This window comes from Rhinopithecus roxellana, chromosome 17 (assembly GCF_007565055.1).
Source record: "Rhinopithecus roxellana isolate Shanxi Qingling chromosome 17, ASM756505v1, whole genome shotgun sequence".
Classification (NCBI taxonomy): Eukaryota; Metazoa; Chordata; class Mammalia; order Primates; family Cercopithecidae; genus Rhinopithecus; species Rhinopithecus roxellana.
Genome location: NC_044565.1, coordinates 83,393,775 through 83,465,863, shown reverse-complemented (window position 1 = coordinate 83,465,863; position 72,089 = coordinate 83,393,775). Strand labels below are relative to the sequence as shown.

The window sequence follows — 72,089 nt, the reverse complement described above, 5'->3', positions numbered from 1 at the left end:
TTAATAATTCTCACAAAGATAAGCTGATCAAAATTTTTAGAATAGTCAAGAAAACAACTTCTTATATGAGGCTTTACTTTCCCTAAGATCATCAGAAATCTGAATTTTTAGTCCCAAATGCTACAAGATAAACCTCAGGCTTGCACATCCTATGATCCTGTTAGTGGCATAAAACATATGAGAAAAAAGCAGGGGCAGTTTTCTACTTGGCATAGAAATGTACTTGTTACCATTCCGTCACTAAATACAGTTCTAATATGCACTGGTGTGGCACCTAGTGAGGTTCCTGTTTTAGATGTTTATTCAGGCTCTTGCTATTTTCTGCAAGGAAACTCACATCATTAATTATGTTCTTTTGGTAGCTTGCAGAGCTATATTTTCTTTCATTTAAATACAAAATTTGTTTCTATTAGAAAATCATTCCTTTTAAAGCCGTTATTAACATAAAGTAAATTTGAAATCTAGGTATATCTAGCTACAAATGCTGGGTCTCTTTACATATCTCTAGGCTATTGACTTTTACTTGACACTGGAAAAAATGGATGCTTTTTGTTGTTTCTCTGTGGGGTTTTCCTGCATGTAAAATAAAGAGAACAGCTGCCATGGGCTCATTCCAAATTGGAGTGATTCATAAGAATCACACGTGTGAAGACCTTGTACAGTGCAGAAAAGTGCTAGCTCAGCCAAAGCTATTATAGGAATGAAGGTCAATGTTCATGTCTATTTCCTTTATAGCCACCTGCTCTGTTTGCATATGTATTTAATTTTCTATGACTTTATATCACCTCCTACCCTTGTTAGAGAAACTACATTTGTTTCCTGAAGATCTTAAAAAGAATATTTTGTAAGATTATTTTACAATGAAAACTAGATAGGACTATTAAACCAGATCTTTAAATAAAGGAAGACTATTCAGAGAAAAATGTTATTCATAGACTTTTTTAGACTAACAACTATGATATCATTAAAGAGTGAGTCTTCTAAATTTCCCAAGAATGAGGTTTTTCCAAGAGACACTATTGGCATGTCTGTTTTTTAGAGCATACTTTGATTTTATTTTCAATAGAAGCAATTTTGAGTCAGAAAGAAATAACTATGTTTTGGGAAATGGTTTGGAAATCTATCATTTCCAATGGTCTTTCCTGATGTAAAAACACAGAACATTGCCTTGGCCAGTGGACATATTTTGCTTACTGGCTTAAAATCTTTGACAAGTCTAGTGAAACCTGAGGAGCTAGAGACCAAAGAAGAGGCCTACGTGTAATGTTTTCCAGCTAAACGATAAACAAAAGGGGGATACACTTTCCTTGTTCTAGGAGTTTTCCAAAGGGTAAGGGTCCCGGTTTGAAGATGCAATCAAAGATGAGGTGAAGCAAGGAATTGCATTGGCATATATGGTAATAATGAGACTTGCTTAATTTTTGCCTCATGATGCCACTCATTTTTATTTTATAAAGGTCATTTGTATAAACAAATATTTTTCAATATGGAAAAATTGGAAAATACACACAAAAAGGGAAAAAGGATTTCTCATAATCCTACTCAGAGATGATCACTGTTAACATTTTGGTGATTACATTTGTAGTCTTTGATATATTTGTCTGTATTATAGGCATTCACAGATATGAATTAATATAGTGTGTTGGGCTGTATTTTCTATTTTTTAAAAACTTGCCTTTCTATGAGCTATCTCGCTATTTTAGTATTTGGGTAAAACTCCTTTTGAATGTATGCATCATACTTCATTTTATGGCTCTATAATTCTGAAAAATACTTGTTATTTCAACTCCTTAAATGTTCACTTGCAAGCTGACCAGATAAGGTTGCAACCTTGGGGTGCTAAGAAATTCCCTCATCCTGGGTCATAATTAATATAGTATCGTACTGACACTATATTGCATATTTTTGGAAACGGTATTAGAAAACTCTGGTTCAGTTATCTCACTCGTAAAATGAGGAACACATTTCCCATTTGGCCTCAAAGAAACATTTTGCGGGTAAAATGAAATGTAAAATATTTTATAAAAAACCTATAAAGGTCCACACAAATGCAAAATGGTTTTGTTTTTGATACTGAGCTCTTTTGGATTTCGATTACACGCATCTGCATTCCTGAGATCATCTCTAAGATGCAGTATACCAACTGAGTGGGTGCACTGTCACGTTGTAACTGCTTCATCCAACCAGCACCATGGATAGGTCCTTCAGTAGTCTGGTATTAAATCTTAAGACAATAGGAGTTAAATCTAGAGTGGTTGTAAATTAGATTTCTGTTTAACTTTATGTTAAATCCACTTAGATAAAATATCCAAACATAAACACAAAAATTGCAGATACATAAATATGAAAGTTTACAGACTAGGAACTGCATAATACTAGTTTGCACAGACATCAGCTCTGAAAAAAGAAAAAGAGTTATGCCTTTGTTGACACTATTAAGCCTACATGTGGGCTTCTTGTTGTAATAATTAAATGTCATTATTACTAAATTTCTGTTCATCCATTATTTAGCTTCTTGTTGTTGAAGGGATTCTTAAGTTATGTATAATATAAATATAAATGGAGTAATCCTTAATGGGACCTGCATGCTCTTTGTTTATAATTCCCATCACCCAAAATAATGCTTTCCATCTGGCAAGTGCATATACACACACACACACATACACATGCACACACACATATGTGTATGTATTATATATATTATAATATTATAGTTGCATATATTTAGGTGAATAAAATAGATACAAAATACACAAAAAGGCATATATTTTTATGTATTCAGGACATTGCAACATGTGGAGAAATTTGCTTGAACTAGATGATAAACAACGTGAAAGCAGAGGTTCTCTTTATTTTATTTATCAATCTTCTCTGAGCTCCTAGCAAAGTATTTGTCTATGGCAGACTCTCATGAAGTATATTTTAATTAACAAATTAAGTAGCAAAGTAAAACAATGAATGTGATTACCACAATAACTCTACAAAGCATATATCATGAATATTAGTATTCATTATTTACAGGTGAGAAAACTGATGGTCAAAATGACTAAATTATTCACTCAAGGTCATATTACTGGTAAATAGAACTCAGATCTCTTCATCCCCATGGCTAACACTATGCACATTGCCTTAGGAGCATCTTGTTTATTTAAAGGGATGATTGAACATATCATAATTGGTTTGTAGCCTAGCAGTTTTTAGCCCAAAGTGTTTCTATATAAGAGGTATGATATGGTTTGGATCTGTGTCCTCACCCAAATCTCACATCGAATTGTAATCCCCAGTGTTGAAGGTGGGTCCTGGTAGGAGGTGACTGGATCATGGGGACAGAGTTTTCATGAATAGTTTAGCAACACCCCCCTTGATACTGTATAGTAATAGAGTTCTCATGACATCTGGTTCCTTAAAATTGCATAGCACCTCCTCTCACTTTCTTGCTCCTGCTCCCACCATGTAAGGCACCTGCTCCCGCTTTGTTTTCTGCCGTAAGTAAAACCTCCCTGAGGCCTTCTCAGAAGCAGATGCCACCAGGCTTCCTCTACAGCCTGAACAACCATGAGCCAATTAAGTCTCTTTTCTTTATAAATGAACCAGTTTTGGTATTTATTTATAGCAGTGGGAGAATGGACAAATACAAAGTGTATCAATCAGAATGTTTTGACTTGAGCGGTTTCAGGTAGCACTTTTAGGCTTCACAACTACCAGAGAAAGAAATAGAATATCTTTTCGTTTTATTTTTTGGAGTGAGGAGAACCTACCTGGAATTCCCTAGTAGGCTCCCGGTTGAGTCTCAATGGGCAGGTTACCATCACATTCCTGTTTCTAATTTCTGACCATCTTTACCTTTTTTTATCTCTTCTGCTCCTGCCCCTCCTCTCACCCTCCCCACTCAAGTAGAACCCTGTGTCTGTTGTTTCCTTCTTTGAGTTCATAAGTTCCTACCATTTAGTTCCCACCTATAAGTGAGAACATGCAGTGTTTTGCTTTTCTGTTCCTGCATTAGTTTGCTAAGAATGATCGCCTCCAGCTCCATCCATGTTCCTGAAAAAGACATGGTCTCGTTCTTTTATTATGGCTGCAAAATAGTCCATGGTGCATATGAACCACATTTTCTTTATCCAATCTGTCATTGATGGGCATGTAGGTTGATTTCATGTCTTTGCTATTGTAAATAGCGCTGCAGTAAACATTCACAACAGTCCACAATATTTTAATCTTACTGTCATTACTGAAATTGTTTCAGTTCTAATGCTTTTGCAAATAACCCCAGGAGGGTCTATGTTTTAGTACCCTAGTACCTTTTTCTAAGGAGTTTTTCAAATGTTTGCACTTGATTTAACAGGCCTATGCAATATATAATGCTTTGTTTGGTAGAAAATGGGGTAAGAAACTCAGAAAGACAAAGAAACAAAAGGAAAAAAAAAGTAAATGAGAGAGCAACTATGCTTTAATATGAGAAACCTAGGTACTTTATGACACTTCGAATGAGCAAGTGCCGGAAATGACCCTTTACTACATATAAGATTTGGGATTGCTGGTGATATAAAATACTAACTCTCTAGGCAGAGTCTGTCCTCAATGAACTTATATTTTAATGGAGGAAAAATCAAGTAAACCTATAGTTATTGTATAATAAAAGTCTTGATTTCTTGAATCACAAAGTGCTCAGGACTCCATTGGAAGGGCACTTCATCAAGTCCTTAAATTCTCCAGCCATCTCTCTTCTTTTCAGTCTCTTAACATTACTTCACAGTTTTTTTCTACTTCACAGTTTAGCACTTAAGCATATTCTCGTGGTTTTCAATGTTGTTTCATAAAAAGAAGGTGAAGAAATTTTATTTACTAGATTTCTCCTGGGAAGAAAACTGTAGTTTTTTTCGAAAAAAATATTTTTATAAGTAACTTAGAGAAGAGGTTGAAAATTTGATAGAACCCATGTCTAACTAAATGGCTTTGATCAGGAAATGAACTTATATTGTTCCTGAAAAATAAAGAGGGAGAGGGAGAGAAAGAGAGGACAGAGACAATAAGGGGACAATTTGAGAAAGTGGGAATTTGTTCAATCTGTGATGTGATCCCTCAATATCACTCTATGAATCATCAGGATTGTAGCCGAATTACTGTAATTTATGATGCAATTACAAGTAGTTTGTGTGTGTGTGTGTGTGTGTGTGTGTGTGTGTGTGTGTGAGGTAGAATGAGAGAAAGAGAGATTCTGGTGAAGGAGAGATGCTTTGTCTCTGACATTGGGAAAAAAGAGATAATATTGGTAAATAAAGAAGCCAGTGGCATCTGGAGGCTACAGTCATCATCTATATGAAGTAAATTAGTGTTGATACTCCAAGTAAGACTGTAAGACTATAAGCTTCTTAAGTTAGGGACTGTGACTCACTTTTATATATTTAGTGTAGACCAGAGAAGGCATTTTTTTTAAAATGAGTTGTTTTTTTTTTTTTTTTTAAATGAGCCGCTTAGTTTTTGACAAATTAAAAATTAATATTTGAGTTGGAGTTGGCTGTGGTGGAAGGTGACAGAGACAGAAAGGGATGACATTTCTATAAGTGATTTTAGATACATTAAATAACCAGACAGCTATGAACGTTGCTTCTTGCTGGCAATTTCCATTGAATCAGCAACATAGCATTTCTGCCTTTCTGATATTCTGAACGATGTTCAACTCCAGACTTGCTGAATGTGATTAAACAACATGAGTAACAGCATGCCTCAGGAGAACAGTGTGCGGTCGTCTGTGCTGTGTGGTTGGAGGGATTGGCTCTGTGCCGCCTGTCAAAATGCATAACCTTATGGGCCAGAAAGGTCACAGCCATTTCCTGTGTGGATATAGCAAAGCTACTGCATGAATTCTTGACCAGAAAATGTCCTTGGCTGATATATACCAGGGGGAAAACAAACCCTGTGTTATAATGGGATTTACTTCCAATGACTTTGGGCTTCGAGGAGAAATCATCTACTCTGACAAAAATGTATTGCAAAGGAAGCTGCCATGCCACTCATCATATTAACACTCATTGATAACAGCTTTGTAACTATATTCCGAAAGCAATTTTTTTTTGCTATTTTTTCACAATATGCCACACTGAAATCCCATAAGCAGCCAACTGCCTTATGTTGCCCACTTTTTTTGTTTACCAAATGAGTTTAATTCAAGCTTCCACTATGGTGGTATTTCACTAGTCTGGTTTCAGACTCTTTCCAAACTATAGATTTCCTGGTCTTTCTACAAACTTAAGAATCTGAGTGTCTGGAGCTACGGCCTGTTATCTGCATTTTAAAATGCATTACAGGTGATTTTTATGATCAAGTAGTTTTTGGATCTTTGTTCCAAGCAGCTGGCACGACCTTCACCACCCTAAGCTATTCGGTTTAAAAGTCCAGGTCAGGACCATAACAGGACTTCCTGGATTCTACAGACCATCCTTAAAATTAACCAGTGAAAGCTGTCAAATATACTAAATTATTCCTTCCTGGTTTACACTATAATAACTAAATAGCTTAACATTTACACTGACATTATTTGTTTTGACACAGTTGTGCAAATTCTGAGTCTTACTATCACATATTTAGACACAGTGAAAGCCAAATAGATAATAGAGGAGAAGTTAAAATTATTGTAAAACTTGTTGTTTTATAAGTTCATCAGGGGTACTAGTTGAATATTTGCAAACAATAGGAAGAATAAGCTGAAAGGAATTAGGAAACTAATCAGGATGTATTTGCCATACATCAATACGAACAAAAAATAATGAAACATATTGCCCTAAATAAAATTGTTATTAAGGGCCTTCTCTCTTTTTTGTAGGTGATAACTGATTCTTCTCAGGAGACAGATTCTTCTAGCTCTCACCTTACTAAAGATTTGAGGAATAGCTTAGAAAGCATCTCTGAAGCTTTGAAATGTACCAACACCCTCTATAGGATCTCATGTTTTGGGAGATGACTATCGAAAAGCTCTGACTCTAAAGAAGGCTTAGGAATGCCACTGATAGAACAGAAAATTCTGTCAAATAGTATTAGAAATCACGAGGACTATAAATTCCTAATTTAAGAGAGATTAAAAAATTAAAACAAAATTCTTTATAGAACTTGAAATTTTACAACAGGAAAAAACTCAATGGTTTCTGTGAAGGGTGTATACTGTGAAAACGTGTGTGTGTGTGTGTGTGTGTGTGTGTGTATATATATATATATATTCATTTATTTAAATCAACTTCCTGATAGCTAGACCTGAGAATGAGTTTGAGGGACAGCTGATTTTCATGTCTATGATAGTGGTTTTATGGTAACCAAACATCTCGGTTTGCCTGAGACTGAGGAGTTTCCCTAGACGAGGGGTTTCCTGGGACATAGAACTATCAGTGCTAAAGCTGTTTAAGCTGCAGGAAAACTGGGAAGAGTTGCTCACCCTAATTAGTTACCTCCACACATGTACCCCATGGTGTGGACTTCCTGGGTGGACAACAAATTGCCTAGTTCCAACTCCCTCGCCATAGGGATTGATTCCGGCAGGGTATATAATCTAAATACTTTTGATGAGTGTGAAGCCAAGGACTTTTGCTTGATACTCTGAAGTAGAGAGGCCCTCCATTTCAGGGTGGCCTTGTGTTTATTAAATATAAAATAGACCGGGTGCAATGACTCAAGCCTGTAATCCTAGTACTTTGGGAGGCCGAGGTGGGTGGATCACAAGGTCAGGAGATCGAGACCATCCTGGCTAACATGGTGAAACCCCATCTTTACTAAAAATACAAAAAATTAGCTGGGTGTGGTGGTGGGCGCTTGTAGTCCCAGCTACTCGGGAGGCTGAGGCAGGAGAATGGCATGAACCCAGGAGGCCAAGCTTGCAGTGAGCCAAGATAGCGCCACTACACTCCAGCTTGGGTGACACAGTGAGACTCCATCTCAAAAATAAATAAATAAATAAAAATAAAAATAAATATAAAATAAAACTGTTACAGCTCATTTTTGCTACAATAGAGAAACCAAATCCCAGGATGAAATTGACACATGGAGGAGGGTACAGTCTATGAACAGTGGGGAGGAACTGGAATCTTAATGACAATGAAGCCCTCCCTATCAAACATTATCTGAAACCTACCTTCACCCCGGACCTATTTAATCATTATCTGGGTAAAAGCCATGCCTCATGGAAAGTTAGATAATCAGAAGGGTTGACTTTATGATATTGGGTAATCTGTTTAACCTTGCTTTGTCTCTGAAACCTTATCTGTAAAATGGACATGATAATTCCTTTTCTGTTTGCCATATGAGCTGCCAATCAATCTATTAATTTTTTATTCACTAAACAACTATTTAATGGAGTATTCACTGTCCTTCAGGCTCTAGGAACACAGCAATAATGAAGCCACATAGTGCTTAAAAAGTAGCTTTGGGACATAGCAAAATTATAGAGGGAACCCCTTGAGGGAGATCAACCATATTTTGGGACATTGGGTATCTGGGAGGTGAGATGGCATATGAAGTTGCTGGAAAATAACCTTAAAGTCTAGGATTATAGGCAAGCATATGTTGCGTGGTGCTCATAAAAGATGAGTGACTGGAGGATCTCTGAACATACACTTGCCTGTTCTATATTTGTAGTCCATGGCTGATCTTGACCTTCTCCTCTAAATCAGTGACCTGGTAAAACACAGCAATTGCAATTCAACTTTGTATTATTTGTTACTAGCAAGACTTGTAAAACTACTGATGTGTGTGCAATTGCTGTACCTTCAAGAACTTTAAGGGGTCACAGCTATCATCAAATAGAATATTTCCCGGGAGAGTGGTTATGCATCCATTGGAATAGCCTGCCTCTAGCTCTTTGCTTCTGTTGGTCTCTGATTCTGTCTTCCTCTCTCCATCTGTCAAGTCTTTGATGAAGCCTTTTATTATTCCTTGTAAACAAAAGTGGTCTCTTGTTGAGGCTCTTAGAGAATTACATCTGTGCTTTACTTTGACTCTTATCACAAATATTCTTGTATTATTATTTGTGTAACATTTAGGTCATTGATGGGGACTCTGTGTGTGTGTGTACTGTAAATATTTAGCAATCCATAAGCATATGCTGAGTAGATAATTAAATTTTTATAAGGGTCGCATAATATGTTTTTGGCCTGTTTTGTAAATAGAGCCTCTAAATTTGATATATAAATTCTGCAAGTTCCTGTTTTAAAATGACTACATGTTAAAAATAAAACTGCTTTTGTCTGAAGAAAATGGGAAACAATAGTAGGTAAATAAAAAGAAGATGGACATGTTTCTTTTTCTAAGAAAACGATTATTTTATATCAAGCTTTTGGAAGCTCAGATACCTCTGACACTGAGTATTCTTTTCGGCCTATTGCTGAGCTCCCAAATTATAGATGACCTGAACTGGCATCTCTTCTATGAAAATGAATTCTTCCTAGAGAACAATGGGAGTAAAAGTCCTGAGCTGGATGAATGAAAGGAAAAGACCAATTTTTCCTTTTGCTGTGAGCTGGGAAAGAACCCTTGGAGATAACCATGGAGGAATTTTCAAAATCATAGAAATTACGTTGCAGGGAGGGTTTGCTGAAGAAGAGATGTTATCAAAGAAGTTGTCTTTGGCAAGTGATTCTCTTCAAACTGAGCTCGTTTTACGTTGCATGTGTTTCTGACAATTATTCAAGTGACTCTATTTTTGTACAGTAAGTACTGGCTTCTAATGTTTCTTTATTTATCCCTTGCCTCTCCTAGCACCTTTTAACCTAGAAGTGCCAATATTGTGAAGTAAACAGGAAACACATCATTACATCCAGAAACACTAAATACGGTCCACTGAATACTCATAATCTCACATATGTGCAAACCAAGCAAGTGATTTGGACTCATCACTATGTCTCAAATAGGAACAGCAACAACAAGCTGAAAAGGAGCAGAAGACTTGTAAAAAAAAAGAGAAATATTTCACAAATGAAATTACAGTCACAAAGGAGAAATAAAGGTGAGAACAGAGCTGCAAAGCTAAGAGGGATGCTGGACATTCTTTGGTAAAAGTTGTTATAAGGTCCCTTGTCTCCGAATCTCAGGAATGAAATAAAACATGCACTCAGGTAGAAGAGAAAATCACATATGAGGAAAAATCAGTCTTCTTCACAATAATCCACAATTCTAGAGGCATATAAAATAGACTTCTGGAATAACGTCTTCAAGGATGGCCCAAGAAGATCATGCTCTCCCAGCTGCCCTTCATCTGAAAAGGAAGCAAAATATATTCTTAAATGCATTATAGAAAAAAATACAGTCATTTTTAAAACTAATAAAACTACTGGATGATAAAATGCAACATAAAAGCAAATCTGAATCTCTGAAAAATATTCAGGACGAGAGGAACTTTGAGGAAAAGAGTGGGGGCTAAGTATTTAACCCATTGAAGTGGAGAATCAGTTTTTTAATGATTCCAATATTTTCATGTTATTAATAAAGTTTTATGACTCTGGACCGATATTTCAGAAAATAGTATGTATAGTAAAGAAATATTATCTAGGATTTACCCCAAATGTTAGTTTCATTTCTTTTTTTATTTGTTTTCAGCAGCTTTGTTTATTTGTTTATTTTTTAATTTAACTTTTATTTTAAGTTCAGGAGTAAAAGTGCAGGTTTGTTACATAAGTAAGCTTTTGTCATGGGGGTAGTTTATTTTCTTCACCTAAACATGAGAGAAATAAGTTAATATCTCATAAAAATAATGTCATGGTCTGAATCTGTTTTTCTACCCTTTTTCTGTCTTCTTTCCCTTATTTTTGGCTTTGTCTCTAGGCATATGGGCATGTCTGAGACCATCTACAATGAATGCTAACAGCACTACTTCCAGGGTGATTTGATCAATCTTTCAGCAAATAATACATCTATGGTAAAGAAATATTATCTAAAATTTACCCCAAATTCTAGTTTCTTTTTTGTTTGTTTGTTTATAGCAGCTTTGTTTTTTTATCATTTTATTTTTTAACTCTTTAAGTTCAAGGGTACAAGTGCAGGCTTGTTACATACATGAACTTGTGTCATGGGGGTAGTTTAATTTCTTCATCTAAACATGAGATAAATAAGTTAATATATGTTATAAAAATGATTTCATAGTCTGTTTTTCTACCCTTTTTCTTTCTTTCTCATATTTTTGGCTTTGTCTCTAGGCATATGGGCATGTCTGAGACCATGGACAACAAACGCTAACAGCACTTCCTTCAGGGTGATTTGATTTTGGCTTATTTAAGCTTTCTTCTCTTGACTGTCCTGTCATGCATGATTTCATTTTTTAGTATTAAGCACATATCATTTTTATAACAGAAGTCTTTCTTTTTTAAAAAAGAAGCTATTCATATGTTATTTTCATGTCGAAAGGCTGTAAATGAAGTCTAAAGAAAGAAACTCTTTTTTTACAAAAGATATTCAGTAAAACTTTGTCAATCAGGTAGTTTTGAAAAAGAAGCTTGCAAATTCCTTTGGAATTAAAAAAAAAATAGATCTCTAGGTAAATCATCCGCCCCGTTGGCATCACATATCTATGTAGTAAATGGCTGTCTTGCAAAACCCGCTAAGTGCCTGCTTGGGCTCCATCTTGCTAGGAAACAGCCTAAACGAAAAGGAAGGTGTTGTTCCAAATAGAGCCACAGAAAAGCTCTGCTCCTGCCACATTACTGTTTTTAAAAATATCAACTTGACTTTCATATGTAAAAATAGTTAAGCCCTATAATAGGTAAGCCCTATATTTCTATGTTTTTTTTTTCCATATAGAAAAATGATTTACTATCTTTCAGGTTTTAGAAATGACCATTGTAAAACTTTTGCTGTATCATAAACTCTAACTTTTAACTTTTACAAATTAATATTAAAAATAAATTAGGTTCCTTCCTGGCCTTTGCTGATTCATTTAGCATTTCTAGTTCCCCAGGGCTAGAATAAGGACAAAGGAAGGTGGAGTTTCCTAAGGCTTGGAGAGAAGAAGAACTAGAGGAGCACTACATGTCACCATTGCCGTATTCCTAGGACGCTGGATCAGTCAAGGTCTAGTATTGAAAATAGCATCAGAACTGTTGTCAAGATCTTTACAGATAACAACATATCTAATCAGCAAAACCATTTCTATAAATTAGTCTATGAAGTTGAAGATATCCAGAGGTTCAGTAACCTACCTAACTGTCATTAAGACTAATAAGTTTCAGCATCATGCCCTGAACCCAGAGAGTTTGGCTCCAGACTTTATTTATATGCCTCATCTGATATTTCAGAAGATAAATTGCTTAGGTGTTAATAGACGTGTTCCTAGTTTCATAATGGGTGAAATGGTTCTATAAATAGCATTACCATAAATAATATACTCACTAAGGCTAATCTTTGAAAACATCTTTGAAAACTGAGATGGTTCTTAAATGGGAAAGTTCTTACTCATCAATGGCACGTGTACATACTTAGTGTGTTTACTGTTTGGGAGATACTCTTTAAAGATGTATGTGTGTTGGGGGAGATTTGCAATTAAATAAGTATGAGAATAGACAGAGAAGCAGACGTTGCAGCTGGATGCTCCTTTGGGGTCATACTGACAACGTTATTAATGCTCTGATGGTCATGAGGATAGATGTTCTTATGTGCTTGCAAGAGGCAAGAAAATAGGCAGACAAGCGGAGGAACATAAATCTAACCAATAAAAATATTAGCCTATGCCAGTTTGAGTAAAGAAATAATAGTCTCTGTAAAGAACAGGGCATGGGTGTTTGTTTTTATTGTGTTGCATTTATGAGGCAGTGCAACTTATGTTTCTGTTGCCAACAACATTTATAAAATTGGCACTTTTACCGGGAAGATTGTGAGCAGCTATAAAAATATTATTTCCCTATAGATAAAAGTTAATTTCTATTTCTATCATGCCATGAAGCCTGGTCTAGGGATCGATCAAAAGAGTCAGGAGCAGCGGAATCTGGAATCTCATCTCAACTGTTGAGTCCTTAAGGATATGCAAGTCTCAGGCTGTGTTTTCTTTGATTCCAAGTCTCTCTTGGCAATAAGCTAAGAACCTAGAGATAACTTATTCTTTCAGTTCTTTATAGGACCATTTTTTTTTAGTACTGTAGCCATGAAGTCTTAAATACTAAAATCCTACCAGTTCTAGTGAATAGAACAAAAAACAATATTTTGCAATGGGCATTTTGGAGGTGATTGGAAACACAGAGCACTACAGTTCAGTTTCTGGCAAAACAAGCAAACAAACAAACAAAAAACACAACAACAACAAAAACTATCCTAAAGGTCAGCATAACATGTATGCTATGTATCTGTCTCATTGATATGATCATCAATAAGTTCTTTACATGCAGGTTCACCTTTCTAGATGGAAAAGTTTTCTGAAAATGTTTGAGGTATGCTGCTATCTGGATACTCTAGCTTATTTGAGAGGATGACAGAAAATAATCCATAAGGTAGCCATAAATAGGAGAATAAAAAGTTTGGGGAGTGTTAAAACTTACGTGTGTGTTAGATAAGCATACATTAGTGTTTTCGTCTAGAAAATGGGGACATGAAAAATGCAAAAGGCAAACTCAGGACTAGAGTTTGTCAAATAGGAGAAGATAATATACAGGAGAAAGAGAAAAGGAAAGGAAACTATGTGTACCACCGCATTATTTTATTTATTTGTTCATTAATTCATTTCAAAAATGTGTATTAAGCCCCTACCATGTCCTAGATGTATCTTAGATGCTTGAAATAAATATATCAATGAGATAAAACACATAAAAGTTACAGTTTTTGTGGACTTTGAATTTTAGCAAGAGGATACAGAAAATAATAATAATAATGTATTAATAATATAGAACATTAGGAGATGATAACTGGCATGGAAAAATAGATCAAGGCAAGAAGTTATGGAAAAGTTATGAAATTACATTCCTGGGTGCTGATTCCAAGTTATATGAAGGTACACAATTTAATATTTTTTAACAGAATGGTGAGGATGGTTTACTGGCAAAAGAGTTCAATGAAAATTGTTGGTATCTTAAGGAGGAAGAGGGATGCATTAATGGAGGCTCTCTACAAGGAATGGACTGCATAAACATTGCTTATTATTTAATAAACATTGCTTATTGTTTAATAAACATTATGTTTACTAAAATGGTATGCTGTTTTCCTGGATGGACATGTAATAGAGGGTCCATTAAAACTCACCAATCCTCTATAACAGTACCTGCTTTCCCTCCGTTTCATAGTAGTAAATCACAACATAAAAATACCTCATTTATGATTGTGAAGTCCAGGGAAAAAACTAAAGGAGCAGAAGAGTTCCTCTATTTTGTTTTTCAGTTTAAGTTCATGATTTAAGAAGAGAAAGAAATATGAAAAGCCAATAGTTGAAGCAGCATTTCATTATTTGAGGTCTTGGTTTATAGTTTTAAGACTCATGAGCAAAGAGTATATCACAACTTGCAAAATCAAGGAAAAATCTTTCAGGCAGGTCACTGGCAGTGTTTACCTAAAATTTGAGGAGTAAAGAGAGGGAAATAACTAATGTGAAGAACGCTAGGTAGGACATAAGAAAATATGTTGTTAAAGGGTTTCATGTCACTTTTGGAGAAATTAACAAGGAAACAGACAGGAAATAGTGACGTAGGCATGTCTATATATACTTTCTAAAATATATTAAAATGCATTTTAACAATATCACAAGTATGAAAAACTGGTAAATAGGATGTTTGGAATATCAAAATAAAAGCAATCAAATAAAAACAATGACATACAGCAGAAAAATACCTGCATATAAGAAGAAACCAACCTATAGTGCAAACACAGTAGAGAGATTTAGCTGAAATTCAAAGGAGAAAGGAGTTCCAATGCCTATAGGAAAGAACTATGTATTTGCAGATATTCTGTAGTATTGTATATGTAGAGATAAAAAGGCCGTTTAATAAGGTTTCATAAGGTTGTGCTATAAAGAAGCCATTCTTTGTCAACTATAAATTAGCTTGCACTATTAGCCAATAAGACAGATTGAAGGGTAGATTTTCTAATATCGACCTTGCTGCATGTTCTAGTCAATGTTCTTTGGGAATCAAGAATAAGAGACCCACTCAAACCAGTGCAATAAAAGTGGGGTTTTATTTTAAGGATGCAAAGACTCATAGGGCAGGAATTTCAAACCAATTAGGTATCACAAGAACTAGAAAAGTGGGATAGCTCACTCAGTCACCAATCCCTGTGTGTATCTTCCTTCGCCTTCTCTTTGCAAATTTACTGTATTCTGTTTCCAAATAGTAACATCCAATCATCAAACCAGTCTGACCTTTCAGTGTGCTTCAAATAACTCCTCTATTTCCTTGTCTCTCTGTCTCTGTGTGTATACATATGTATATATACTTCACTGCCTTCGTATGCTGTGTTTAGATTAAATTCCTCAATACTGTGTTCATGAATTATCTCTGTGGCTATACTTAGCATAGAGTTTATCTTACCTTTTGAATTTTTTATATTTTATATTTTTATATTTTTATTTCTCTGTTTGCTAAGTGGTTAATTTAAATTTGTGTGGTGTTTCATTTATCCCTACTTTTGTCCCAGAAGTTTTCTCATTTATGAATATTTTTGCTGTGTCTCTCTTTGAGTATTCTAAATTATCTATTTTAAGCAAATAACATCTGACTAAAATTATTCTATAATATTAATTTATCTACAATAAGTTCCTATTCTAATGGCTGTTGTTGAATTCCTTATTAGCTTTTTTTCAGGTATTTTTTAATATTGGTTTGTCTGCCCAATTTGAGTGAGAAATTTTGGGTTTGATTTATCTTTTCTCTCTCTCTCACCCCCTCTCTCCCTCTCCCTCTCCCTCTCTCTCTCCTTTGCCCTCTCCTCTCCCTCTCCCTCTCTCTGTGTATGTGTGTGTGTGTGTGTGTGTGTATGTGTTTTCTTCCACATCCTTAGCAGTTACTGAAAATGAGGCTGTGTGTTTAGCTGTTGTAGTATTAGCTGTATAGTTGTTAAACTAAAAATTCAATGCTGTTACAATCAGATACAAAGAATATCCACCAGTCTTTGACCATTCCATAGTAATTTTCTGTTTGTTGGAGAACAAGGAATAGACTTCCTAGTGCCTGATCAGTCTGTAGAATGTTGTAACTTATTGTCAAGGTCATACTTCTCTACACATTATGATGCAAACCATAACAATTGCATACATGAGCACAGTGGTTATAATTGCCTAGATGCAATGAGATTACATATGCTTTCCAAGTTATAGCCTGGGGACAACAGAGTAAGTTAGCATTGCTAGACTCATACATGAATGTTAGATTCAGCTGATATTGTATGTGAAAGGCAGATCTTGAAACCATATGAGGTAATTATGCTAGTTTTGTGATGACATTGTCAAGCATATAGGAGTCTGATAAGCTCTTAATTAGCGCTCTCCTCATAGCAGGTCCTTGCCCGAACAATTTTACCTCCACAAACCCAAGAGTAAACACCCAAAAGAACAGTGTGATTTTTATCGGGATGGCCTCTATGGGAACAAGCTTTGGCTAACATAATGGGTACAATTTTGACAAATTGAGGTTGAATTTGTTTGTTTGCATTGAGTGACATTTACATAAACCTAGCTGATAAGTAAATAAATGTATATCTACAGCTCTGAGAAGCCATCTGTACAGTCTCTACTAATTTGGGAATCATGACCAGAACAATTGAAGTCATGGGCATGTGTAAGCAGGAAGTATAGTATTTCAGGGAAAGGGGACCCGGAGAAAAACCTTGAATTACCTAATAATTAAAGGATCTCAAAAAAGAATAGAGTCTTGAGAAACAAACTGAAGGAGAAACCAGGGACACAGGAAGTCTGCAAGAAGGATTGTGAGTCAAGTATAGAAACAATTTTAAGAAGATGTTATTTTTCAGTGGTGATGTGTACTGTCAAATATCTATTAGATTTAATAAGGTAATGGTTAATGACCATGAAGTATTATGGCTACAAAAGTTTAAATGTAGTTGGTTAAGGTGGAAGAGATAAATAGGTGAGGAGGACTTTACCAGATAGAATAACAGCAATAATTCTAGGTAGAGGATGCATTGTGGGGGACTTTATTTAAATAATATAGGAATGACATGAAGCTTTCTGTAATATTTTTCTCTGGGAGACTATGTCTTATAAAACTATGTTGTATAAAACTTGTACTGACTTCACTTCGTAGACACTTAATAAAAATTGTAGAATGGTTGAAAAACACATTTCGAAAGAGCTTCATGAAGTGGAGGGAGAAGTGTGGGAAGAAACTCACTTGCATTTTGAGCACTTATAAGTGTAGCAAATGCCATAATTGGCGCATTCATATCTTCTAAGCACTCATGATTATAAGCAAAAGGCGGCTTATGTTGACACCTGTAACTCTCTGCCTGAGGGCTCTTTTCTGTCTATGGAAGATTGCTCAGCCTATACATAGGGCAAGCTAGAAGCGCTGCACAGTTAATGCTCCCAGAAGCAGCTCTCAACTAACAGGCAAAGATAAACACTTCAGCTTTGTAAATATCAGAGGGATGTATTCTACACTGTCTCTTAGGGTTTACCAGAAGGGTTAAACTCTAGTTTCCCACAGTGGTAACTTGCCTTATGATGCACCGTAATTGGCTTTCTTCCTTTGCCTCTCTCATTTCTTCTACTAGTGCTTCCTGAAATAATCTCCCAAATATATTATTGCCCTAAAATCCTTGTATCTGACCCACTCTGGGAGCACCCCAAATAAGACACTGAACTAGTCTCTGTATGCTTTCACATTTTATATCACTTAATCCTCATGGTTTATTTAACCCTGTGACTTTAGAACTAGATAGAGTATCCTATTTTATAAGTGATGGGTTGTAGGCTTGGAGAGATTGAGAGTATTGGCCAGGTTTGTACAGCTAGCAACTTCTGGAACAAACCAAATTCTTTTAGTCTAAATCTTAGGCTTTTTGTTTTAAAACAAATTGTTGCATCTCTGGTTTCTTGTTAGGTGAAGTCTTTATTCCTCTTCATCAGGACATTTTTTATAACTCTGTGTATACATGGAGAGTAAAATAAATGTGAATAAAGTGAAAAAAGAATTCTGTAATAGAAATGTTATTTGGTTATTACCAAAAAGTCAAAAAACAACAGATGCTAGCAAGGCTGTGGTGAAAAAGGAATGCTTACACATTGTTGGTGGAAATGTAAATTAGTTCAGTCACTGTGGAAAGTAGTTTGGAGATTTCTCATAGAATTTAAAACAGAACTACAACTCAACCCAGCAATCCCATTATGGGGTATATACCCACAAGAAAATAAATCATTCCACCAAAAAGACACGCGTAGTCATATGTTCATCACAGCACTATTCACAATAGCAAAGACGTGAAGTCAACCTTCATGCTCATCAACACGTGTACACGATGGAAATGCAGGCAAAAAAAGAATAATTTTTTTTTTTTTTTTTTTTTGCAGTAACGTGGATGCAGTTGGAGACCATTATCCTAGGTGAAGTATCACAAAACAGAAAACTAAAAACCACATGTTCTCACTTATAAGTGAGAGCTAAACATTGGGTACTCACGGACATAAAGATGGCAACAATAGACACTGGGGACTACTAAGGAAGGGAAGAAGAGAGTAGGGCAGGGAATGAAAAATTAGCATTTGGTACTATGCTCAGTGCCTGGGTGATAGGAACAATTGTATCCCAAACCTCGGCATCACACAACATGTGTAGCTAGGCAACAAACCTGCACATGTACCACTTGAATCAAAAATAAAAGTTGAAATTATTTGAAAAATGAAAAGAATATATTTGGAAGAAATTATTTGACTTTCCTCACTATCAGAGGTACCAATGATAGAAATCTTTCTCATTTCATATAACTTGTTATACTCTAAAGCTGTATTACATTTACTTGCGTATGATTAACCATAGTGCCAATGCTTTAAACGATTTCAAATTATCATAATGGTGGAATTTGGATTTTAAAAATCTTATTCCCAATGTAACACCATTTAAGATTTTTAAAACTCTTAATATTTCATAATTGAAGATTTTAGGTAATTACTTCTATAAAATTTTATTTTTTAGTTATTTCCCTCCAGTTGTGGAGAATTTCTGCTAATATTATATTCCTACTTACTTTAATCAGACATTTTCACCTATGTAAACTAAATAGATATTATTTATATTTGCAAGAAATAGAACCAAAATTTGGTTTAATTAAAAGGAGGTTAATATGTATGCAGCACACAAATTGAACAGCATCCATAGCTGTCATATGACACTAGTTACCCCTCTATAGAGGTTCAGTGGTCCCAAGCATCAACTATACGTAAGATATTGTGTGTGAACATATATAATGTAATTTCTTCCTTTCCAATATTAAGCCTTTTATTTCTTTTGCTGGCCTTCTTGCTCTGTCTAGGACTTCCATTACTATGATGACTATATGTGACAAAAGCAAGCATCCTGGCCTTGTTCCCAGTTTTTCAGTCTTTCATCATTTTTCTGTGGGGTTTTTTATATTTGACTTTTATTACATTGTGGTAGTTTCATTCTAGTGCTAGTATGTTGAGTAAACACTCATGAAAAGTTTTTTTGTTTGCTTTTTTTTTTTTTTTTTTTTTTTTTTTTTTTTTTTTTACCATGGAAGGGCATTGAATGTTGTTAAATACTTTTTCTGCACCAATGGAGATGACTGTTTTTTTCTTCCCATTATTCTGTTAATGTGATGTATTACACTGATTGCTTTTTGTATGTTGAGCCATCTTTGCATACTAAGAATAGATCCCACTTGGTCATGGTGTATAATTCTTTTAATATGCTGTTGAATTTGTTTTGCTAGTATTTTACTGAGAATTTTTGCATCAATATTGTATTAATCCGTTCTCACACTGCTATAAAGAACCACCTGAGACTGGGGAATTTATGAAAAAAAGAGGAACTCTCAGTCCCACCAGCCATACAGGGAGTGTGGCTATGAGGCCTCAGGAAACTTACAATCATGGCGAAAGGCAAAGGGGAAGCAAGCACATCTTACCATAGCAGAGCAGGAGAAAAAGAGAGCAAGCAAGCAGGGAAGTGCCACACTTTTAAACCATCACATCTTGTGAGGACTCATGATTATGAAAACAGCATAGAGGAAATCCATCCCTATGATCCAATCACCTCCCACCAGGCCCCTCCTTCAACACATGAGGATTACAATTTGACATGAGATTTGGATGGAGACACAGAGTCAAACCATATCAAATATTAATTAGGGATATTGGTTTCTAGTTTTTCCATAGGTTCTTTAGATATTGTTCATTATAATTATATCTTTAAAATTTCTGTTCCTCAGATTTGATAATTTCAATAGTCCTATCTTCAAGTTTGTTGATTCTTCTTTCTATCTGCTCATATCTGCCTTTGAATCCCTCTAGTGATTTTTTTCATTTCAGAATCACAAGGGCAAACTGTGGAAGAAACAAAGAAGAGGTGTTATTTTAAAATAGCAACAGACTAGGAGGCTGTCATCTTGAATGTCATCTCATATATTGTTTAGCTACTTCCTATTCCGACAGTGGTCAGTAAGCCAGAGTTTCTGAATCACCTGGGAGCTTGTAAGAAATGAAAAATTCAGGTCTCCTCCCAGACTTAGTGAAACAAGATCTACATTTACACAATCTGCAAGTGAAAGCATAACAGCAGTGCCTAAGGTGATGACTGGAGACCGACACATGATAATACATACCTTTCTATAGTAAATTCTTCTGTGTGGAGTCATATGAATACTACCTGTATGTTTAATTAGTCTTATACCATTATATATGAATTCACAGTCAATTTGAATTAATATATTTGCAAAAATAGTTTTCAAAAGTACAGGCTTAAAACAGATATTTAATTGTTAAATCTAATGGACTGGTTTTATAAAATTCCTATTGAATACATGGTTGAAAATATATCAACTTCATACACAGAAATTTTACATCCTAAGTGCAAACCCTGGGATTATTTGCATTTTTTTTGTGATTTTTCATGCTGTTAGAAAATATTAAAATGAGCACATAATATTTTTGTGTCCACAGAAGATGTTGTTTTAAAAATTGTGCTTTCCTTATCCGCTACAATGAAGTTGGCTTCATCCCTGGTGTGCAAGGTTGGTTCAACACACGCAAATCAACAAATGTGATTCATCACATAAACAGAACTTGAGATAAAAACTACAAGATTATCTCAATAGATGCAGAAAAGACTTCTGATAAAATTCAACATCCCCTCATACTAAAAATTCTCCATAAATTAGGTATTGAAGGCACATACCTCAAAATAAGAGCCATATATGACAAACCCACAACCAATATTATACTAAATGGGAAAAAACTGGAGGCATTCCCCTTGAAAACAAGCACAAAACAAGGATGCCCTCTCTCACCACTCCTCCTCAACATGGTATTGGAAATTCTGGCCAGGGAAATCAGGAAGGAGAAAGAAATACAGCGTATTTGAATAGGAAGAGAGGAATTCAAATTATCTTTGTTTGCAGATGATATGATCCTATATCTAACAAACTTCATCATCTCAGCCCCAAAGCTTCATAAGCTGATAAGCAACTTAAATAAAGTCTCAGGATACAAAATCAATGTGCAAAAATCAGTAGCCTTCCTATACACCAACAACACGCAGGCAGAGACCCAAATCATGAGTTAACTTCCATTCATAATTGCTACAAAAAGAATAAAATACCTAGGAATACAGCTATCAAGGGAAGTGAAGGACCTCTTCAAGGAGAACTACAAAGCACTGCTCAAAGAAATCAGAGATGACACAAACAAATGGAGAAACATTCCATGTTCATGGATAGGAAGAATCAATATTGTGAAAAAGGCCATACTGCCCAAGGTAATTTACAGATTCAATGCTTTTCCCATAAAACTCGCATTGGCATTCTTCACAGAGTTAGAAAAAACTGTTTTAAATGCATATAGAACAAAAAAGAGCCCGGATAGCCAAGATAATCCTAAGCAAGAAGAACAAAGTGAAGGCATCACACTACCTGATTTCAAATTATACGATAAGGTTACAGTAACCAAAACAGCATGGCACCGGTACAAGAACAGACACACAGACCAATAAAACCACACACCTATAACCATCTGATCTTTGAAAAACTTGACAAAACAAGCAATGGGGAAAGGATTCCCTATTTAATAAATAGTGCTCGGAAAACTGGCTAGCCATATGCACAAAATTGAAACTGCACCCCTTCCTTACACCATATACAAAAATCAACTCAAGATGGATTAAAGACTTAAATGTAAAACCTGAAACTATAAAAACTCTAGAAGAAAATCTAAGCAATACCATTCAGGACATAGGCACAGGCAAAGATTTCGAGATGAAAATGGCAAAAACAATTGCAGCGAAAGAAAAATTTACAAATGGGATCTAATTAAACCAAAGAGCTTCTGCACAGCAAAAGAAACTATCATCAGAGTGAACAGACAATCTATGCAATGGAAGACATATTTTGCAATCCATCGATCTGACAAAAGTCTAGTGCCTAGAATCCATAAGGAACTTGAATAAATTTACAAGAAACAAACAAACAAAAAAACATTAAAAAGTGGGCAAAGGGCATTAACAGGTACTTCTCAAAAGAAGACATACATGCAGTCAACAAGATATGAAAAAAAGCTCAACATCATTAATCATTAGAGAAATGCAAATAAAAACCACAATAAGATACCATCTCATGGAAGTCAGAATGGCTGTTATTAAAAAGTGTAAAAACCAAAGATGCTGGTGAGGTTGTGGAGGAAATGGACCACTTTTATACTGTTGGTGGGAGTGTAAATTAGTTCAACCATTGTGGAAGACAGTGTGGCAATTTTTCAAAAACCCAGAGGCAGAAATATCGTTTGATCCAGCAATTCCGTTACTGGGTGTATACAAAGGAATATAAATCATTGTATTATAAATATACATGCACCTGTGTGTTCATTACAGTGCTATTCACAATAGCAAAGACATGGAATCAACCTAAATGCCCATCAGTGATAGACTGGTTAAAGAAAATGTGGAATACTATACAGCCATAAAAAGGAATGAAATCATGTGCTTTGCAGGGACTTGGATGGAGTTGAAAGCCATTATTCTCAGGAACAGAAAACCAAACACAGCATGTTCTCACCTGTAAGTAGGAGCCAAATGATAAGAACATATGGCTGGAGAACAACACACACTGGGGGTTGTGTGGGGGGTGGGGATAGGGAGACCATCAGGGAGAATAGGTAAGAGATGCTGGGCTTAATCGCTAGGTGATGAGATGATCTTTGCAGCACACCACTGTGGCACAGATTTACCTATGTAACAAACCTGCACATTCTGTACATGTACCCTTGAACTTAAAAGTTGAAGGAAAAAAACCACAACAAATAAACAAATGAAAATGTTACCAAGTAATGATACAGAAGCAGTCAACTGTAGAAGATAAGTAAATGTACCTTATTTTCACCTTTTAATCTCTCAAACTAGAGGAGTTATATGGCTGTTATGTTGTGACATAGTTATGTGAAAGCTTTCATTGACGTCTTCTGGTTAGATTTTTAAAAAGTAATGACATCAAAACACTTTAGATACATAGATAATACAGAGATACACTCAGATATACTCTAAGAACTCCGAAAAACGTGGTTCTTTTACTGTGCTTTGTGGTGCTTTTGGTGGGGCCCTGTGTTTGCTTCATGAAAGGATCTTAAAGGCTAGGCCAGCTCCCCACATCTGTAGAGCTCTGAGGACCTAAGCCTTACTTCAGCATTACTATGCTTCTTTAAAAATATGATTTATGCACTAAACTTCTTTGCAACATTTTATTAGAAAAATAGCATTTTATAACCAAAATTGTTTTTTAAAGTTGAAATGCCTGAGCAAACATGTTAGTCTCTAGAGTGACATTCAAAACCTTCTATTAACTTAGCATCTTTTCCTGTCTGGCATTAATTCATCATGCTATCTGAATTACACTTGTATGCACTAAAAAACAACTCGTCGTTTCCTAAATTTGATGGCTTAGAGGCCTAAATTGTCCACCTTTAGGTTAAGGTAATAGTTCATCCCTCTGCCTCTCCCTTGGTCTATTCCCTGTACTCCTTGAAGATACTGTGTGTTAGACATTCATTTTACAAACATAACTCTTGCCTTCTCCCCCACAAATGTTACAAGTTGTTACCCCATAAAACTTAGAACTCATATTCACTTGTTCTGCAAATCTTTGGTGGGCCTAAATATGCTAGGTCCTGGGGTACAAGTGAACATCAATGTGTTCACCATCCAAAGAGGGAAAAGACAGAAAAATATATTAAATTAGAAATCCCGACTAGTGAGGTCCATCAATACAAATTCTAAAAGCTTTCCAGTTAATGATGATATGCCCAAGACTTAAAAATCATGGGTAGACCACATTTACAGTCAATCAAGATCCCCATGTAATTGTATAAAGTGATTCTTAGAGACACATAGAAGAACTCTTGGCATAGTTTACTGCTTTGTTCCTCACCCTATCCCCACCATCATCTTTTTTTAAGCGAAAGAAGTCTTAGGCAGCTTTTATACTCAAAACCCACATTTTCAGATGAGGGAATGATAAATGGAGAGGTATACAGGCATGCCAAGACAGTCACTCTGGTACTACTATGTAGTTCTTTTTCTTCTTTTTCTTTTTCTTTTTTGAGATTGAGTCATGCTTTGTTGTCTAGGCTTGAGTGCAGTGGTGTGATCTTGGTTCACTGCAACCTCCACCTCCTGGGTTCAAGTGATTCTCCTGCCTCAGCCTTTTGAGTAGCTGGGATTATAGGCACATACCACCACACCCAGCTAATTTTTTTGTATTTTTCGTGGAGCTAGGGTTTTGCCATGTTGACCAGGTTGGTCTCAAACTCCTGACCTCAGGTGATCCACCTGCCTCAGCCTCCCAAAGTGCTAGGATTACAGGCGTGAGCCACCACGCCAGGCCTACTATGTAGTTCTTCTAAGTCCTAGTTCAATGCTCTTGTCTTTCCATGCTGGACAGACTCAGTGCTATTATTATTATTAATACATTGTAGGTAGGAAAAATAACTCCCTTTTATAAAAGTCTTCTATCACACATATATACCCTCATGAAAAACATAAATGCTTTAAATCCTATTTCTTCAGGAACTCTACATGCTTTGCCCTTAGACTTTTATTTTTCACTTACTTTCATGGGCAATGTCTGAATATGCACAATTATCACCCTATCATTGTATTTTTTATCAAATCACTTTCAGCATCATAAGTTTCCCTACAGCACCAGCTACTAAAATATATTTTTAGCTATGCAATCATAGTTTGAATTCAAAATATGTTTGTCAGGTTGAACTGTTCTTTGAGATTGCTGTTAGAATCCTTTTCTGGGTTATAGGTCAAGAGCAAATCACAAGCTGCCATTAGGAATATTTCTATATATCTTCTTATTGTGCCCAGTGATTGCAACACCAACAACCAAAATCTGTGCTGTGTTTTCTGATTTACATGGTACATTTTTATACAGTTTCTCACTCAAAAGTCTCAACTACTTTTATAAAGGGCAAATATAATCAGAGAAAAATTTTAGTGACTTCCCTCAAGGAACCGTGGTTGTCAGTTCTCAAGCAGGGGATTCGATTCCAGGTTTTCTTTTGGCAAATTTAAAAACGACACTTTCTATTACAGGACTGTTGAGGAAATCAGAGTATATTTTCCTAGCGAATGTACTATTGATTGGTGTTCTGTAGAGAGACCTGCTGCTTTTTTTCTCAAATGAAAATGCAAGTGGGTGGTAAAACTTTGTTTTGTAAAATTTGGAGTTCTTCTTAAATTACCAGGGTTACAGGAAAAGTACTCAATGAGTAGACAAACTAATCATGATCACATGATGGATTTGTTATTATTATCTCAGGATTAGAGCTGGCATCATATTTATAAGAATTTCAAATATAGGGCCGGGCGCGGTGGCTCAAGCCTGTAATCCCAGCACTTTGGGAGGCCGAGACGGGCGGATCACAAGGTCAGGAGATCGAGACCATCCTGGCTAACACAGTGAAACCCCCTCTCTACTAAAAATACAAAAACTAGCCGGGCGAGGTGGCGGGCGCCTGTAGTCCCAGCTACTCGGGAGGCTGAGGCAGGAGAATGGCGTAAACCCGGGAGGCGGAGCTTGCAGTGAGCTGAGATCCGGCCACTGCACTCCAGTCCGGGCGACAGAGCGAGACTCCGCCTCAAAAAAAAAAAAAAAAAAAAAAAAAAAAAAAAAAAAAAAAAAAAGAATTTCAAATATATTAGTTTTGTGGTCATGTCAAATTATTACTGAATATATACAGATACTGAATCATAGTTCATTGGTTTCCACATTTCCATACAGATAAGAGTATAATTGCATTAATCCTGTTTTTGTTTTGTTTTGTTTTTTGTTTTTTTGTGTTTTTTGTTTGTTTGAGATAGAGTCTTATTCTGTTGCCCAAGCTGGAGTGCAGTGGTGCTCACTATAACCTTGGCCTCCTGGGTTCAAACAATTCTCATGCCTCAGCCACCCAAGTAGCTGGGATTACAGGCGTGTGTCACCATGCCCGGTCACTTTTTTGTATTTTTAGTAGAGACGGGATCTCCCCATGTTGCCCAGGCTGGTGTTGAACTCCTGAGCTCAAGCAATCTGCCTGGCTTGCCCTCCGAAAGTTCTGGGGTTACAGGTGAGAGCCACCACATCTGGCTAACTGCATTAATTCTCTATGGTTTTGTTTTGCAGATGATATACCAATTCACTTAGAAACATTCATGAATTTCTAATATCTAGTTATACTATAAAAAAATATTTTATTGCAGCTGAAGATTCATTTGAATCCAAGCTAAAATAATACAGAAAGGAGTATAAAGTGATAGGCCTGGCATGGAGGAAATTATTGTCTTGTTATGGTATATTTATTTGTTTATATAACTATATGCACACTTGTGAGTGTGTGTGTATTGGAGATCAGGTAATTTGGTATTTAGACCGGCACACCGATGTATTCCTCCATACAGTAAGCCACATGTAAATATATATGTTGACCAAAAAGAAAAGGGAAGGAAAGCTGAGAAACAGGGTGACTCAAGGCAATCCATGGCCTCTGATCATTTGCCTTAGGAAAAGAAGTTATATGTTCAAATTCAGATGCTGCTGATTTCTGGCTGAATGTCTATAAGAAAAGAATTTAAGCCTTTGGATCTCTGTTTCTGCAAACAGAAAAATCAGAATGGCATATGAGATCAGAAATGTTATTCTATCTATCTATCTATCTATCTATCTATCTATCTATCTATCTATCTATCATCTATCTGATTATCTAACTAATCTATTAACTGCATACTGTATACTGGCCTGTCAGTATGGAACCTTTTTCATAATGAAAGCTGACATGCAATCACCAATTGTAAAACAACTGAGTTTTTCTTGTTGCAGCTAGGGGTTCACCTCACAGGCTGTTTCTTTCCTTTATCCTTTCAAAGAGCTATCAGTATCCCTTACCTTCCTTTAGGCTCTTTTTTTCTTCCTAAGTCATATTTTTACAGTATTATTGTATTAAAAAACAATTTGGAAAAAAAAAAAAAACTGGACCAGATGATTTCTTGGTTTTCCTTATGCTCTTACACTCAGTGATTAAACAAAAGGAATAAACTCTTAAAATAAATATAAATTTAAGATTAGTATCTCTCTCCTTCTCCTCTCTCTCTGAACTATGTGCATTATAGTGACTGGTTTGAATTAAATTCTAACTTTATTTGCTTATAAGTGGGTAATCAATGCAATTCTTTAAATAAATGTATTATTCTCATATATATGTGAATTATTTCATGAATACCATCCCATTACATGCCTTCATACAAATATCCTTATTGAATTAATTAATTTTATATTTTTTGTACTTTTCTTTCTGAAATAGTTTATTCTTTGTATGTATATATAATGAATATAATTCAAACTAATTTGTAATTTTTCATATACGTTCTAATATGTTTATAATTTTCTATTATGTATCCATTACACTTTGATTGCAGTTTTACTGAATTCATAGATTTAATTGAGGAGAGCTTACATTTTCACTAACTAGAAATATATAGCACATTTTACCACAAATTATATCTTTTTATGTTCTTCACTAAAGTTTCATGATTTCACTCATACGATATTTACATATTTCTTGTTGAATGCTTTTCTTATTATAATTTACAATATGTGGTTTTATTATTTTTGTAATGGAATGCTTTCATTATATTTTTATGATTCATAGATCCTGGTATATAAAAACGCGACATTTTAAGATGTTGAACTTAAAACTGTAAACTTTTACTGGTTTTAAATAATTTTCTGATTATTTTATTGGCATGGAATCATATCCCTCACCAAAAAGTGTTGATGTTGTTTCTCCTTTTAAATACTTGAAGCTGCTTGGAATATAAATGGTACTTTTGGCAAAAGGGTTGACAATTTCTTATAAAGTTAAAACTCATCTATCATTTGACCCAGTAATACAATTTTTATAAATACTAGAGGAAAAAAAAAACATGTTCACAAAAATAATTGTGTCTGGATTTTCATAGCAGCTGTATATATAACAACTAAAAATTCAAAGCAGCTCATGATCCCATCCATAGGAGAACTGGTAAACTAATTGTGGTTTATTCTTCAATGGAATTCAGCACAGAAATATAAAAGAAGGAACTACAACCTGAATTGATCTCACAGGCAAGCGGAGTAAAACAAGCCTTTTGTTCTAAGGATAGTGTTGTAGGCTGATTGCTAAAATCATTTATTTTTCATCTTACTTGTTTTATTGAATATATTTAAGAGTGTAATTTCAGTTCTCACTTCTGTGGCTGTATCTGCATTCTAGAAATTTTGACATGTAGTACTTATGTTTATATTCAAGTCTACATGTTTTGTTAATTCCAGTTATCCTTTTTTAATGCTTAATTTAAAAGATGATGAAAAATGGAACACACATAGGAGTCAGATGACCATATGAATTCTGAAATTCAGCTGTGAAGATGCTGCCAGGTCCTTCTACCCTAGAGATAAGCCTTAACTAGCTCTTGTTTTGCTACCTGAGGATGGTACCCAAGTCCATTGCTTTCTCCAACTCTTGACCCCACTTTTGGGATGTACTTCATTTCCATTATCCTCCTTGGCCACATCTGCAGAGTTAAAACGGAAAAGTATGACCTTTTGGCAGCCAAAGAAACTTTCCAATCTGTTCCCTTCCCTTATAACATTGAGAACCAGATATATTTTTGAATCTCAAATATTTTAGTTTTTTAGACCTGGTTGGCAGTGCTTTTGCTTATACATCTCTTTTTTCAAATATTGATCAATTTCTTTTGCAAAAGCCACCTCCATCAATCTTTTTTTAGATAAAACTCTCTATATATTTAATTTCAGGTGATTTGAATGCAAGTTTCTGAGTAACAGGCATGCAATCTTTCTGAGTGCATTTACATCTAGAAGAAAGGTCTACTAGACACTAACTAAATATTTCCAAGAGTGTTAGCAGATGGAGTTGCAGCCACGCTCTTCATTTGGTATTTACCTTGAGCCCATTTCTTACTGTTTGTATCCTGGGTTTGGTCTTTTCCCTGTAGCTATGTTTAAATGACATGCCTTTGATTTTGTGAAAAACACTTTCATATTCTGACAATACAATTTATAAGCTCTTTATTTTCCTTCTAAATTATCTTGTCAGTCAGTGTTATTCTCAGCTTCATCACTTTTTTGGATCACTTTAACAAATGCAACAAGCTGTAGCCTCTCACACCTCTCACTTTCAACATACTTTCAAACCCTCATCATCCGATTTTACAGAAGTATTGGGTACTTTTCCTGTTTTCAGATTATTTTAGGCTGCACTTTTACCAAATATTTCACCACCATGTAACATGAATTACTATTTTTTAGCCTTCTATGTTTCTTCACCTCTCTATGGCCTCAAGTCAATACCATATGTTTTAGATTTTTGTTATAGCAGCACTATACTTCTTAGTAGCAATTTTTATGCAGTTAGCTATTGATATAATAATGTTTCATAATATATAAAAACAAAAGATTGGTGACATTCAGCCATAAACGTCTGTTTACTATCCAACCATTGGTGGGTTAGCTTTGATTCAGGTGATCTAGGCTGTGCTCTGTTAGGTTTAGATCCAGTTCTGTCTATTAGTCTCAGATTTCTTACCCAGTGACTGCCCAAGGCATGTTCCTTTCATGGTGAAAGGCAGGAGTCAAAAGGCCTGGCTAAATTGTGCAAGCATGTTTCAAGCCTCTGTTCATGTTACCTGTACTAACATTCCATTGACTAAAGCAAGCCACATGACTAAGCAAAAAGTAAATGTGATAGGAGGTGTAGTTATCCCATGTAATGATGGTCATGAAGAGTGAAAATTTTCTGAATGCTAATCCTAATATACTCAACTAGTATTTATTTTTAGTTTATGGTAAAATATAGAAATAATCTCCCTTAGTTAAGAAAAAGTCTACTGGGAAAATTTTTTTTTTAAATCTAAAGATAATTTAAATGTTTTTGTTTTCTTGTTTTGTTTGTTTTTTATGAATCAAGATTATAGGGGTTTGATGGACTTGGGGGCTAGCCAAGGTGAAAATATGGCGATAACAAGCTGTAGCACACCAAGCTGTATTGGGCAATGCCTTGGCAGGTTGACAAGTAGGGGAAGTTGCTTTCAGAAGGAATTTCTCCAGAAGCTGAGGTGTAGGGGTCTGCTACTCAGAGTGGAGATGGCTCAGAGAGGTAAGATAAGTCCTATAGGAGAGAGGAATCAGAGTATGGGCTTATATGTCCTGGTGATATTTAAGGAAGCAGGAAGTCTATGGGTCAGAGGACTCTGAAAGGTAGCAGTGATCCGGGGCCTTTCCACTGAAAAGACCTATTTTATCAATAGGTAACAATTGTTGGATAAGGTTCCTGGGGTATACAAAACAGTCTCTGTAAGGCAAAACATTTGCTTATTTAGGCTATTTTTAAAATGTTAAATGTGCACATATTTGAATCTCATGCCAGTAGGCTTTTGAGCTAACAGCTCTCAGCCTGCAATGAAGGAATAAACGACATAGGGGGCCAATACACAAAGGCAATTTTTGGCTCTTTTATGTAATAATGATGTAAGAGAAAAAAATAGGTGATTATACATGGAAGGTTGGCTGCAACTTGAGTTCTGATACTGTTTTTAGGGATTTTGGTTAAATAGGTCACTTAATTCCTCTGAACCTGATTTTCTTCTTCTAAAATAGAGTAGATTAGACCAAGAGTCCACAAACTGTAGCTCACAGGCCAAATCTGGTCTACCACTTGTTTTGTAAATACACTTTTATTAGAACACAGCCACATTCATTCATTGATATATTGTTTATGGCTGTTTTTCCTCTACAATGGCCGAATTGTGACAGAGACCATATGGCCTATAAGACCAACATTTTTATTATCTAGCCCTTAACAAAAAAGGTTAGCTGACTGCTGGATTAGATGTAACACAGATTTTCTTCAGATTCAAACTTTTTTGATTAAAATATTTTTTAAAACCCAGCTCTTATCATCTTGCTCAGAGTTCCTGATTCCATTTTTTATTTATGTTTTGAACAATCAATTAATATTTCAGCTTCCCCGTCTATTTGTAAGTTTCATACCAAATATCATAGACATTGTTTCTCCTACTGCTAAAATGATGCCACTCTTACTGCATAAATCAGTAGCTATTTAATTTTCATGTCAAACCTAAAATGGAAATGGAAACAGAAGGTAAAAATAGTGCAGGAAAATGAAAATGACAAATACAATGTTTAATTGAAGTAACATGAATATTTTATGTTAAAATGTAATTACATAATAGATTTCAGCCTGTGTAATGCAGCTTATCTCTGTCTTGGTGTGAGTGCTGATGATGATTTTTTCTCAACAGGCATTCGGGTCTGCAAATTCACATCTTAACTGACAATGGACAAAAATTGGTCAGAAGAAACTAAATTCATTTCAGTCACTTAAGTTTTCATTTGGCAAACATTATCCTTAAGCATTAATTCAATATTTCAACTAGTAATCGTTCATTATTACAGGGAGCTTTAGAACTGTCAGAAGTCAAACTAAAACCTCTCAGGAATTATTATTCCTTCCTTCTCCAATGAAATTGTTTTGCCATATGATGTATAAAATTTTATACAGATCTTCATTATATTACCAGCTCAAGAACAGCAAAACACATTATATAACTGTGTATCATATATATTTTAAAAATAATTTAAAGCATAATGAGAATTCTCACCTAAAAAGAGATATGTGTTCTTCTTAGAATGTTTTTGTCATACATATTCAAAATGATTCCTTCGTGAAAGTCCTTTTGAATGTGATTGAAATCAGAATTCATTTAAATTCAACTCTACTATGTACATTATGGTGAAGGCCCAGAGAATATAGTAAAAAGATAATGGCCACTCAGTTTCAAATAGAAAATTGATTTTCAAACAAAATGCAAGATGGGAATTAAAAAATTTACAATATACTTTTGGCTTACATGAGAAGTGCAGTTTGATGGAGTTTTCTAATTTCAATACATATTATGTTTGCTATTTTTGCAGATTCCATAATGAACTGCACCTAGATCTAGCTGATGTATGCTGACTCATTACACTGTTTCAAACATTACCATTGGTGCCTTCAGAAGTATTTCCTTCTTTAGTACTGACAGCAGCCTTGTACACTAACTTCTTATTTTATTTTGTTTGTTTCCATTAAGTAGTTGAGGAAACTGAAACTCAGAAAGACAAAGCATACACTAAAAATAAAATTAAAAGGCAGCAGAGCCAGGTTTCAAACCCTTCTCCTGGCTTTAGATATCTAAATAGAATAAGGACAAAAATCTTACCAAGCTAAGTCCATGCTGATTCTGACCTGGTTTGCTGACATCTATATTGATAATAAGACTGGTGAAATCCTGGTTTAAAAAAAAAATAACGATTAGTTCAAAATCCTTTATATTGCTTTCTGAGAACTCTTCATGACAAGTATCAACCATCAAAAAGAGAATAGTAGAATATCGGCAGTAGAAGAAAAGATAAAAGCTTACAAGCAAACATTAATTAATAGCAAAGTCAAACTGTAGTTGTAATGGTGGTGGTTTAGATCACACATTTCTCAAATGTGCTTTTTCCTTTGTTTTATTGCGTCTGTCCATGCCATAGCACTGTTTTTTGTTGGTTTTGGTTGTTTTTTATTTTGTACTCTGCTTCCTGCAGTATTTAGAAACTACCCCAGCAGAGTGCCTACTTGGACCTCCTTTGATAGGTGATATGGAGGGGATCAGCATGCTGTGCCAGTATATCCAGTGATTAGCAGGGGATGAAGGGTCTTTATGGCATCTCACAGGTCAGATGGATTGGGCTTTCTTAAGCACAATAGATCAGCTGCCCTCATGCTGTGGCTTTTGTTGATACTGTGGAAGTCATTCAGCCTGTCTCCAAAACAGCATGATTTTGACAAGGTTTTAATTCCCGCTGCTGAATAGAGTATATTCAATGCCTAGTCAATTTGCAGCAGCAATTAAAAGAACCCTTAGCCTGCTTCCTTTATGTAAAACTGTTGACAGGTAGTAAAGAGCTGTGTGGCACACTTGGATGCGTGTTGAAAATGACTTGTGTTTTCAGACACACCTCAAATTCCCAAATACATGAACTATAAAGCAAATGCCAATCAGTTTAATCATTTCTTCCCTCAGAATTCCATTACAGAAGTGAAATCAAGTTTTCTGATATATAGCCTAAAGTTTCAGTTGAATGCATTTCACTAAGAAGAAGTTGAGGCATTATGACCAAACAATATGCTTGATATTTCTGTGGCAGGGAAAAAAGATAGTTTTGACAAAGTATTCTGTACTGGTCCTACTTTCTCTTGGCTCCTACTTCCTTTCCTGAAGAATTATTTTTTTCTTAGACGGTATTATTTTCTTCCTTGATTAAAAATTCTCTCTCATCATTAATTTTTTTTATGTGTTTGCTAGGTGACAGGTTTGTGATATTATTTAGTAACAATATTGATATTAAATTAGTTTTTATTTTATTTTTATTTTTTATTTTAGTGGAAGTGAGATCTCACTGTGTTGCCCAGGCTGGTCTTGAACTCCTAGCCTCAAGTGATCCTCCCATCTCAGTGTCCCAAAGCGTTGGGATTACAGGTACGAACCACTGTGCCTGGCCAATAAGTTCTTTAAGCATGCTCTTGAAAGTCTGTTTTGGGACCTTCAGTGGCTATTTAAATATCTGTGCTTGGCTTGACATCTTTTGAACACTCATCCTGCATTAGAGGAATTTAGTACATTAGACGTCCTGCCTACACAAGCTAGAAGCCCTTCTTTTCATAATGTCCTTCAAAACAGATTTTAGAAAAAGGTCCAAAGCTCTTTCAATTAGACAAATGCACATAAGAGTCTGATTCAGGAGACAGTGATGTGAGAAAAAGGATGCTGGGTAGAATTTATTTGGGAAGATACAAGTTATGATGAAGAGATGTCTGGCTGTCAGAGCATCCTATGGCTGGAGCTGACTTTGGGAGTCCCAGGGTTTGAACTTGGAGGTGGCTGCTGGAAGGTCTCCACTGGAGTAGCCTGCAGTCTAATCTAGGAACTGGTATCTCTAGTCTTAAAAAGTCTTGAGTCCTTGCAGAGGCTCAGTGAGCTGCCTCTATCCATATATATATGACATTATATATAGCTAAAGTGGATATTCTTGTAAAACCAGCACTAAGAGATAACCAAACTTTCAAACAATGACTTTCAATTCTTATTTTGATATCTTATGTAGCTCTTAATAGAAAGAAGAATAGCAGATGTTTTCCCTTACATGCCAACCATTCCTTTAACCTACTTTCTATTCTCCTTGTTTAATCACCCACCATTACCTTTCATATGGTGAATACTCAATAAATACTGAATATGTAAACTGTCTTATTCAAACCTTATGATATAAAATTCAAATTCTCTGTATCAAGTGCTTGAGGGCAAAGCAGCATTAAATTGATCATAAGTAGAAAATATTGTCCTAGAACTTAGTGGATTGAAAGTGCCTTGAGGGAGGAAGGAGAATAATCAGATGAAAAGAGAGAAGGTGGGTAATAGGAAAAACAAAAAATAAGAAAAACTTGTTTATGAGCCACAAATTCTCCTTTAGTTATGAGCAAAAGGAAAAAATACTTTTTTCATAAGCAATCACAAAAAAATGTTGCCATTTAAATCATTTCTGTGAAAACAAAGATGTCATTTAAAATTTAATAACACTTGTCTAGAATGTTGTTTTATTATTTTTATAATAAAGTATGGAAAATGCAATAACAAAGGATAAAGTAATAAATCAAGTTGCCAGCGTGATAAAAAAATATTAGAGCAATATCAAATTTAACTGGACTCTCATTTAATGGGGTGTTAGAAAGCTAATAAAAATAGTTTTGAGGCAACAGGCAATAAGTGACTCCAACTCACACAACTTTATAGTGAGGAAGAAGGGGTCTGGTTACACAAAATAATAATACGTGTCATTTTCTTTCTTTTTTTTTTCACCTGTTTTGAAATAAACCTTTTATTTTAGAATAGTTTTACATTTACGGAAAAGTTGCAAAGATGGTATGTAAAGTTCCCCAGTTACTAGTTTTTCCCACTGTTACCCAGTTTTCCCCACGGTTAACATCTTGTTACCCAGTTTTCCCTACTGTTAATATCTTACATTACTATGTTACATTAAGCACAATTAATGAACTGATATCAATATTATTATTATTAAAGGCTTTAAGAGTTATTGTTGAAGATTTATAAGTTTATAGATGAAATAATATTTAGAACACACCAAGCTTTGAATTAGAAATATTTTAAAGTTTGAATTCTTTGATTTTAAGAATTAAAACTTTTGAATTCTCACATGTAGTCATAGTTGGGAATATATCCACAAAGCAAATAGACCAATTCTTGTAAGAACGATTCTAAAACAGGTTTTTCAGGTGTCATTCACCTTCTGGAGCCTTGAAAGGGGGAAGGTTACTTTCAAAGCCTAACATTCATTTAATCTATCTGTAGTACTCCATATGAATGGCAGTCACTACTTATCGACGTCTCAGGTTTTGTTAGAAATATTTGTTTTAATTAATTAATTATTTATTTATTTTTATTATACTTTAAGTTCTAGGGTACATGTGTACAATGTGCAGGTTTGTTACATATGTATATATGTACCATGTTGGTGTTCTGCACCCATTAACTCATCATTTACATTAAGTATATCTCTTAATGCTATCCCTCCCTCTTCCGCCTTCCCCACAATAGGCCCCAATGTGCGATGATCCCCTTCCTGTGTCCAAGTGATCTCATTGTTCAGTTCCCACCTGTGAGTGAGAACATGCGGTGTTTGGTTTTCTGTTCTTGCCATAGTTTGCTGAGAATGATGGTTGCCAGCTGCATCCATGTCCCTACAAAGGACACGAACTCATCCTTTTTTATGGCTGCATAGTATACGTGTCATTTTCAGCAACTAAAATTTCATTGTCTGAAACTTGTTTGGGATAGTGCTCTAATTTAGTAACCCCTATTTTAATTGTATTTTTACAATGCAGTAGACTTCACTTTCTGTAAAGTGTCATCAATTCAGTTTTCAAAGCCTGTATGTCTCCACACACATCTACCTATACTACTACTACTACTAATAAAATACGAGAATAATTAGGTCAGAAAGCTATTCTGTTAAAACTGCATCATTTTCCTACACAAGTGAAAATCAGCAAGGTATTGTGACATACAAGTGCCAATATATTGAAGGTATAGATTCAAATACTTTTAGAGGTTAAATGGACTTTAAAGGTCATCCCCAATTTTCTACTCCTTTAGGAATCTTTTCAATAACATCTCTGGCAGATGACCATATAACTGTAGTGGTAGGGACTCTGTTTCACTTTAAGTATCCATTTGTTTACTGAACAAAATAATTATTGGTCTTTTTGCATGCTACAGGCATCATGCTAGGAGGGTGTTTGCTAGATATCATGTACCACATGTTGTGGAGGCCTACCTTTAGAATGTTCTTCCCTCTCTACAGTGGGCTCAAATTCAAACTTTATGACCCATCAACAGCCATGCATTTATTTAAAATTAACCAATAGTTAAAATTTCTAGGTATCTTGAGCTTCATGATCCAAATAACTAAATTTAATTGTTAGGTAGATAAATTGGTATAGTTCCATTTAATTATACTTTTTCTTATCAGAATAGTAATCTTTATTAAAATATCAAGGCTTATCAACTTAAAGAACACAAGGTCAGGCATGGTGGCTCACACCTGTAATCCCAGTACTTTGGGAAGCCAAGGCAGGAGGATCAGTTGAGCCAAGGGGCACTCAAGGTTGCAGTGAGCTATGATCTTGACACTGCACTCCAGACTGGGCAAAATAAAGAAATAAGTAAATAATTTAAAAAAAAATTTAAAAACCCATTTAAGAGAGGATATATATTGAGTGAAATAAGTATCTAGGTACACTTTATCTTCTTATTCATAACTGTTTTTTTAACAAAGTACTGTAATTCCCAATCATGTTTCATGAAAATATTTCTCCCTTTTATAGGTAAATCAAAATATAACGTATCGTCTTAACTTTGAATTACAAGTCTTTCTTGAATTTAAAACTGATGCAGGGCTGATGCGTCTCCTTTGCCTTCTGCCATGATTATGATGCCTACCCAGCCATGCTGAATTGTTAGTCCATTAAACCTCTTTCCTATATAAATTACCCAGTCTTGAGTATGTCTTTATTTGCAGTGTGACTACAGGCTAGTACAATATATGCAAAGTTTCTGACACATAAAATTAAAAGTATCAACTCAGAGAACACTGTGGATAGTATACAAACGTGGTTTTAAAAGCCCTTATTTTTAAATGTACCTAAATTTTCTTAAAGAATACTAGGCCAAAGGGAAGATTACATACATATACATACACATACTATGAAATTTTTAAAAAATATATTTAAATTTATCTTTAAAGCAAAAAAGGAACAATATTGTACTGTATCATGAAAAACATATTTAGAAGATATATAAGAAGAGCACAAAGGACAGGAAAAGGTTAAAAGGGATTACACTGTTGCAAATTTTATACGTTGTTTGACTGTACATAAGCAAAATTTGCATATAGTAATCTCTAGGGCAGTCAAAGAGAGAAATATTATAAAGAGGATATCTCAAGAATTTGTAGGGGAAATACAAATCAAACGCTAGAAAAACATATTACTCAACAAAAAGTGCAGATAAAGATCTGTGGAACAAAATGTATATTAGTATTTGGAACAAATATCAATACTTAGAATAAATGGAAAGAAAAGAAACACTCCAATTAAAAGACTTTGATTATAAGACTGAATTAAAAAAACAAGATCTGTCTATATGCTATCTAAAAGGAATATTAAACAAAAAAGACACAGACTGCATTAAAATAAAAGTTTGAGGAAACTTCACTTTGAGAGCCCTAAGCATAAGAAAGCAGAGGTAAGTACATTAACATCAAAGTTTAGTGTACTTCATGACCAAAAATATTACCAAAAATAAATCTGTATGCTCACAATAATAGACTTTCAAAATGCAAAAGCAAAATTAATAAATGTAGAAGAAAAATTAAAATGCACAAACAATTGGAAATATTAACACTACCCTCTCAAAAATGGATAGGACTCATAAAAATCAATGCAGACATGATATGTTTGAACAACTATAAACCTTAATTGACATCGATAGAACACTACATCTAACAGTTGAAGAGTACATATGATTTTCAAGTGAGCATTAAACATTCACCAAGATAGACAAAATGCTTTCTCATAAAACATAAGATCAAAGAATCAAAATAATACAGAGTATATTCTCTGAGCACAACAACATTAATTTAGAAATCAGTAGAAAAGACATATACTCCAAGTATCTGTAATAATCCATGGCTCAATGAAAAAATCTAAAGTAAAATTGGAAGATCTTTTTAGTATTCTGCTAAAATGGTGTTTAGAGTAAAATTTTTAGATTTAAGTGCCTGTAGTAGAAAGAAAAATGCCTGGGTAGAAAATCAATGATTTAAATAACCACCATAAGAAGGTAGAAATGAGTGAATTTTTTTAAGTAGATAGAAAAATAATAATAAACAATAAGATCTCATCATACTGTACCCCATAACATGCCTAATTAGTATATATGTCAATGAAAAATAAACATAAAGAAAGTAAATCAATGCTACAGGTCAGTGATGAAGAAAAATAATGAAAAAAATTAACACTAAAGCCAACAATGAATAAACATTTTTAAATGGAATATTGATTCCTGAAAAAGATTGATAAACCACTAGAGAAACTGATCAAAGTTAAAGAGAAAGAGAAAAAAAAAACTAACAAGAAAATTCAAAATGACAATATCTAGAATTTAAAAAATGGATATCATTAGAAAGCTTTCTTATATTAAAAGAGTTATAAAGAGTATAAACCACTTAGTGCCAAAAATTAGAAAATTTGGATAAAATAGAGTATTTGAAAACAAATCTCAGGACCAAGGCTTTACCTCTATTGCTTCTGAAACATTAATGAGCTCGAAAATCACTCTGAGGTTCTTGTTAAATTGCAGATTTTTATTCAGAGTTCTAGAGTAAGACTCAAGATGGTGCATTTGTAACAAACACCCATTTGATACTGATGCTGATAAAAGAACTCTACTCTATGAGAAGAGATATCCACTATGCTCTTGCAATCCTTTTGTGTACTGAATGGATTTGTAAGCATAAAGGATAGGTTGCTTTCATCTGGAATCCAGGGAAGGAGAGCCAAAGACATGGGATATTGACTTGATAAGAATTTGAATGGTCACCAGGTTGTAACAGGCACCTGGGTACAAGGAGAAGAATCTACATATTACTTGGAGAGAAATGAAAATAAAATTCTAAAAACACAAAAACAAAAAATCCACAAAATGCACTTCACAAGCTTCATGCATCCTTCTTGAATTGGATCCTACTGATTCTGAGCTGGAGGGGTGAAGATACCTAAGCTAGAAGAGGAGCTATAATGTAACTTTGATAATGGACATAATGGAAATCTGTACCTCTTTTTATTCTCCCTTTTAATAATGGAGGTAAATTTTCAAAAAAAATTAAAAATAGCAAAAAAAGTACAATTAAGTAAAGACCACATTTAATAGGGCCCTTGATTTGGAGAAAAAAATCAAGTGTAAACATTTTTGTTGATATTATAATCTTTTAGGCTATGTCGCTTTAGTGAAAAAATGTAATTTAACTACTTTAAGAGTCACTAGTCTTCAAAAATAGTTAACCTTCAAAATTAAAACTAAGATACTTTTCTCATTTAAAAGTTAGCTGCACAGTCAATACAAAGTGTGTTTTGCCTCATATTAACACTGTGTGTCTCTAAAGCTCAGCATAAATAAAACAGGTACAGACCAAATTATTGTCTCTTTGATTTATATTTTTATTTCAGTAATACTTTACTTTCTATTCTGATTAATTCTAAATAAGCACCAACATCTAAGTTAGGATAATGTTGCTTGAAAAACCTTAGAAGTTTTCTAAGATAAAATGCCAGACAAAAAGTAACCAATTATATCATAGAGCATCATGAAATAGCTACTTGGCTTTTGCAGCATGCTAATTTCTTGGAGAGTGGATTTAATTCAGAGTCTGGCCTGAGGACTGAAGTTCCAGAAAATCACCTTTGTTAAGAAGACTCCAAATTAATCAGGCCCTCAATTTTACAGGATATGTGTGCACAAAGCAGAATATTAAAACATAGAGATGGCAGATGTTTTTTCCACCTGATTGTATTTCATCTGATGTGGCACATGCCTTTCCTGGAATCATGATTTCTAATCATCTGAATTCAGAGCATTAAGATGATTTACTATATGAACTCAGAGCACAGGAAACTGGGCTAAAGGGTATGTTAGGCCATGGAAAATCCTGGTGATCTCTGTCATCACAGGATGTGCCTGTGTAGTGATTAGAGGGCTGTACAGTAAAGCTTGCATTACCCTAATCTGGTGTCTCTACCTATAGACTTTGTTAGATAAACACTGATGATTCCTCCACTGCCTTTGCTTCACGTTTCTGGACTCCACTGAAACCTAGCACCTTTCTTCTATTCACTCATTTTTTTCTTCAGGCACTGTGGTAGGCAGAAAAAAAAATGGCCCCTAAAGATGCCCACATCCTCACTCCTGGAACCTGAAAATATGCTATGCTCGGTGGCAAAGGGAAATTAAAGTCACAGATGGAATTTGCTAATTAACCAACTTTAAGATAAGGACTATTCTAGATTATCCAGGTAGGATCAATGTCATCACAAGGGTTCTTAAATGGGGAAAGGGGAGGCAGGAAGAGTTAGTCTCAGAGTGAGGCAGTATGAGGTGACTAGATTGGCCATTGCTGGCTTTGGAGATGGCAGGGGACCAAGAGCCTAGAAATGCTAGCACCTTCAAGAAGCTGAAAAAGGCAAGTAAATGAAAACATCCCTTTTGCATCCAGAAAGAAATCAACCCTGCTAACACCTCAGTTTTAGTCCAGTGAGACCCATTTCAGACTTTTGACACCGAGCACTGTGACATAACAAATTTGTGTTGTTTCAAGCTGCCCAACTTGTTGTCACTTGTTACAGCAGCCAATAGCACAGGCACATTATTCTGTCCTGTTGCTTTACTTTTGTCTTAGGAAATATCTTGTGCTTTAAAGGGATTTTTACCCCTGAGAATTTCATCCAATGTGAGTTGACTATAATGAAGACCAACTTATTGATGACTTACCTTACTGCAGTTTTCTATATATTGACAACAAAAGCATGGGATATGGAGTAAAATAGTCAGAGTTCCAACTCTGGTTTTTCACTTGATGGCTCTGAGTCCTCTAATCAATTTGTTTTAAAGACTATCAATTTCTTAAACTATTATGCTTACTCAGCTATACCTAACTGACCTGACACATAGGATGTTTTGAAGTTCAAATTGGAGAATGATACATAGTTAAGATAATCAACTTGTTTTCTTAATTTACAATGATAGACATTAAGATTGAAAGGGTATGCTATTTAGAAGCTGACTAACTTAGCAGAAGACATTTGCCCTATACCACCGTTTTTAAAACTCTGCCACTGGGCCGGGTGCGGTAGCTCAGGCCTGTAATTCCAGCACTTTGGGAGGCCAAGGAGGTCGCATTAAGAGCTCAGGTGATCAAGACCATCCTGGCTAACACGGTGAAACCCCGTCTCTACTAAAAATACAAAAAATTAGCTGGGCGTGGTGGTGGGCACCTGTAGTCCCAGCTACTCAGGAGGCTGAGTCAGGAGAATCGCTTGAACCCAGGTGGCAGAGCTTGCAGTGAGCCAAGATCTCACCACTGCACTCCAGTCTGGGCAACAGAGCGAGACTCCATCTCAAAATAAATAAATAAACAAACAAATAAACAAACAAACACTCTGCCATTTATTTTGCTGGGAAACTTGGTTGAGAGATGGGGAAAGGTTGAAGGAAGGGAGAGGTTGGGTGGTGAACTAATTTCCTCCTTACCCACACTCGATTTAAACCAAAGCAATACCAATCTGTGAAAATAGAATTTGAAGTAAAGGGAGAGGGTTCAAAGAAATTGAGAACCCTTGCACTGTGGTATGTGCAAATGCAGGTCCGTGTAGCCTTGAATAGTTCCTCTGGCCTATCTATGTCAACATTTGGAGATGCACAGTTCCTATAAACATGTGCATAGAAACAGAAGAATACATATTTGCATACGGGATTAAAAGAAATGTCTGCTGTAAAATATCTAGCACAGAGCTACAGAGTGTATTTTTAATACACTCTGTATTAAAGATGAGTATTTGATAACACTAAGTGATATGAAGCCAAGAAATGTAGTAGTGTTCGAATCCTCTCCACCTTCCTTACTGTTGGGCTCTGACTTTAGACACTAAATAATTCCAGGACGTAAGTGAAAACACATTTCAACTGACCTCTATTCTGCTTACTTCGTAAATTAGCCTGCGCATTATTTTTTAAATGAATTTTGTTCTGTTTCTAAAATGCCTTTTCTAGAAAGTTTCTGTCTGTTGAATTCATTATTTAAAATTGAATCTTACTGCTTTGGGTAAATAATAGTATGACGTTTACTATATATTCGCATTGTGCTGGCATTAGGTAAGGATTTATACAGTGTTCCTGCTTATGAAGAGTGACATATTTTATAAGAGAGAAAAACCATGGAAATGAATTCTCATAGTTTAAAAATAAAATATAACCAATGTCTGTCTTGCAAAATATTATACCACATAGTTAATAATATAACAATTAATATTCTTAAACATTTCCAAAAGACAAAGTATACCATGAAAATATTAAAAAAAAAAAAAAAAACTACATTAAAACCCTTTGTTGGAATGCTTTCCACTTTCCACAGAACAGAACTAAAATAACCTGTTATACAATTAGTCACAAATGCAGTCCTCAAGTTTTTTGCCCATACACACAAGTATTTTTCTAAAACATGTCTTCTTTGTAGTAGCTAGGCCCTGCCACTACTGTGCTTGTCTGAGTTTACAAATCTGTTGTAACCTGTAGCTTCCCTGTGACTTCTCTGGCTCACCTCTCTTGCTAAGCTTTGTTTCCTAATTAAAATCTTCTGCCACTGCCATAGTTACTGCTTCTACTGGAACCGCCATAGCCACTTTTGTTTCATTTTTGGCAAAGTATTGGCCTCCACCACCATAAGGGCCAGAGCTTCTGCCTCCAAAATTTCCTCCTTTTGTGGGTCCAAAATTTGAAGAGTGATTGTTGTAATTGCCAAAATCACTGTAGTTTCCACCACCTCCAAAACTGCTTCCATCATTACCAAATCCATTATAGCCATGCCCACTGCCACCATATCCAACACCACCATGGCTGCCACCAAAGTCACCACAACCACCGAAGTTTTTCCATGATCAAAGTTGTCATTCCCACTGAAACCACCTCCACGACCACCACCAAAGTTTCCAGAACCACTTCGACTTCTTTGGCTGGATGAGCACTAGCCATCTCTTGCTTTGACAGGGCTTTCCTAACTTCACGGTTGTGGCCATTCACAGTATGGTGTTTCTGAATGACAATCTTATCCACGGAGTCATGGTCGTCAAATGTTACAAAGTCAAAGCCCCTTTTCTTGTCACTGCCTTGGTCAGTCATGATTTCAGTTGTTTCAATTTTTCCCAACTGTTCAAAATAATCTCTTAGGTGATGTTCTTCAGTGTCTTCATTAATGCCACCAACAAATATCTTCTTCACAGTTAAGTGGGCACCTGATCTTTCATAATCTTCTCTTGAGACAGGTCTCTTTGATTCCACAACTCTTCTATCCACCTTGTGTGGCCTTGCATTTATGGCTGCATCCACCTCCTCCACCGTGGCATATGTGACAAACTCAAAGCTCCTGGAGCACTTTGTGTTTGGATCTCTCATGACTACACAGTCCATGAGCGTTCCCCGCTGCTCAAAATGGCTCCTTAGGCTCTCATCAGTTGTTTCAAAGCTTAACCCTCCAATGAAGAGCTTCCTCAGCTGTTCTGGCTCTTTAGGAGACTCTGACTTAGACATGATGGTGGGGAGAAGAGAGACTTTAGCCATGCTTCTTCAGCGGCATCCACGGGCAGAAAGGCTATGAAAGTATTTTAAGCAAATAAATGTGTTACAAATATTTACAGAACACAAGAATTCTTAGTATTATCAGCGGATGTGGAAAATAAATAGACATACGATAATTTCATTTGAATAAAGAAAGCACAATAAATTATCCCATGAAAAAGTTGAAGAAACAAAAATATTAACTGTCAAAACTTACTAAGATTGAGTGATAAAACTGATGTTTTTTCTTGGTAACTTTGCGATAGTTTATTTTGGGTAATTTCTATTGAGATACACTATAAAAGTTTGATTTGATTTATAATTTTTATGATACCCTCTTCCCCCACACACTTTCTGGATGAAAACAGCCTGAACTTCTATAATGTTTTCTTTCAAGGAAATATTTAGTACAGACATACACAAAATAAATAAAACTTAAACCTACTTTAATAAGCTTCTGTAATGCACTGATTCCATATACACACATACATGCACATGTGTATAATTCTACATTGCGTATATATATATATATATATTTGTGCTAACTTACATATAAACATATCAACTGTGATTACCAATACTGAGATGATATGAGATCGTGTATGAACATGACCATCTAATGACTGAAGACCTCGGTCTAGGAAAACATCTCTTTACTAAAAATTATTATGTTTAATTCAATAATGAAAAACAATAATAATTATTTTTTACTATTTGTAACAGCTTTTGTCCTTTTTGAAAGTGTAAGATGTTTTCAAGTATTTGAAAAGTTCTCAAAATCTTTCACAAACAGCAGTTTTTTTTACCCATTACAATTCTAAACAAAGAAATATATGCAGATTGTACATTCTAATTACTATTGGTCTCAAATGGATGCCAATCTATACTGTGAAAATATAATAGAAATTTGCCTTAACTTTGCATATTAGGGTGATGATAATAGACAATCACTATATATCAAATGCTCTACTCCTCTAGATTCTGAAATTCTTTTTTCAATCCATTGTACTGTGAAAGTTCCAATACTGATACACTGGGAGGAGAAATTTTCTAGAGTGAGGAACAGTTCTTAGAAGTTTTATTATTATATATGATATGTGCAAAAAGTGTATAATGTACATTAGCTATAATTGGTCTACATACATTTACTGAAAAATTATTGATGCCTAATAGACGTGTCAAACCGAATATATTCTAACTAAATTCCTGGTCTTCCCCTAAAATCTTGCTCTACCACATTGCAAATAGTAGTAATTCTATCCTTTCAGTTAGTCATAAAATCTTGGAGTTACCCTTGATTTCTCTGTTTCTCTCAAAAAATCCTGTTATCTTCAAATATTTCCAGAATCCTACCACTTCCCACCACCTCTGCTGCTTGTCGAAGCCATCATCATCTTTAACTCATATTCTTGTTCCCCTTACAGTCTAATCTCAACCCAGCAGCCAGTGTTATCCCCCTAAGTATAGATCATGCCATCTTTTAGTTCATATGTCCAAGAGCGCCCCATCTTACAAAGAGTCAAGGCCAGCCTCTTCACAATGGCTGTGAGGCCCATCACACTAGCTCCCTGCTATTTCTTTGACCTATTCTTCAGCTCCAGCCATGCTGGCTCCTTCTTGGTTAATGACAACATCAGGAATTGCATTGGCTTTTCCTGATTCCAGGAATATTCTTTCTCCATATGTCTGGTGGCTTCTCCCTCCTGTCTTTCCAATCTTTACTCACGTGTAACCTTCACAGAGAGGCCTGCACTGACCACCATACTGAAGCTTACAAATCAAACCCTGGCATTATTGTTCCATTTCCCTGCTTGATTTTTGTCTGTAACACTAATAAACTTCTAACCTATAATACAGTTTACCTATTTTCCCTCACTAGAAAATCCATGAGGGAAGGAATTTGTTTATTTCTTTAGCCCAAGTCCCTTGAGGTGTGGCTTACATACAATGAAAATTTGTTGAGTGAATGAAAGAATATGTGCTATTCACTATAATAAGTACCCAGGAAGCCAACAGTGAACAGGACACATGCCTCCTGCTTAATGGAGCTTACAGGCTATTGCACTAGTTGTAGCACTTAAAACTTGAAGATATATTTAAATTGCATATATTCCAACTTGAACATTTAATAGATCAAGAAACTGATGCCCAGTTATGTTATGGGACTTTTTAATAACCCTAGAGGTTTGGGAATTCAATTATCTGATTCATAATTCAGCAGTGTTTTTACTACATACTGTGCTTAACAATTAGCTTTTATCATAGTTTGTAATCAAAGTACAACAGGTGTTATAAAAATTAAAAATAAGACATATGGGGAAAAGCCAATGTACATTATTATAAATTATATTATTTATGCTGCTGAATAAGTGGTATAAACAAATAATGCAGCTGGGTGCGGTGATGCATGCCTGTAGTCCCAACTACTCTGGACATGAAATGGGAAGATCTCTTGAGCATGAGTTCAAATTTGATCTGAGTAACATAGCAAGACTTCATCTCTTTAGAGCAAAAACACAATAACAATAAACAACAAATGATGCTGGAGTAGTTCGGAAATCTCTGTGCTCTAGAATTATTATGGCATAATTCAGTGAACTGAAAGATGAGTGAACCAAAAATAATGAAATGAGGTATAATATAACCAAAGGTGTGGAAGTAGAGTAGATATCGTTTGGGAAGAGGACAGAGGAGAGTGAGAAGCTCCCTTGAATTAATTTAAGTCTTTAGGCTTTAGTGAATTGAAATCCTTCCAGAGATTACACATTGAAGATGTGATCAAAGATGAACTCAAGATGTCATCATGGAAATCAGGTGAGAAAGTGTTCTTTCAATTTTCAAAAAGATAAAAATTGTGGATGACAGAAATAAAAATATTGAATAAACTAGCTAAACAAATCTTCCATGAACAATTAGTGGCAGAATTGGCAGTTATAAGGAGTTAGCATAGGTTTAATGATAACAAGACTTGTTATAATGGTTTGACATTGCATCTTAAAGTTAGTATGGCCAAGTTAGGTGGATCACCTGAGGTCAGAAGTTTGAGACCAGCCTGGCCAAGATGGTGAAACCCCATCTCTACTAAAAACACAAAAATTAGCAAGGCATGGTGGCAGACACCTGTAATCCCAGCTACTCAGGAGGCTGAGGCAGGAAAATCACTTGAACCCAGGAGGCAGAGGTTGCAGTGAGCTGAGATCACACCATTGCACTCCAGCCTGGGTGACAAGAGTGAAACTCTGTCTCGGGGAAAAAAAAAAAAAAAAAGTATGATGGTGCCCATGTTTGTTATGTGTGTATTTGTTTGTGTATGGTATGTGCATGCACATTTGTATGAATTTGAGAAAAGTATTTGATGAAGCTTCAAATACTTGTAGACCATATGGAGTAAAATAGTCACCACATTTTGCTGGTTCATAGCTGGCTGAACATTTATACTCCAATTATTGATTGATGAATAGGTTTCAACTTAGAATAGTCTTTATTGCAGCAAGTTTTCTATTGCATCTCATTTACATTTTCCTTTTTAACATTTGTGTCAATGACCTGAATGTAGATCAAAATAAATCACCGTTATGAAATTTGAGGCTGAGGCTATATAATATGGCTATTTAAATATAAGATGATAGAATCAAGGTTTCAATGACATTGAGTAGAAATGATAATCATAATTTTAATTACCACATTTCGGAGTGCCTATTATGTGCTGAATAGGCACCTTTATACACTGCATCTCACTTGATTATTACAACTACCCAGCAAAGTAGATGTTATCTTCATTTATACATAAGAAATATAAAAATTAAATCACATACTCAGTGGTTGAGAAACAATTTTTATCTCAGCTCTGTCTTACTCAAGAGCTCATGCTATACCATTCCTATGCTGAAGTTTATAAAATTTATGAGTAGGAAATTTAATAGGGATAAATGCAAACCCCTACACTGAGATACTGAGTCATTTTCCTCAGTGTGGAAAGGGGCAACTTGAATATAAAATACCTATTTTCTAACAGAAGATTTTTTTATATGAGTGAAGAATTTTATTCAGCTGCTAATGAAGCTAATATAATCTTAAATTTAGGTTGCATTGAAAGTTTCAGACCAAAAGGATATTTGTCCCATTCTGTTCCTCTTTGGTCAGATCATATCTAGACTACTGTGTTTAGTATGTCCTGTGGCTCCTAAAGAAGTATATGGACAAACTAAGGAGACTCTTATGGAGCATGAGTAATTATGACCATAGGACCTTTATCACATTCTTTGTTTATTTATTGTTATTTTTAAAGTGAGTTCTTACAGAAAATGTCCTAAATTTCTGTTTGGAAGATACTTATAACAACAGATGACCTAATCTTACAAATGAATATTTCTAAATCCAGACAGTTAGCAGATATACAAGATTTGAACTCATGCACGCTTACTGGATAGACCGGATCTCCGAATGGCTCTACAAAGCAACTTTAAGTACTTCTGGTTAAAGCGAAATAACAATACAATAAACCACTTAGGACTACCACACTGAGAAAATGCAGCTCCAATAAAAGCTTTAACAGAGGAAAATATAATTAGGGTTTCTACCTATTTATAAACATTATAGGATATATTTATAAGCACATGTATTCGTGCAAATAAACAATGTACTTTTTCTGTAAGTTCCTCCATTACTAAAGGTGCCATAACACATTTTATAGTCACCAGGTGAGAGTGGGAGGATAGTATAAAGCACTCCAGTCATTGCAGCGTATCATGCAGAGGTAACTAGACTGACTTACATGGAAAATGACACTGCTGATCATCACATTCTGTTAGACTTTCAGACAGTTCATTTAGCCTTTGACGTTTTGGGTATATTAACTTCAATTTGGGCTTTCAAACCAGTTCCAACTGATTTGACAGGAGCAGAAGAGACTTCTATTTTCCATTTAAAGACTGTGATCAAAGAAATAGTGACTGAGATTTTTTTTTTTTTTTTTTTTTTTTTTTTTTTTTGGTAATTTGCAACAATGGCTTTCTTGAGTGCCTTCAGCTATGATCTGGCACATTTATTGTTCTTTGAGAAAGAGTAAGGTAAGACTAACTTAACACAAATACCTGCAGCTGGAATACAAAGAGGGTTCACTGTGTCATCTCAGGAATTTTCCTCAATTAAGAGGGAGGGAAGCAATGAAAATTGATGTTCCCATGAATATATTGGTTTTCTTTCCATCAAATAAATTTGGAAACTCTGCCAATTGGAAAAAAGATTTTAGTCGATATCAGTTTTGTTACTCAGTTGTTCTAGCAAAGGTCATAAAGGGGAAAGTCATAAATATTTCCACAAATACAGCAAAGACCATCAAGATTACTTTATTTGGGTCACATTAATGCTTTGTGCTAATGACCATAAAGTATTTTTCATTTAGCTGCTAGTCAACACTGCTAATGAACATATTTCAGATCTCCTTCAGGTAAGATTGCCATGAGTGACACTTTAGAATCTATGAATTAAGAACATGCTCACTGAGGAGAAACGCTCCCTTAAAAAAAAATTACCTCTCTTCAATATCCTTCCTCCACATAAATACCAAGGACATTAATAATATTATTGTCAATGCAAGAAAGAGATTAAGCTATATTTATCAGATTAGCATTCTTAGGTCACTTATATTTCTGGAACTCAAATATCAAGCATCTATACTCTAGGATAAGTTTAGTGCAAAGTTTTCAAGCAGGTTAATTGATGTACTGATTGACAAATCTTTACATTGCTCAATTTACTGGCTCAGGAATTTAGTGCTAACTACAACAGAATAATTAGAATGTCATTTTAAAGTTTATTATTGCCCAGGCATGGTGGCTTATGCTTGTAATCCTAGTACTTTGGGAGGCCACGGCAGGCAGATTGCTTGAGGTTAAGAGCTCAAGACTAACCTGGCCAACATGATGAAAACCCATCTCTACTAAAAATACAAAAATTAGCCAGGTGTGGTGGCACACATTTATAGTCCTACCTACTCAGGAGGCTGAAGCAGGAGAATCGCTTGACGCTGGGAGGCTGAGGTTGCAGTGAGTCGAGATAGAGCCATTGCACCCCAGCCCGTGTGACAGAGGCTCCTCCTCAAAAAAAAAAAAAAAAAAAAAAAAAAAAATGTGTTTTATTGATAACTGTATCCTCTCTTTGGGCACTCCAGAGGCTATGAAGACCAATTATATCACAAAACAAAAAATAACAAAAATGAGAAAAAGAATGCAAATTTCAACTTTGAAGAGAAATCTAGCCTGAACAGATTAACTACATGATTCAAACTTGATTGTGGCCGAAAGTCCAATTTAATCAAAAGCACTGGATCTTTTGCTTATGTCAGTGCTTAATTTCGACAATTTGCTGTGTAAAGCAGAGAAAATCAAAATAGTGACAACTGTTTCATGTGGATATAGTGTGGGTCAGTAGCCCCTCAACAAAGACTTGCAGGAAATGGTTTCCTAAGTGAGGAAACAAATTATTGTCTAGGAATACGCATTCAGATGTATACACTCAACTTAAAATAAAAGCCAAATTTTAATATCTTTTCTACCAACCGGAGAAAGTCATGATAAGATTTTCATGAGGAAGGAGAAAATAGAACATTAATTTAAGCCTCTTGTAAGCATCCTGGCAAGAGATTATGAGAATCTAAAGTAAATCAAGCAGGAGTTTGGGGAAAAGGTGGAAGGGATAATTTTGAGTTATGTGTAACTCAAAACACTAGCTACAACAGAATAATTAGAATGTCAGTTTTAAGTTTATTATTGATAACTTTATCCTAAAATCCATAGATTTTAGTGGCTGAATATAGAAAATGAGAGAAATAAGAGTCACAGATACCACTAGGCTTCTAGATTGGAGGCATTGTTTTGAAGAACAAGGCTAAATGACAGCAGAAACTATCGGAAATCAGAATTTATTATACATCTGTATTAATAAGACAGTATAGAATTTTATTAGCACAAAGAGACAAATTGAATGTAATAACTAAATAGATACTTCAAAAATAAGCCCATATTTACACAATCACCTGATTTACAATTTATAACCAAAGTTCCATCATAAAACATTGCGGAAATAATGTCTTCTCAGTAAATAGTGAGGAGTTTACTCAGTATCAGTATAGAAAAAAAAAAAAAAACTTTCAACCCTATCTTTCATGTCACACAAAAATCAGTTTAGTTGGATGGTAGAAAAAGGGTGAAAAATTAAAAAGATAAACACGGTTTCTATAAGGTAACAAATATAATTCTTCATGTCTTTGTGGTAGGTAAAGATTTTGAAAAAACAAGGGACAGCAATAGCAATAGAGGAAGAAATTGATGAATTGTACTCCATAAAATTATGAACTTTCCTTCATCAAAAGACAGCATTAAGATAGAAAAAATATAGAATGGAAGAGATATTTGCTATAAAAATTTTTGAAAAAGTGCTCATATTAAATATATAGAGAAAACTCATAAAATCAATTTTAAAAAGATAACAATATTTTAAAATGTATAAAACTATTGAATACACACATTATTTTTCTTCAAAAGATATGTGGAAGTTCAGCTGGCTAGATTTCTTTTTTAATTATATTTCAGAGTATTTTAAACAGGTGCAGCCTGAAATGTTCAATAATATGTATTTTCTGCAAAATGTTAGTGATTCAAAGCTTGGTCTTTAACACAACTACAAAAAGCGGCACCATCTTTATTATAGCAATGGTAATGTGAGTTCTAGAATGATTCGTTTTCTGCTTATTTATTGATAAAACTAGTGACAAACTCCATAAACGTTAGTCGAAAATACTAGGTACATTTGATTGAATACTTATTAAATACAGAAAACTCTAATAAGAATTCTAGATCTTTATCTCATTTCATGCAATTAATAAACATGTAAGATTGGAATTACTATTATTTCTCCTCTTTTACAGAAAAGGACATTGGAGCTAAAGATGTTAAATAATTTTTCCAAAACCTAAGCACTAATGGGAGATGGAGTTAAATTCAAATTGCCAGCATGCCCCTGGGCAACATGCTCTTAAGCACTGTGCAATGCAGTAATGAGTTATGGTAAATTCCCTTTCACATTTTAGCAGATTTATCACTGCTTTTCCCAATCAGTGAATTCTAATGCAAAGTTCATTTGGCAATTTTTCTCACGTTAGAGATCCCCTGAAAGACAGGTCATTGAATAAAAGTATTTAGAATCAGTTATAAGATATCTACTGACTGCAAGTGTTTGACAAGGAAAAATGCCATCAATACTTACAGATGCTTTTAACTGTAACCAAAGTACACTTACTGATGATATGTTTTTCAAGCAGAAACTGATAACAGGAGTGTAAGCTGAGGACACAATTTATTATTCCATTCGAAAGTGCTTATAAGTCAATGACTTTCAACTCGGAAATTAAAGGGGAAAGTAGGATTTAACCAAATGAGGCTTTTATTCTCTTTGATTAAGAAAGCAATGCTTACTAAAGAATATTTGGAAATACTGATAAATGTGAAGAAAAAAAGTAAAATTGCCCAAATTTATATATTACAAATTCAGACAATTGACACAATATATAAAATTGGATCAGGTTAAACTTAATTTTGAGCTATTTGCAACTAGTTGCTATTAAATGAATGCTATAAAGCATCAAAAACCTTCTATTTCAGTCTTGTGTAACTGATTTTATAGTATAGAGATTGACTTTAGTGTGGCTTAATACTAAAATTTGTAGGCAAAAAGTAAAAGCAACTTGTCCCAGCTCTGGTTTAAATCAATTCTGTATTTTCTTAGACAGTTATTTAACTTCTCATACTTATTTGTATTTGTGATGGGGTAATACAAAACTTATTCTGTCAACTTCTCAATTTGATAATAAAAATCAATGAAATTTTAGGTGTCAAACTTTGCATAAGAGAATACTATCTAAGTTTTGTATGTTTCACTTTTGCTCCTTTTTAGTATTACTGTTACTAATACTCCCAAATAAAACACTCATTGCATTTTGTGTGAACTATTTAGGTAGTTTCTAACTTGTTCACTACCCTTCAGCTTAACTATTTAATGCACAGCCCATCATCCTGAGTGACACTCTTGCAAAAGAACAGTTCTAAGTCTGCCACTTCTATTAGTACTCAGTGATTACAGAAGGACAGAACTACTGTAGCCTGCCTTCTTCATCTATTCCACAGGGTTGCTGTAAAACTTCATTATATTTTGATGGCTTGCTTTCTTCCTTTAAACCTCTCATTCTCAAAAACTTGGGGAAAGGCCTTTATAGTTATCTTCACACAAAAGAAAATGGGTGTAATGAATGAGGCCTTGCAACTTGCTCATCCCCTTCCCTCCTCTAAATGTCCATGGATTACATTCTTACTTCAGAGGAAGCCATGTGTCTTCTCTCCAAAGTGTGAACTCCATGTAGGCACTCCAGCTCATCCCTCTTAATTTCCTGAGGTCCATGATTCACAAGTTCCATTTCATATTTTGTCTTCATACTTTCCCTTTCTAAGATCCCCTTCCTTCTCTCTGTAAAACTGTTCAAGCTGCCTTCATCTTTTGAAAAGCTTACTTCAACCTTACCTTGCATTCAAACCACCGTTATTTCTTTCCTTTGCTGACACATTACTTAAGCCAAGCCTCTAATTACTTTCCACTTATTCAGCTCCTTTTACTTTTCAACTAATTTCAATTTAGGTTTTTTATTAATTTGAAAATTGACTTTGATAAGATCACCAGTGAGCTAAAAATTATTAATCCAATGCCTCACTTCACTGCTCACTAGATAGACCCCTCTCTAGGATTTAACATTACTGATGTCATTCTTCAGACTCTTTCTTCCTTGGATTGATAGGAAACTCATTTTTTTCTGGTTTCCCTTCTATCTTTTGACCTGATTACTTATGCCTGTTTCATCATCATTCCTTGAAATGTTGATATTTTTCATGGAGCTCTAACTACCCATTTGCTCTTCATTTATATATACTTCTCCTTTTGGTAACATATGCTACATATGTTGTCTATACTCTTATGATTTTCCCTTACGCCTAAGCATTCATAGCTCTAACCACTACTTTCTCATGAAAGTTCTTCTCCCCTGCCTTTCCATACCGCAATATGCCTGATTTGATGCTATCTATCTTTCAGAGTCTCACTCAAAATCCTCCAGTATAGATGTTCCTTGCTTCTTTCCTTCCCTCCTGATTTGTGTATCCTATATTGTGTTTGTTGTATCCTTCTTGTGATACATTACTTTCTACCTTGCTTTATCTGCAGCGATGTGGAAATGTATGCTACCTGAGTACAATGTTCTTGTTTTTTTAGCTGCGTATCAGTGCTTTTCACAGTCTTCTGTATAGTAATTTCTCAATAAGCATTTGTCGAATGTGTGAAAAATAAATATCAAAATTGCAAAATACCTTACAGATTATCAGATTTTGTTTTGATAGCAAATGGTCAGACTCAGGGTGGGGCATCTTATAACTTAATCTTATCCTGTGCTCGAAAGAGCCTCATTAGTTCCTGAAATATTTTTTATTGTAGCATATAGATCCAACAGCTTTCATAAAATTTCCCTGATTAAGCAAAGTGTGGTGCCAGTGTTCCTCCTTCTCACCAATTAAAAACTTCCCTTCTTTCTTCCGCAGAAATAATGAACAAGATAGATAGTACATGAGATCAGTATTATTTAATCCCTTTAGAAATATAGTTTTTACCACATATTTGACTTTCCTCATGTATGGTTTTCTGATATGTATACATCAAAACAAAAGGAACACAGGTATGGATCACATGTGACTGGGAAATGTTCTTTAATTTCAAGAGCAGAAGAAAGACAAACCAGTATGAGTGAAGGAAGAGAAATGGGATCCCCTTTTGGGTTACTCAGTAATCCTGTGATAATATCAGTTACTGTACACAAATATTTTAAAAATACATAGAGCAAGTGAGAGCTGTTTTTCTAATTTCATAGGCTTTTTGAAAATTTAGGGATGTTTGATTTTATAGAAATTAATTGCAGAATAATAAGAGTAAGCTGAGCTAATTGAGCACCAGTGATTGCTGACTCTGCAGTTAGTTTTAGCAATACAAGTACAGGAGAAAGACTCTGAGGAGTGAAGCATCAAACACAATGAAAAAGTAAAATATAAGAAAGATGGTCAGGAGCACATGCCCTAATCTAAAACAGGTAAATTAAAATTCAGAGGCTCGGCCGGGCGCGGTGGCTCAAGCCTGTAATCCCAGCACTTTGGGAGGCCGAGACGGGTGGATCACGAGGTCAGGAGATCGAGACCATCCTGGCTAACACGGTGAAACCCCGTCTCTACTAAAAAAAAAAAAAAATACAAAAAAAACTAGCCGGGCGGTGTGGCGGGCGCCTGTAGTCCCAGTTACTCGGGAGGCTGAGGCAGGAGAATGGCGTAAACCCGGGAGGCGGAGCTTGCAGTGAGCTGAGATCTGGCCACTGCACTCCAGCCTGGGCTACAGAGCGAGACTCCGTCTCAAAAAAAAAAAAAAAAAAAAAAAAAAAAAAAAAAAAAAAAAAAAAAAAAAATTCAGAGGCTGTAGAAAGACAGTAATTTACTATTATTTCTGTAGAATGAATAAAAAGAATTGAGATTATATAAAGTTCTTACTAGAAGAACAGAAAATATTTTTCCAGAAATTATGACTGGGCAGAGGTTAGTTGATTCACTCATTCAACAGATATTTTTATTTACTGTTCTGTGTGCTAGATGTTGTTTTATGTGCTCAGGATAGACCAGTGAATACAATAAACAAAGATCTCTGACCTCCTGGAGCTTATATTGTAGTGGGAGAAAACAATAAGCAACGAGTATGATAATAAATAAGTAAATGATATGGCATATTAGAAAGTGAAAGTGTTATGGGAAAATAAAATAGTACGGTTTAAGAAGAATCAGGAGTTCTGTGCTGTATTAATGCAGTGGTCAGGGTAGATTCATTGTGGAAGTGAAGTTTGAGCAAAGACTTCAACTAAGTGAGATGGACAGCCAAGCTGTCATTGGATTGCCAGTCAGAATACATTTCCAAACCCCTGTGAGAAACGGAGGCATTAAATATGGTGGGAGATTTGGCCCAGGAAATGAGAAGACAGGATTCCTCTACTTACATCCATAGTTATGCTGCTGAAATCATTAAAATTCTATTAACTCTCAATTTCCTCATTTGTAAAAGAAGTATAGTATTATTAATCTCATAGTACAGAAAAATAAGTTTTATATTTAATAAACTTTTAAAATTTAGAATTGATTTAGATTTACAGAAAACTTAGGAAGATAATACAGAAAATTCCCATATATCCTACACCCAGTTTCCCGTTATTTACATCTTACTATAATATATTTGCCACAATTAGCCGACCAATATTGATTCATTAATGTTAACCAAAGTCAATATTTTATTCAAATATCCTTAGTTATTACCTGATCTTCGGTACAGGTTATTCCATCCAGGATACCATCTTGCATTTAGTTCACGTCCTCTGGGACTCCTGTTGGCTGTGAAATTTTTTCAGACATTCCTTGTTTTTCTTGACCTTGACAGTTCTGAGCAGTAATGGTCAGGTATTTTGTAGAATATCCCTCCACTGGAAATCATTTGATCTTTTCCTCATGATCCAACCAAACTTACAGGTTTGGGGGAAGAAGGTTACTGAGGTAAAGTGCCAGGCTCATCACATTGTGTCCAGGGCACATACTATCAACGTGACTTATAAGCTGTTGATGTTAATCGTGATCAGCTGACTGAGGTAGTGTTTATCAGGTTTCTCCAAAAGCTTCACATTTAACGATGAGTTTTACAGAGACCTAAAACTAAAATCTAGCCCCATGTTACTTGCTGATATTTGTCGAATCCACCTCCTGGGCAAGGAAATCTACATCCATTAAATGTATATTCCTGGAATCTGTTTGTACTCTGTGCTGAAATGCATCAATTTCATGAAGAAACACAGCCCTCTCATAAATGGAAGTAATTTATGAGTTGTTTTCTCTCAGATAAATGTTGTGGGAAGAACAGGAGTTTTCCAATGTACTTCCTTGTAGCTATATACAAGCCTTTGGCCGTATTTTCCTTCAATTATATTTTAACACAAAAAGGGTAAACTCCATATCTCTTTCAACTTGTAACATGTCAAATATGCATGTTGCTTTGGAATGTAATTGTACTACTGTCCAGCAGTTCTGTCTGGGAATAGAAAATACATTTTCTAGTGACAAGAGCATATTTCAACTGAAGCAGCAAGTTGGTTATAAGGGCCCAGGTTATATTTCAGAAAATGAAAAGCAAGCAAATCAAACAGAAGGATAAGCAGGACTTGCAGGCTATCCAAAGGCTTCATGTCTTTCTAATTTTACTTTCATGATTCCCACAGAGTAAATTATATTGCACAAAGTGAAATGGGGCCTTCTTTGTTCGTACACTCATTCTTTTGTATATTTTTCAAAAGATGCCAGACCCAGATCAAGCCCAAATTTTAGTGCCACCCTGTCAACACCAATGACAAAAATGTTTGCATTGTACATTACCATTTTTCTTTAAATGCAACTCATTTTCATCAAAAGCAGCCCTCAGAGGGCACAGAGTGCTAGCTTGGAGTGGTTCATTACAGAATGTTTGGTTAATGATTTTAATCTGTAAAAGTGCAGCAAACAGCTCCTGTAGCTGCCCCTTTGTTGTGGACAGATCGGCTCTCCCTCCAGGGAGAGTCTGATCCTTGTCCAAACAGAGAAGCACATTTGTCCTTGGATTGTCCTTTACTGCCTCTGGTGCCCAGGGTCTCTTCTGTCCTACAGTCTCCTCATTAATCCAGGACTGTGATTTCGTGAGATGTTAACCCTGAGGTCTGGTGTGATTTTACATAACTTTGAAAAAATAAAACACATTCTAGACCAAAAGAGATACATTTCTAATTATGGAATATTAGAGGATCTTTTTGCTGAGGGGACATTGCCTCACATGTATCATACTATTAAACATAGTATGGCTCTGAGTAGCTGTAAACTATTTTATTGCTGGAGACATTGTGACATTTAGCTTCATCTCTTATGCCTGCTTTAATATTTTAGTATTATATTTAACCATCCCTCCCCTTTCCTCATAACTCAGAGACATCTTCACTGTAAACTTTATGGGATACTGGCTAGAAAGAGGAGAAAATAAGTAATAAATATATACAGAAAAATGTTTTTCTTTAATATTCCTTTTTAAATAGTGCATGGGATGCCTTTCTATATAATTAAAGTTTACTATAAAAGTTCACATAAACCCTACCCCCCATTTCTAATCTGCCCAAATCCATGTTATTTATACCTATATTTAGTTAGCATTAATTCCTACATCTTTCTTCCTAGAATACTACATTTATCTTCCTTATCTATTTAAACCCTCTGGAATATCCTTTCTTAAACAAGTAATAAAACTCTTTGTATGGATCATGAAAGAGTCCCTACGAGTAAGTAGTTGAATTAGTTTGTCAGCAAACAACCGTGCTTACATGGGGGAATAAAACACTAAATGCATGTTATCAGGAGTATGGGTGGTAATCACATAAGTCTCACGGCAAAGTCAATCTGATGCATGTTTAACAATGTCTATATTATTGTGTTCCATGATAAGCATAAATGAAAAAGTTAATCTAATGTCTATATTTAGTATTTCTTATACTGAACCAAAGCATGTTTTTCTCACCTTTTTACATCTTTTCCTGTTTTTGTAAATAACAGTCACTAAAATCTGAGCTCCCTGAAGGCACACATCTGCTTCACTGTGTGTCCTCTGGTCTTAGCACAATGTCTGCTCTGTGACAGTTTCACAATCAATGTTGAATGAGTAAATCCATATATCTACCCAAACATTAAAGTTGACACTTGTTCATGAAAAAAATTATATATATATATATATATATATATCCTTTCAGACTGGACTGGCATAATGACCAACTGAGATGACCACATAAACTGAAACAATTCCAGAATTATTTTGTGTCCTCCCCTATTTGTGTTTGACATTGGTCTATATCCAGCCCTACTGTCATGAAAAGCCACAGTCCATGCCATCCAGGAGTTAAGAGTCTAGTGGAAAAAGTGGATAAGATACGAAACAATGTGGAATGACTGCATCATATATTGCCTATGAGAGAATGAAAAGACTGGAAAATTATGCTTAGATATTTTATTATCTTGAAAGCAATGGGTATATCTTAGATCACTTTTAAACAGACAGTGACAGGAAACACTTATAAAAAGATAAGCAATCTAATGCTTCAAAAGTCCTAATTATATGAGCCTATAATTCTAGCCCAGGGCTGAGAATCAGGTCTGTTTAACTCCATTTCTAACTTCTGTCCCAGTGGTTTTCAACCTTGTCTACTTATGAAAATCACCTGAAGAGCACATAAAATTACTGAAGTCTAGGCCATGTATTTCTTCTGATATTTTGGTATGGATTGGAGGCTAATGCATCATTTTTTTAAAAAGGAGAACCTCCAGTAGATTCTAATATCCAGTCATGTTTGCACATCATGATTCTGTTTTCTTCCTTTCATGACTTAGAAGAACTAGGCATCAGAAATTCAGATATAAGGCTACAAATGGATAGCTAATTTGGGGAGCTATAGTTTTATTGTGATATAGGAAGAAACAATCTGAGTTTGTAACTCATTCAGGTGCTGATTTGAGGCATGTCAGTGATGTTCTACCTTTCATTAACTTAGAAGGTCTCTCTTTTTTTTTTTTTTTTGAGACAGGATCACCCAGGCTGGATTGCAGTGGCACAATCATGGCTCACTCAGTCTTGAACTCCTGGGCTTAAGTGATCCTCTCATCTCAGCCTTCTGAGTCTCTGGGATTATGGACATGTGCCACCATGGCTGGCTAATTAAAATTTTTTTTTGGTAGAGACGTGGTCTTGCTGTGTTTCCCAGGCTCCTCTCTAACTCCTGGCCTCAAGTAATCTTCTCACTTCTTGATAAAGACTCTTTAGTAGTACTAGGCAAGCCAGATTGAAATATTCCATTGATCTTTGATGTGATTTTGGAGAAAGGAGAGGGAAGGGAAAAGTGAGAGAAAAAATATAAGTACTCTAGGGCTTGAAAGTGAAGGTGAGGAGTGGAATTAAAAGAGATGAAAGTTAAAGACACTTGAAATTATAAATCTTTCTCTTCATTTTATCATATTATTAATAATATAGATCCTAGAGGAGTGGTATCAAAATGCCCTCTCCCAAACTCTGGAGAAACAATGATATTTGAAGTGATAGATCTTTCCGTGAAAAGGAAGTACTATTATTACTTATTTATAATTTTATAATACAGATGTAATTATAAATCACAGGTTTATGGTTATACTTTCTATAATTCTATTAATAATTTTTATGTTTGTAATTCTATAATTTTGCTTATGACTTTTGCTTGTGATTTTTACTTTGATTAGCTACTTGTGTTGTTTATACAGTCACAGAAAAACAAACTACCCAATGTCTATTTCAGTTTGCAGTTACATTTCGCACCCATACACAAACATGCCCACAAGTATCTGAACTTTATGCTGTGATCTTGAGGGACTTTAGCATATCAGTTCACACATGCCTTCTTGGTCCTCCTCAATGCCTGGGTTCTGACTGACTTTGTTGTTAACTTCATAATCATTTCGTTTCCTGAGTTGGGGCCTTTTTTTTCTTTTTGACAAGTATACATATTAAGAATTTCTGATGTCTCAATTGGGCAAGAACAATAGATAAAGCAAATTTGACTTCAAAATCAGAACAAGGATGATGGTAGAAGTTACTCTTCAAATCTTTGCAATAATTTTTTAAATATATTGGGGACAGACACACATTTTTGTATAATTTAAACATATATTCATATTTAGAAAGAAAAAATGTTTAACTTGATAGCTTAACTTGATGACTTCAATGGATAGAAGCTTATTTTCTTAAGTAATAAGATATTTGGAGCTGGGTTCCAAGATGGCCACAACTACCCAAGGACCTCGTGTCTTCTAGTTTTCTGTTATATCCTTTTTTAAAGCATGTAGTCTTTGTTCTCATCATCACAAGATGGGTGCTGCTCCTGCAGGCATTGCGTCTACTTCCCTGGAACAAGTAGGTAAAGTAAGTGCAAAGGAGAAAAAATCAAAGTTATGTGACAGCTGAGTTCATCCCATTTATAAAGCTTTCCCAGGAGGCCCACTCAGAAATTTTCTTTTGTATTTCATTGCCATACCTTGATTATATGGCCACCTCTACCTGTAAGAAATTCCAGTATGGATTAAGCTGGCCATCTTAATCCACCATCCAGTTTCTCTTCCCTACTAACCTTATCTAAATTTTCTTTGTTTTTAAACTTTAATCTCTTTAATTTCTGGAATGAAATTTAAAAAATCAACTGAAGAGGTAAAGGTGAAACTCACTGATAAGAGTTGTTGATGTACATATGAGAAACCACAGGCTTATAGCAAGGTTCAGTAAGTATGAAGGGATCACAAGGATTTAGAACAAAACAAATTAAGTTATCCTCTTAAAAGTACTGAAAGAATACTTCAAAACTGCAGACTTCTTAATAATTGAGTAACCATTTGATTTTGGCTTGCTCAGTTCTTTTTAAGAACTGTGCCATTAAATACTTTTTCTGGGAAAAAAAAAAAAAACTCAGAGGAAAAAATGATGATTTTTCTCTTCAAACTGCCTTAGAAACTAGGCAGCAATTAATGTTGCCAGATTAACGTGGAGAGATATTTTGGTGGCACTGTTGCTATTCTTGAGTTATTAACTACCAGTATCACTACATAATGGAAAAGCATTGATATTAAGATTAATGAAGTTGTTACTTCATCCAGAAAAAATCAAGCAGAGGTGTTCTTTTCTGTGGATGTTCACTGGCTTCATTTATTAATCCTGATTAGAAGTATTTAAGTTATTAAGTGTGCCCATGTTATGCCTAAGTGATATGTACTAGCTTTGAGTCTGATTAAGTTTTCTTCATAAATATTTAAATTTATATTAGGAATATCAATTTAGTTACTTGTTAGTGAGCCTTTCTTGGCACATGAATACATAAATACAAACAAACACAAACTGAAACAGTTCTCTATTCTCCATAGTAAAATGGAAGAATCATGTTCTGAAGGCAAAATTAAATATCTGTACTTTTGGTGTATGTCTTTTTATAGTAGCTGAATTGAACTGCATTTGTGTATGTGTTTGGACGATATAGGAATGAGTTTGCCTTACTAATTAGGATGCATACTGAATGGAGAGTATAAATCAGTCCTTTTTTTTTTGAGAAGGAGTTTCACTCTTGTTGCCCAGACTGGAGTACAGTGATGCCATCTCAGCTCACTCCAACCTCTGCCGCCTGACTTCAAGTGATTCTCTTGCCTCAGCCTCCCAAGTAGCTGGGATTACAGGCACACGCCACCACACGCATCTAATTGTGTATTTTTAGTAGAGACGAGATTTCACCATGTTGATCAGGCTGGACTCAAACTCCTGACCTCAGGTGAACCACATGCACCAGCCTCCCAAAGTGCTGGGATTACAGGCATGAGCCACCATGCCTGGCCTAAATCAGTCTTGATTACTCACCAGTGATGACAACAAACACACATTCACTCACAAGCGATAATTATCCCAGAAAGGACTTAAATTTACTTTCTAGTTTCTCTGATTAAGATTAGAAAGTCCATTTCATTTTGATGTTAACTACAGCTGAAAAATTTAAATTGTTAAAAAGAAAAATACATACTACTTAATTCACACAAATTAAATTGTATTCATATGAATGGTTCAAGGTATTCTTTTTAGAAAATACATTTAAATTTTGATGGTTGGTTCTAATATGAATGTAGCAATATTTTGATGAGCATTCATATCTTGGTGAGGTACTGTGAGAAATGTTTATAAAAAGAGTTTTAATTTTTCACCCTGTATTTTGTGTTATGACCTTCACGTTTGAAGAAACCATGACAATTGCTGACAAAAATCTGTATAGTATTGTAATTTTACTGTCAGTAGAAATTACACATGAATTGTTTATATATTTTGAGGCAAGATATTCTTTGCTTGAGGGTCAAAGCTTTGATTATGACTGTATTCCTGTTAGTTTGCAGATGCATTCACTTTCTGGTTCAGAAAAGTAATTTTTTTTGTCAGGATTGAAAAACTGTATTTTGTTCATACTGAATTGTTTACTGCTCTTTTGGAATGAACTCCTCCTGGAATGAGTCATCAAATTAAATGATAAGAACTGTTTTCTCTGAAAGCAGTTTTGCCACTGATTCTTCTGTGGGGAACAGTCCATGTTTAATTGACACACAATATATCTGTTAGGATTCTGATCTTGAAGCTATTTTTTAAAATACAAATAGCAATCTGCCTTTGAAACGCCTATCCCCTCCTTTTTTTTGTTATTATTTTATTTTATTTTGAGACAGGGTCTTGCTCTGTCACCTAGCCTGGAGTGCAGTGGTGTTACATGGTTCACTTCAACCTCGAACTCCTGGGCTCAAGCAATCCTCCCTTTTTAGCCTCCCAAGTAAGTGGGACTGAAGGTACATGTCACCATGCCTGGCATTTTTTTTTTTTTTTTTTAAGTAGAGATGAGGTCTCACTATATCGTTCAGGCTGGTCACAAGCCCCTGGGACTCAAGCAATCCTCTGGCCTTGGCCTCGCAAAGTGCTGGGATTATAGGCATGAGCCACTGTGCCCGGTCTCCTCCTCGTATGAGTGCCCTACTTCAATTATTTTGACTGTGCTTTCTTGGGTTTAAATGTTATTGTTAGACAGTGGGCTTCTCTGTTTATATCAAAATTAGAAGAATTCTTTTCAAAGCAAATGTTTTACTTCAGGATCTAAAATAGACCACTAAAATAGACCTTTTGTTTTCATAACTGCTACAGAAATTTTATGTAAGAAAGTATAGAGGCTAGATGAGATCAGATTAGCAGTTCAATCAAAAGACTAGTCATTTTGACAAGGCTAACTATGAGAAAAAATAAGATGAATGACATAAGGTGAACAAATCCCTTTAATAAAATAGATTTACTTATCAGAGATTAGGAAAATAGCCACATGTGAATAATGCATTCATAACTGAGAGCAAATACTATATACTAACCAACTTAGCTATTAGCCATTTTTTAATTGATCCAAACCAAAGAAACATAATGTAGGGATAAGAAAAAACCATCACCAGGATGGATCAAACATCCTGAGAATTCAAACTAGAATTAAAAGATGTCTAAAGATTCAGAAATGTATTTATTTTCCAACTGTAATACTGCATTTATGAAGATGACATTTGGGTATCCTATCATGAAGTATATAGATATTGGCATGTGAATGAGAAGTTTTGAAATTTTATAACATTAAAATTATGAAAGGCTCTTAATGACAAACAAACCTTAAGGCCCAGCTTTGAGGAGTGTTGCTTTCTAAAACATTAATTGAATGAGGGCCATTCTTCAAAAGCGAAAGTGCGAATTGAACAAAGACTGCTCACAGGAACAGTCGTTGGTTAATACAGTATCAAAGCATGTAAAGATCTGGGAGATGAGGTGTTGAGTCCAGTGGTGAAAACCTGGGAGCCCCGACAGTATAGAGTCTAGATAAAGATAGATACATGTAGATAAATAGATCAAAAAAAAGTATAATAAACACTCTCTCTTGCTTTTCAAGAGTTATTGAACCTGATTTAGATATCTCTCAGCAAGGACCATGGACAGAAAAATAGCTAGAAAAAGTGGGAAGCTATACAAACTGAGAGCAGGCAGAATCACATGTCTCTCAGACATATGATAATGCACAACCTCATTTGATTTACTTCCAAAAGATTTTTAACATTCATCAGAATGCCTCAATGGTTGCCCTTTACCACCTTGTCAATGGCAGATGCTTGTTCAGGGTCAGAAAGATATTGCTGAAATTCAGAAATGATTTTTAGGGTGTATGTTGCTTCCAGGTGGATTTTTCTGTCCATGGTTCTTGCTGAGAGTTATCTAAATCAGCTTCAATAACTCTTGAAAAGCAAGAGAGACTGTCTATTATACTTTTTTTAGATCTGTTTATCTACATGTATCTATCTTTATCTAGACTCTATACTCTATAGCCTAGGAATATAGTAGAATATGCCATTCAGACACATGTAAGTATACCCTGTGATATTTGCACAATGATGAAATTGCCTAATGATGCATTTATTAGAATGTATCCCCCAAATTAAGCAATGCATGATGTTACATATACATTGTGAAATTTTACCACTATGAAGCTAATAAACATTTTCCTCATGTCACACAGTTACCATTTTTTCTGCATGCGGTGGGAACATTTAAGATCTATTCTTTTAGCACATTTTAAGTATGCAATAGAGTATTATTAATTATAGTCATCATGCTATATATTAGATCTCCAGAATTCATTCATTCTGTATAACTGAAATTTTATACTCTTGGGCCAACATTTACTCATTTTCCCCACTTTTTCTGTATCATAACAGAACTAAGCAGGAAGGGATCAGCCTTGGAATTTAGAGCCACAGCTGTCAGGGCTATAAAACATGCCGTCTTAACTAAGGTTCAAAGATATTCTGCTGACCCATCAGATACAAACAAGCCTACCAGGCAAAAGGAGGAGAGGAACTAATTAGAAGCTAGAAGGATAAAATAGGGTGATGAGCAGTTTTAGACAATCAGTCAGTGGTAGAATATAATGGTATAGGTACCAATGGATGTATTTTTCAAGATTTTTATATGTTTGCAATTTTCTCCCTAAGGTGACCATTGCTGCTTTCCTAATACATTTAAGAACTTTTGGCTAAAACTATACATGGGTCTATCTCCCCCAGGGCTTGATACCACTTCTCTGGTAGATTTTGACAGTACACCAGGGATAAATATTGAAATTCTGGCATGTGATTATAAGGCATTCTCCCAGAGAAAGGTCCACCATTTAGAACCTGAACTCCTACTCTACCAGGACCTGGTAAGTCAGTTAGCTATGTAACTGAAAATCAGAGGCTAAAAAATATCCCCAGAGAACATTCTCTGATTAGTCAACATAGCACACAAATGCAAGGATGAAATGAACAAACTTTAGGAATTAATATGATGCAATTTAATGTATCCTGAAAAATAGCTGATATTTTGATGTGAATCTGGATCCAGACACAGAGGATACATGCAACATTTTCTACAGGTACATAGATATTTTTCAGCATTTTCTACTCTATGGTACAATGGAAGGTTATGGAGTTCTTTGAAAGAACAGTTTTAAATTGCAAAAACTATCCAGCTAACCATTTGGATCCTTCAAAAGGGAGCATGCAAATTGTTGGAACAAATATTTCAGTGGTATCCACAGAAAACTAATAGTTCAGCTGAAAAATGTCCTGGTGCAATTAAACAGAACTTCTTTCCAACAGCAAGACTGAGATGCAGTTTAGTTTCTGTTAAGCACTAACTGATTCTAATTATTTTCTCTTTTTTTTTTTTTTTTTGAGTTAAGAAAAAGAGAAAAGTTATTTGGACATGAAACTCTCTCTCCTACAAGAGGTAAATAACTTTTTTCTTAACTTCTTTAAATGTAGAAGTCAGAGCGTAGTGTAGTATAGTATGATCATTTCACAGTTTCTACTTCAACAAAAATATATGTGCTCCCTCAAATATAAAATATATTATCATATAATTTATACACACACAAACCTTATACTTACCTATCTTGATTCATACTAATAACAAGGATTTTCATTTAAATATATGCTATACTGTTCTCCATCATATTTTCATTTATCAACCTTAGATGTTTAATCTAGATGTTTTAAGTGAAAAGTGTTATAAAAATTATTAGTCTATCAGTACACTTTCTGTATGACACAAAGAATAAATTGATCTATTGCATGCTTACTGGATGACTAAGTACTTTTCCATGTAGAGTAGGTAATTTTATGATATGATTACTATATTTTATGATATGTCATTTTATGTCATGTAACATTAATATAAATATATACATTACATTAAATATAAGCCTAAGGAGAGAAGTTTCCATAGGACAATGTCTTATTTCAGAAAGACTATATCTGTTAAAAAATATCTGAGATTAGGTTTATTTTTTTCACTCTTCAGGTATATTTTAAGATGTTTCTTTTCTTTCATTTCAATTCCTGCTTTTCCCCTACCACCTCAACTCTGCTTCCATATGTTTTTCACTACCTATCACGTATGAAAAATTACACTACGCACTAGGAACAAAGACAATCAAAACAAAATTTCAGGCCCCAAAAACTTTCAGTCTGGTGAAGTAGACAGAAAAGGAAATTAATAGTTCATTAAAGAATAAGTTGTAAGAGATAGGCACAGAGAGCGCTATGAAAACCAAAGCTTTCTGAAACACCTGACTCAGAGTATCAAGTGATGCTCGGCTGAGATTATACCAAAATTATAGTAAGAATAAGTAGAAGATGACAAAGAAGAAAATGAAGGAGTATATCCTCAAAAGAGAGGGAGTATTTTCAGTTTAATAAATGCGAGTTATTTGGTATGGCTGTAGTTCCACAAAAATATGTATTTTAATTAACAAGTCTCATTTTGGCCATCCGAGAATAGAGGCATTTCCAGTATGCACATAACTGCCAAGACAATCTCTTTGTATTGATTGAATCTACACATTCTTCTAATTTAAAGCAAGTTATTAAAAAGCTTCTCAGTCTACCCAAATATGGAATCATTATCTATTTTCACATTAGCAATTTTTAGGCATCCAAAAATTTTGTGATTGTTTTCATGACTCATACCTCCCCTCAGTCTTCTCAAGCGCTATTCAAACTATTCTGAGAGAATAGTTTCTATTCTCTCAGAGAATAGAAACTGAAGTGAAATGGTTTGTCCAAATCTATGTGGTAATTTAAGAAAGAAAATGGAATTAAATATACTATGGTCTCTTTATTTGGAGACTAATATATATCCCACTGAGTTTTATTTCCTGTTAGCTATTTTCTTTTTACCAATTATGCCTTGGTATACCTCATTAGTGATGAAGCAACCTGATCTGAAAAACATTTAAACCTTCAACAAAATTGTATATGTGGGTTTTCTCTTTTTAAAAGTTTCATTTAAACATCTATTTGTCTTTTAAACGCGGTGGTTTTGACACTCATTGAGTAGGAAGTTTGTTAAACTTTAATTTTTCAGTCAGAATTGTGTAAGCTGAACCAACTGAGATGTCTATCATGTTGGCTGTTATTTCTGCTATTAATCGTCAGTCCTTTTCATTTAGGGCATAAACAAATTAAATTTTTTGTTGCAAATTGAAAAAAAAATAAATAAATAAGTAAATGCTAGTGTCTGATTAAATCACCAAGGCTCTCTGGGGTCTCCTGAATTTGAGATTAGAAGAGTATATCAACATATTTCACTATTGTTTCTTGATGTCACTAAGATATCATTTACAAAGAAATATTGCAACATACTACTGGCAACTAGGAATAAAATAAGAAAAAATCAGAAGAAATTCTATTGGTCCTTCAAAATCCACTCATGTGCTTCAACCTTAGAAGATACTCCATGGATCTGAGGACTTTCAGAAATAGAGCTAATTCTTTAGTCAAATTAATTTATCTCTGACATGTATTGCTTCTGACATCTGCACCAAAATGCACATTTATATTTTCTCTCCAGAATAGACACTGATCTGCTCAGGGATACTTTAATATAGAGAAATTGAATAGAAAAAATCTTTAATCATATTGCTTACTGCCCCAGCTGCCTTCTTCTCTCTCCCAGGATTGGAGAAATACCCCGTGAAAGAGGTTCAGCATGACAGCCACCAGATTGAACCAGACTACATTGTGCTTTAAATGCCAGAGCTAATCTGAAACAATAAATTCACACAAAGATATTTACATGGCCATAGAGAGTTGATAACAAGATTCCATTTGTATTTGCTTGAGAGTTGAAAGACTAGGAGCTACTTGAATACATTTGGAAAGTCCTTTGAAGTAGCTGTGTATAAAGTTAGTGAATTCTGCCATAGTTTCTCTTTTATTTCCATAATGGTGTACATATTCTGATGACACACGCAGTGTCACATTTAATCTAGCTGCTAAGAAATTTCAAAACTAGTCTTAAAGATAGCAATTTAAAATCTGAACTCTGGTTTGTTTCTGTAGGCTTATTATACGGTGCTCAATTTAAGAATGACTTGAGACAGAAAGGTATAGCATTCTGGTTAACACAACATGTTTTGGAAACATACAGATCAGGATTAGAAATGACCTGCCACATACTGGTTGTATGATGCTAGGCAAGTTTCTTTGTTTACCAGAGGCTCTATTTCCTCATCTATAAAATAGAAATAGTAATAGGATATATGCTGTATATATAATAAATGAGTTAACTATATAAAGTATTTAATAAAACGATTGGCAAAAATCAAATGCCAAGGAAATAAATGGTAGCATTTTTTATCAGGCACAAATTTAATATAGATGGCAATAGTTACATTGTAGCATTTCGGGATAGACTTTTTGTTTCTCCTACACAAATTATTTTGGCTAAATGAATTAGATACATAAACCTTTTTAGTCACTAAGATACCATTTACAAAGAAGTACTGCAACATACTAACAACGTAATGGGTTGGAAGGAGAAATGGGCCTTTAAATATATCTTCTGGATCAGTGTAGTTGATTATATAAGATGAATCTACTAACAGTTTTCTCACTTTTAGCCACAAACAGAGAAACTCCTATGATCTTCCTTGTTTATAACACTTTAATTTTTCAATCTCTTAGGATCATAAAGGCATTCCAGTTCCAGTCAGTCTATTGAGTTTGGTTAATATGTACATAAATCATCAGCCATCAGTAAGGAAGGTGACTATTTGCTGGTAGAGCGAATCCATCATTAAGACTATGAAACAGCTGCTCCTTTTATAGAGGAAATAAAAGCAAATAGAGAAAACCTTAAGACTTGAAGATTTCTATATTATCAAGTCCATGTGCTTTTATTTGTGTGATATTTGCAACTTTTGTTTTCTGATTCTTAGAATTATAGTAGTATATGTATTAATCCTGCTACTTCAGCCTTTTGATTTCGGCATGATTTCATTCTTCTTGTAGAAAAAGTAATCAATATATCTCCACCTAGTTTGTTTCCTTAGAGTTTTGCTGTCTAACAGGGAATATAATTTTACTGTTCACCGTGATTGCAATCATTATATTAGTATTGAAAATACCAGAACAGTTAGTGGCATACCTTTGGAAGAAATTAATAACCATGTAGGGGGAAGAATGGATTGCCAAGCCATATACTCAAGTTCAGAGTCTTTATTTATTACTCTTTAATTTGGGGAGAACTTTCAAAGAGATAAGCTTTAAAATCTGCACTGGAATTCAGAAAGTGACATGAGCCTGTCTCTGGGAAACAGAAATGAGACTGATGATATAATTTAGAAGTACAGCAGTGACATAAGCCATGTGCAAAACAAGGTAGGTGCTTACTTCATTCATGACCTTTGAAAATTTCTCAGTGACAGTGTGGGAGGCTTTTTTAGGAATGGAATTGGAACAATATGTGCCTCTTCCCACGAGTAAACTGTGAAATGAGTGTTTAAAATGATTTTTAATTACAATTTCTGAGCCCAGTACTTGAAGGTGCCAGTTGAGATGAAAAGCATGTAGTTTGTTTATTTCATTGTCAGGGTGAGAGTATGATATAAAAGAGTTCCTAACTCACATTAGAATTCATTTAAACATTATAAGGAAAAAAACTAAAAACAAAAACCTTTGCCTAGTGGGATTTAGGTAAAATATATTTGAGTAAAATTTGAGTTCAAGAAAAATTTAGATCTTCTCTAAGGAATTTCTATCACTAACAGAGCTATTTACATTTAACATATTTAATGATAAGCAAAGTAGGAAAGTTGTACTGCAGGCCACTTTTTTAAGAATCAAAAAAGTTATTTTTTGCTTAATGAGTATAAAAATATTAAAACACAATAATTTCCTCTTCTTTACATATTTCTCATACCTGTATTTTTTGTATTTATTTAAAAATTAGGCCAGTGACAAAACAAAAACATAAGTTAAAAATGAAATGTGTGTTAACCAATTGACATAAAGATGTTTTGACCATAAGGTTTTGAGTCTTACATAATTGTGGTGCTTTAAAGTGACAATAGAATTTCTTATTCATATGTAATTTGATATTAAGAATATACCAAAGACAGGAAAAACAATAAATAGAAGAAGTAGGCAAGTAGATAATATTTTGTGGTGAAAGTTTTGTTAAAGAGTGGGTAGATTATGAGACCAAGTCATAATGGTCTGTAAGAATTATTCAGACTCA

The 72,089-nt window shown here is 34.8% G+C and overlaps 1 pseudogene; it reads right to left on the bottom strand.

The window, feature by feature from the left end:
- Positions 1–43,745: 43,745 nt before the first annotated feature.
- LOC104658532 lies at positions 43,746–44,705 on the bottom strand (annotated as a pseudogene).
- Positions 44,706–72,089: the final 27,384 nt, after the last annotated feature.